The 72089-nt window shown below is 36.4% G+C and overlaps 1 long non-coding RNA gene across 1 annotated transcript; it reads right to left on the reverse strand.

Annotated features, from left to right (window-relative positions):
• Positions 1 to 12316: 12316 nt before the first annotated feature.
• LOC129058874 (uncharacterized) lies at positions 12317 to 42999 on the reverse strand. Its single transcript, XR_008524289.1, has 5 exons — positions 42862 to 42999; positions 37958 to 38035; positions 29179 to 29236; positions 13484 to 13533; positions 12317 to 12475 (listed from the first exon to the last, which is right to left on the reverse strand). It is a non-coding gene; the product is annotated as an uncharacterized LOC129058874 (long non-coding RNA).
• Positions 43000 to 72089: the final 29090 nt, after the last annotated feature.

Consider the following 72089-nt stretch of genomic DNA (forward strand, 5'->3'; position numbering starts at 1 on the left):
TTCTGCCCCAAAGTCTGTTCAATTACTAACACACCAGATGGCTCTCAAACAGGTTCAATGTTTTATGTAGGAGGAACTGAGACTTATTTTTAAATTATTTCGATTTTGCTAGGGTGAATCAATATTTATTCCAAACATTAATTACACCTTTGCCTCTTTTATTTACAATAAACTTTTCTTCTTTTTAGAGAATTAAGTGAGAGAATGAAATCCCAACATATATATATACACACACACACATATATACGTGTGTGTGTGCACACGTGTGTGTATATATATATGCCTCAGAGTACTGAAATATTAGGCATTGTTCCCTGTTGGCTTTAAGGTTTGGTTTTTTTTTTTTCAATGTGGTCTAAAAATAATCATAGAAAACAGAAGTGTGCTATATTAGCTATATTTTCTCTATTTGTCTTTCTTTTTGGCAAAGTGATTATCAAGTTTTCCATGAGAAAATTCCAGATCCTCCTGTATTATGGACTTGAGGAAAATGTGAAAACAGTTAAGTTGATTATACTTATTAATGAGATAGCATTTCTCAAGTAACTTGTTATTTTTGGAAATCCACCAGTAAGAATGTCTAAAGACTGGGATATTAGTATTCACTAATACTAACTGTACCACAGCTCTGGCTGGATGAGTAATCAAACAATCTGTATTTGAAATGTTCCCAACACAAACGATAAATGTTTGAGGTCATAAATATCCCAATTACCCTGATTTGATCACTACACATTGTATGCTTGTATCAAAATATCACATGTACCCCATAAATATGTACAACTATTATATACCCATAAAAATTAAAAATAAAAAAGCACTCTGCCCAGATCTGTCAACATTATTTCTTTAAAAATTTACTAACAGAATGAGAAGCGAAGAAAAGTAAACTCAAGTCTCACTGAAATAAGTCACCTGTGCTCTGCCTAGTGAACGTCTGTGTCCTCTGCATCCTCACTGTTCTCTGACCCCTGTCCTTGCTCTGCATTAAAAAGACAAGGAAAATGTCAAAGAGTGTTCAGCAGAAATTTTTGTGTGTTTGCCCAAAGGTGGTAAATGTGAGAGCAGCTCTAGGTTCCTGAGTCCTGTAGGCAGATATCCTTGGATTGAGAAAATTAAGAAATGGTGCTTTAAGTTGGAACATTTAGACATAATTAATTAGTTCTACTGCAGTCTGAGATCATTTTAGAAATATGCTTTGGTACTCATGTTGAATTCAAGAATTCTCAAATTTTTTGTTTTCAGTAGTAAAAAAATTACACCATGATACAAAAGTTTACATATTCTAAAAGGACAATATGGTAGCCATTGAATATTATCTCTAAGACACAAATCATCAGCTGCAAAAGCATAGACTTAATGACTTAAAACCATCTTGATTGAGGCTTGAAAAGCCACTTAAAATATTATGGAGCTTAAACACCATCAAAACCATTTATGTCTACAGCTGTACTACAATTATGTTTAAGGCATTCCTTGTAACGGAGACAGCAACTCATCAGCAGAGGAGAGTGTTCAGAGAAACTATCTAAATGTGCCAGCAAAAACATCTGTTCAACTCACAAATTTATGTGAGATAATTCAGCTGTATGGAATTAAAGTAAGTTTTCATTACTATACCCTATCAAACTGTAAAATGGATTATATCATGACATATAGATATGTCTTATTGAAGTAAGCATGGAGACTTGTTTTTTAATTCAAAATTATATTTAAATATATCATTTCAGTCTTTCCATAATTAGAAGACGGTTTATAAACATCTTAGTGGGTTTACCTTTAAACTGAACACTGTTTTAGATTTAATAATAGGTTTTTGCACAGTAAAAGATAGGATACCTTAGAAGTGTTGGCTAAAAAAAGATTTCTGACCAAGTATGCACTCAGTCCTCTGTACTTTCTGTTTTAGACAAAAGAAAGGTGAATGCACTGCAATACCATGGTTTGTATTTTTTTTCTACTATAGACACCCAAATTAAGGGTTAAGCTCATTTTATTCTCGGTGGTTAAAGATATATTTGGCAAGAGATATCTCTGATGTACAATGAAACTAAAACAAATGAATATTTTAAAACTTATAAGAAATTATCCATTTAAAACTTTTTTTTTCTCCAGTAGAAAATAGTAGAGCCTTCCAATGGGTAAGTCATGTTATCTCTATCCTCTATCTGGACTAAGGAAATAATTTGGTCTTCAATCTAGATGGTTGACATTCTAATTTAGGCACTTGAAACAATTATGATGGTCCATTTCCTTTTAATACTGTTGGTTTCCTGCTGTCAAGTAACAATTATTCAATTATTCATTTTCCATGTTTATATTATAAAATCATCTTACCATTTATCAAATCTCTTTTTTTCTTTTTAAATAATGGAAACAACTTAGAAATTTAGAGAATCACAAAAGACCACATTCCTGGTGAAAACCACTGGAATACTGTCTCCAAGAGTGTTGCATTTTGACTCATTGTATTTTTCATTCAGTGAAAGAACTACTTTTTTAAAAGGAGGACTTTGTGATGGTTCTGAAGTGAAGCCCATGCAGTTTACCAAAAGTGATAGGTAGCGAAACCATGAGTTAGGGTAAAACAAAATTCAAAAAACATTTACCCTAAAATGAGGCCTTGAAGGGGCAGGCATAATGTGAAATATGAATTTTATTCAGCAGTCATGGGTCATAGATCATACCTTTGTACTAAGGTGAATCCAGTATCATTTTTATGAAATTATTGTACGTATATTTAGAACATCCTGATAGAAGTATTAAAAAAACATAAAAGAAATCAAAGGTGACTCCAGAGTTGTGACTTTTGAAAATTAGTCCTGCCCCAAATGCAGAAGGAAAGTCTGGATTTGTACCCTAAATATGCTGGGTATGCCTCTGAGAAACCTATGACTATGTCTAACTCAGGCTTTTCCCTGGAAACTGATGAGGAGACACAAAAGCAAAGTGGATGTACATTGCACACTGAATAGTGCTGGGGCCGGAGTGGCATTATAGAACCAGAAATGTTGATGAAAAAGAGTGGCTGTCAGAAGAAAGAAACAAGAATGAAGTTGATAATGAGGTAAAAAAAAAGATCAAGAGATGAGAGAGAGAAAGGCAGAGAGAAAGAGAGAATGAGAATGGAGGGTGGAGAGAGAGAGAGAGTGTAAATGAGCAGTCCTGTGATTTCTGACAATATTCTGTGTCTTGGTTTCAGTCCAACTATTGCTCTTGTCCTTGAATTCTATGAGATAGTTAATAAATTCTCTAAGAAGATTCCTTTTCTTGCACAAGTTGTAGAGACTTTGTAGACATAGAATTCTAAATAAGACAGTAGGATTTACTTATGTTTATGCTAATTTTCACATTTTCTGTAATAGACAATTATATTATTCTGTATATTTTGATAGTGGCTTAGTTAACATTCATGCAGCACAGCTTACACTTAAGAACCAGGAGTTTGAACTATGCCTTAAGACACCAAGAATCATGATGTAATAATCCTTTGTATATACTGTCAAGGGTTTTATACTCAAGACTTTTTTAGAGTGTTTGCTTGCTTATTTCTTGTTCTATTTTAAAAGAATTTGAATAGAGTTGGATTACCAGGTATATCTAAATTAAGCCAGCATTCAATCAGCTATTACTGTATTCTTATATTAATAAAAAAATGATATAGTGGTAAAGGGTTGGGACAGCGAAAATTTTTGGGGGTGGTATGGAGAGATAATGGGCGATGTTTCTCAGGGCTTCTTCGAGCAGGATTAGGGGTGGCATGGGAACCTAAAGTGGGAGCAATTAAGCTGAAGGAAGATTTTGTGGTAAAGGGTGATATTGTGGGGTTGTTAGAAGAAACATTTGTCATTTAGAATTATTGGTGATGGCCTGGATACAGTTTTGTTTGAATTGAAAAAACAAATGGAATAAGAGAAGGAGAAAAACAGGTATTAAAGGACTAAGAATTGGGAGGACCTAGGACATCTAATTAGAGAGCGCCTAAGGAGGTTCAGCATAGCCTTGCCAGCAAAGATTATTTATTTACTTTAAGAGTTAAGAGTGGCGGTTTGGGGATAGTACCAGGAGATATCAGCTGTGATGGCTTGGAGAAACAGTGTAAACTGGCAGTGTAAACAAGAGCAGGGCATGTATGAGAAGTTGAGAACGGTGAATAGAAGTATGACTAGACAGAAGATAGTAGGGATGACAAGTTTTTTGGGGCACAGTCTAAGTTGGTCTGGTGTCTGGAATGAGACTGGGGCCTAATAAAAAGGAGTGTCTATACAGGAGCTTAAATGGGCTGTATCTTGTAGCATTCTGAGGACAGGCCTGAATTCTGAGAAGTGAAAGTGGTAAAAGTATTGTCCAGTCCTTTTTAAGTTGGTGGCTGAGCTTGGTGAGGTGTGTTTTTAATAGACCATGAGTCTGTCACTGAATACTAAGAGCCTGAAAAAATGCTTGGCTGATTTGACTAATAAAGACTGGTCTGTTATCAGACTGTATAGAGGTGGGAAGGCTAAACTGAGGAATTATGTCTGACAGAAGGGAATGATAAGGCTAAACTGAAGAATTATGTCTGACAGAAGGGAAGAAATGACTGCAGTGGCCTTCTCAGACCCTGTAAGAAAGGACTCTACTTATCCAGTGAAAGTGTCTACCTAGACTAAGAGATATTTTAGTTACCTTGCTCTACTCAGGGCATGTTGAGTAAAGCTAATTTGCCAGTCCTGGATGGGGGCAAATCCTTGAGCTTGATGTGTAGGGAAGGGAGGGGGCCTGAATAATCTATGAGGAGTAGTAGAATAGTAGATGGAACACTGAGAAGTTATTTCTTTGAGGATAGATTTCCATGATGGAAAGGAAATGAGAGGTTCTAAGAGGCGGGCTAGTGGCTTGTACTATAGCATAGCCTGCCTTTGCTGGTGTGTGGCGATTAGGCCTGGTGGAACTGCCATCAATAAACTAAGTGTGATCAGGGTGAGAAACAGGGAAGAAGGAAATGTGGGGAAATGGGGTGAACATCAGGTGGATCAGAGGGATGCAGTCATGAGGGTCAGGTGTGGTATCTGGAATAATGTGGGAGGCCAGATTGAAGTCCGGGGCAGGAACAATGGTAATTGTGGAGACTTAACAAAGAGTGAGTACAGCTGAAGGAGCCGGGTAACAGAAAGTATATGCATCAGGTGTGAGTAAGAAAATAGATTTTGGAAATTATGAGAGCTGTAGAGAGTGAGTTGAGCATAGTTTGTGATTTTTAGGGCCTCTAAAAGTATTAAAGCAGCGGCAGCTGCTGCACGCAGACATGAGGGCTAGGCTAAAACAGTAAGGTCAAGTTGTTTGGACAGAAAGGCTACAGGGTGCGGTCCTGGCTCTTGTGCAAGAATTCTGATCACACTAACCTATGCCTAGGAAGGAAAGGAATTGTTGTTTTGTAAGTGATTGAGGTTTGGGAGATTAATTAGGCACGATCAGCAGGGAGAGCACGTGTGTTTTTATGAGAATTATGCCGAGATAGGTAACAGATGAGGATGAAATTTGGGCTTGACTGAAGTAATGGTGGCTGTCTGCGAAGCCTTGCGGCAGTACAGCCCAGGTAATTTGCTAATCCTAATGGGTGTCAGGGTCAGTCTAAGTGAAAGCAAAGAGAGGCTGGGACGAGAGGTGCAGGGGAATAGTGAAAAAAGCATCTTTAAGATAGAGAACAGAATAGGGAGTTGTGGAGGAAGGTATTGAGGACAAAAGAGTGTACGGGTTGGGCACCACAGGGTGGATAGGCAAAACAATTTGGTTGATAAGGCGCAGATCCTGAACTCATCTGTAAGACTTGTCCAGTTTTTGGACGGGTAAAATGGGGGAATTGTAAGGAGAGTTTATAGGTTTTAAAAGCCCATGCTGTAGCAGGTGAGTGATAACAGGCTTCAATCTTTTTAAAGCATGCTGTGGGATGGGATATTGGCATTGAGCGGGGTAAGGGTGATTAGGTTTTAACGGGATGGTAACGGGCTGTGATCAGCTGCCAGGGAAGGAGTAGAGATGTCCTATACTTGTGGGTTAAGGTGGGGGGATATGAGAGGAAGATGCAAAGGAGGCTTTGGGTTGGGGAGAAGGGTGGCAATGAGATGAGGCTGTAGTCCAGGAATAGTCAGGGAAGCAGATAATTTGGTTAAAATATCTCGGCCTAATAAGGGAACTGGGCAGGTGGGGATAACTAAAAAAGAGTGCATAAGAGTGTTGTCCAAGTTGGCACCAGAGTGGGGGAGTTTTCAGGGGTTTAGAAGCCTGGCTGTCAATACCTACAACAGTTATGGAGGCAAGGGAAACAGGCCCTTGAAAAGAAGGTAATGTGGAGTGGGTAGCCTCCGTATTGACTAAGGGGACGGACTTACCTTCCACTGTGAGAGTTACCTGAAGCTCGGTGTCAGTGATGGTCTACGGAGCTTCCGAGGCAATCGGGCAGCATCAGTCTTCAGCCGCTAAGCCGAGAAGGAGTCAGTCAGACAGCCCTGGGCCAGAGTTCCAGGGGCTCTGGGAGTGGCTGCCAGGTGAGTTGAACAGTCTGATTTCCAGTGGGGTCCTGCACAGGTGGGACACGGCTTAGGAGGAATCCTGGGCTGCAGGCATTCCTTGGCCTGGTGGTCAGATTTCTGGCACTTGTAGCAAGCTCCTGGGGGAAGAGGTTCTGGAGGAACGCCTGGCTGCTGCGGTTCAGGCGTTTGGAAGTTCTTGTGTGCTGGAGATGTGGCTGGAGTTTGTCTCAAAGTGGAGGCAAGGAATTGCAACTTTTTTCTATTATCGTACACCTTGAAGGCAAGGTTAATTAAATCCTGTTGTGGGGTTTGAGGGCTGGAATTTAATTTTTGGAGTTTTATTTAATGTCAGGAGCAGATTGGGTAATAAAATGTATTTTGAGAATAAGACGGCCTTTTGACCTTTTAGGGTCTAGGGATGTAAAGTGTCTCAGGGTTGCTGCCAAACAAGTCATGAACTGGGCTGGATTTTTATATTTGATGAAAAAGAGCCTAAACACTATCTGATTTGGGATAAAGAAAAAGGAGCATTAACCTTGACTATGCCTTTAGCTCCAGCCACCTTTTTAAGAGTAAATTGCTGGGCAGGTGGGGGAGGGCTAGTCACGGAATGAAACTGTAAGCCAGACCCGGTGTGAGGAGGGGAGGTGATAAAAAGGATTATAGGGTGGAGAAGCAGAGGCTGAGGAAGAATTGGGGCCTAGCTTGGCCTCGCGAGGAGCAGCCTGGGAGGAGGGGAGAGGTCAGAGAGGTCTGTAGAAAAGGAAGATTAGAAAGACTCAGTAATGCTTGGGGTTGGGACTGAGGGGACAGGTGGGAGGGAAAGAAGGAAGATTTGGGACGAGTTGCACTGGGCACAGGGACTAGGGAGGGACCAATATGTAAAAGAATGCCTGGACATCAGGCATCTCAGACTGTTTACCCATTTTACGACAAGAATTATTTAGATCTTGCAGGATGGAAAAATTGAAAGTGCTGTTTTCTGGCTATTTGGAACTACTGTTGAGTTTGTATTGGGGTCAAGCAGCATTGCAGAAGAAAATAAGGCATTTAGGTTTTAGGTCAGGTGTGAGTTGAAGAGGTTTTAAGTTTTTGAGAACACAGGCCAAGGGAGAAGGAGGAATGGAGGGTGGAAGGTTGCCTATAGTGAAGGAAGCAAGCCTAGAGAAAAGAGAGAGTAGAGACATGGAGGGAAGGGGTTGGGGGTTCTTACCTTCTAGAAAAGCGGGAAAGGGGTTGGGGCGTGGATATAAGGAGTTGGGGCACAGAGATAAGAGGTCAGGGCACGGAAATAAGGGATGGGGTGCAGAGATAAGAGGTTGGGGCATGGAAATAAGGGATTGGGGTGCAGAGATATAGAGGTTGGGGTGCAGAAATAAGGGATTGGGGCACAGAGATATAAGAGGTTGGGGTGCAGAAATAAGGGATTGGGGCACAGAGATTTAAGAGGTTGGGGTGCGGAAATAAGGGATTGAGGCACAGAGATATCAGGTTAGGGTACTTGCCCCTCCTCTAGAAAAGCAGGACTTGCTGCTAAGAATGAAGGAGAAGGGGTTGGGGGTTTCTTGCCCCCCAGAAATGTGGAGAAGGGGTAGAGACACGGAGAGAAGGGGTTGGGGTACTTGCCCCTTTCCCAGAAAAGGGGGACTTGCCGCTAAGGGTGAAGGACGAAGGCAGGCATCCCTGCGTGGTCTGACACCTCTGAAACATGGGTGAATAAACAGAGAGGCGTCCCTGCAATGATTAAATACCGAAGGAAGGCTGCCTTCCCTAGTCCGTGACCGGCGCCGGAGTTTTGGGTCCATGGATAAAACGTGTCTCCTTTGTCTCTACCAGAAAATGAAAGGAATTGAAATTAAGAGAAGGGAGAGATTGAAGGGTGGAAAGGAGAAAGTGGTTGAGGGACAGTAAGGGAGGTTGGAGAAGAGAGTAAGAAGAGGCCGCTTGCCCGATTTAAAATTGGTGAGATGTTCCTTGGGCTGGTGGGTCTGAGGACCTGAGGTTGTAGGTGGATCTCTTTCACGCAGCAAAAGCAGGAGGACAGGGGATTGATCTCCCAAGGGAGGTCCCCCGATCCGAGTCACGGCACCAAATTTCATGTGCGTCTGTGTGAAGAGACCACCAAACAGGCTTTGTGTGAGCAATAAAGCTTTTAATCACCTGGGTGCAGGCGGGCTGAGTCCGAAAAGAGAGTCAGCGAAGGGAGATAAGGGTGGGCTGTTTTATAGGATTTGGGTAGGTAAAGGAAAATTACAGTCAAAGGGGGTTGTTCTCTGGTGGGCAGAGTGGGGGTCACAAGGTGCTCATAGGGGAGCTTTTGAGCCAGGATGAGCCAGGAGAAGGAATTTCACAAGACAATGTCATCAGTTAAGGCAGGAACAGGCCATTTTCACTTCTTTTGTGGTGGAATGTCATCAGTTAAGGCAGGAACCAGCCATCTGGTTGTGTACGTGCAGGCCACAGGGGATATGATGGCTTAGCTTGGGCTCAGAGGCCTGACAATTACCATATGTAAACAATGGTCTCAACACTAAGCATTCAAGAATATACAGAAGGCAATTTACGATCTAGTTTGGGATCTAGGATATACACATCAGACATTGTCCACTGTAGGGAGCAACTGGCAAATGAATTATATAAATAATGAGGTTGGAAAAGGAAGATATCATTTTCAGTACCCATGGTCAAGAAAACTTATTTGTTAAAAACGATATTGTGCAGTAAATGTTTATTGAACACTATCCATAGCCAGGACGGGTTCTGACACTAGGAATACCAAAATTAAATAACACAATGTTATTAAGACCCAAAAACATTATAGAACTAAACAAATATAATGCAATGTGCTAAATGTTATCATTAAGGCATTATATTGTACTTCAGGTGTTCAAAAGAGAGTTTCTACTCTTCCAGAGAAGTAAGGAATGGTTTTGAAGCAGAGCTGTATTTTTGGTGGATTAGGAAGAAGTAGTAAGAGTACATCAGGCAAAATAGGCATAAAAATTAGGTTGTTCTCAGCAAAAGAAGGATTCACATGCTTGTGTTTTGAGCAGGCTGAGTAGGGTGGGGCAAGGTATTTTAAAATGCAAGTTTTATTATTATTATTCAGTTATGTTGAAGCCAACAGATCAAGACATGGTTGTCACTGAAAAGAGAGTTTGTTACTCACACAAGAGGAAGGAGCGCATCATGCCACACATTGCAACACAGGGAACCACCAGCAGGGGTGAGGAGGCAGAAGGAGTTGGGGGTTGGGGGAATATGAGCAACAGCCTTTATTTTTATTTTTTCTTTTGTGGGAAGGAATGAGCAAGGCAGATGCTATGGTTTGAATGTGTGAAAAAAGCATGTGTTGGGAACTCAATCCCCAATCCAACAGTACTGAGAGGTGGAATCTAATGTGAGGTCTGTAGGTCATGAGGGCTCTACCCTCATGAACGGATTAATGCCAATTTTAAAAGGGCTTGAGGCTGCAGATTCAATCTCTTTCTTGCTTTCTGTTGCTCTTCCACTTTCCACCACAGGATAATGCACTGCAAAGGCCTTTGCTGGATGCTGGTGCCATGCTATTGGACATCCCAGCCTCCAGAACTGTGAGCCAAATAACGTTTGTTTTTTTTCTTTTCTTTTTTAAGTTATCTAGTCTCAGGCATTCTGTTGTAGCAGCACAAAACAGACAAAGACAACAGGATAAGCAGGCTAAGTAGGTTTAGAAACGGTTAGTGTAAATAATTTCTGTGAGCTCTGAGATTTAGGGACTGACCCTAGTTGTCTGATGCCTGGTTCTGGGATGATTCGGTCAGGGAGATGGTGACCCTGGAGTTTAAGAACTTGGCCTCACCTCAGATGGAGGAGGGGAAGTAGTAGTAGCAGCATGCTGAATCTAGCCAAGGAGCTGGGGGAATTGCTGGATTGCTCTAGAAACTCCGCCAATTCTTTTCTTTTGCATGATGATACATGTTTCCTGGAACTCGTTAATCCCTGCCTGTTCTTCTTCACCCGATACTACATGTTCTGTTAACTAAGGCAGAAAGTGGGAGGGCCAACTTGTCTCCTATGGTTTGCTCTGATATGTCTCCTCATCCCTTAATCTCCTTAAAAAGACACTCATATACTTAAGATAAAATATATAGGTTAAATATCCTATGTGATTCCAGCTCCATACGGAAAGTGCAAAACTTGTATTGCTTTCTCCTTTAATGTACAAACACCACCCAAGTAGTTACTGGATTTCAGGGAAGGGGCTTGGAGATCTGTTTATTTTGGAGCTAACAAATAGTAAAAGAGCACTTTCAGGAATTTTTGCTTAAGGGTAAATTTACTTCAGGTTTAATAAAACATATTAATTGGACATCAAGCAAAAAGATGAAGTGTGTACATTTCCGTCAAATACTCATGGACCCCTTGTTACACTGTGAGTTTTGACACATGCTTTTCTTGAGAGCGTCTTTCAGCCCAGGGTCTTTAATCACTTCACAGTTATTGAGACCTTGCAGGTGTACTTATTTTATTATCTCTCTTTTGCATCTAGAAAACCTGAGACCCAAGGGTTTCTTCCCTGGAGCGGCGCTAATTTTTCATCTATAAAAATAACTAGTATTTACTGATACTTTACATTCTTTCTGTTTAAAGAAACCAGGAATTATAGGGGTTTGTCTATCACTTTTAAATCCAAAATTTATGATTCTTATTTTCAATTTTCAGGTAGTATCATCATTATGAGGTGATTGTTAAAAATGTGTATGAAAAGGGCTTCTAAATTTTAAAAAAGTATGTATTTATTCCTACTGAATGTACCATATTTTTAAATGCATTTTATATCCCAATATATTGGAGGACAATTGATTTCAATACCAAACAAATACATTTTATTAATTATTATAGCACATTTACCATGTTTATTTAAATATTCCCTCCTCACCTATTTTGAGAATGTACATCCAAAATATTTTTTATGTTTTCCTGTATATATTTCCTACCCACCCAAGCTCTGAGGGAGCATCTGCAGCTGTTGGAAGAAGATGTTAAGGACGGACCATAAGAATGAGGACATTTTAATGGAATTTAGTAGCTGAATAGCAGGCACATTCTTAGGCTAACGTTTTTCCTAATGCCTCGGCATCCAGCTGCTTTCCTTAGCCCTCAGTTGGTGAATATGAAAGTGAGTGCTACTGCTAACATCTTATTTAGATTCTTCTCTCCATCTCCCTTTCTTTCTTCCCTCTCAAATGTCTTGAATTGTGATCAGATGCTACATTCCGTGTGTTGCAAACTAAGTGCCACTCAGCTAATTCACTCAAAGGCTGCCACAGTGTCCCATGTGCTGGTGGACACTAATCCCATAAAGTGGGTCTGTGGCAGTTGTATCTCCTTGTGAAACTAACCTGGGACTAAAAAATAAAGTTAAATTCTAAATATTAATATCTAATGGGAATACAAAAACAGTAAAGGAATTATAAAATTCACTACGCTCTATAATAATTGCATGATTTTCTAGATAAAAGCAATTACCAATATTAAGTCAAGAGAGGCAGCGTTATTTTAGATGATATGGCCATCTATCTTAAAAACTTAGAAGAATCTACTGAAAAACCGTTGAAGTTAATAAGAGGGCTCAGTAATACAAGATCAACATTAAAAAAATGACTTATTCCTATACCTGTAATGACCAAATAAGCAGTATGGAGACAGTTCTTATTCATATAGAAAACAAGCTTGCAATGTCACTTTTACACATATGCACAAAAATTCTAAGTTGACTACATAGTCAAATAACATATAAAATAATAAAAAGAATCAGAAGAAAACATAGAGAAACACTTTATTAAAATTACAGTAAGAATGTTTTCTAGCATATTTATAACCAGGAAAAGAGCATGGTGAGATAATGACAATTACTCTAATATTTGCTTGAGGAAGATTTTAGTTTTTCCATATCTTCTGCTGCTGCAGCTTCAAGTTCGACCCTTGAAAGGTGAGTCAAAAAGAAAAGAAAAGATCAACCTAAGGCTCAGCTTCAGAAAGTGAGTGGTATATAGAATATTATCTTTCACTATCTTACATGCAAGCAGAGCAACATTTTGCCAACAGTAAGATATAAGTGGTAGGTTCTATGAAGAGAAAGTTCCATTTGTGTATTTTCTTGGCAGAAATCTATACACCAGTGGATACCAGAGGAGTAAATCTATTTTTAAAGTTCTAGTTTGCTTTTTGATAACTTCAAATAAAATTTCATCAACATGAAATTCCAGTCTGAAAATGACCATTAAGATTACAGTAGTTTGTCCTCCTTAGGTAATTAATACCTGTTGTTTTTGACCAAAAGTGGGAACAAAAGATGAGCTTCCAAATCCCTTGTATAATTCTGGAGCTCTTTATTTGTTTCTTTTGCCATGAGGAATTATTGGTCACTAGTCATCCCAAATACAACCTTCTACTTCAAATATAACCTCAAACTATGATAAAATACTTTTACCTCAAGGTGGAGCTGTTATATTTTCAGAAGAGAAAAAGACTCAACACCTTGGTCTTGTTCTAGAATTTTGTTATAATCCTGAGGAAATGTTATTTTTAATAAGAAATGACAGAAAAAAATGACCATTCCTTTTCTTCTGTTTTTCTAGAAGACAGTAATTAATGTTAAAGTTGCAAAAGAACACTGACCCACAGGATCATTGTGTGTGATGACATTGTCTGTTCATTCTGGCACAGGCTCTTTTGAGCATATTTGGCATGGAGCTTCTTTTGTGCAGCTGTATACAGACTATGCAAACATGGATAGAAAGGCATCAAAACCGTAACTTGCCTTTGTCAGAGCTTCTAAAAACATGACACTTTATGAACCGAGTTTTGTTTCTGTGTTCTCTGTTGACCTAATTAGGGATATTCTAGACAATTACGGCAGCTTTCCAAGTAAATGTTATCCTGGATATATTCAAATCTAATATAGTTTTATGTCCTTTTAAAAAACTTACCAGAGCCAGTTGTATCAGTAAATATCAGCAGTATCTGAGGTAAAGTTTAGCTGAATGAAATAAGAGCATAATAAAGCTTAATTCATCTGGTTCTTTTTTAAAACAAGTAATTCTGAGAATAAAGAAAGTCATTAAGGGGCATTTTTATCCTTGTTATATTTATTTTGAACTACTGAAAAAATGTAACTTCTACTCAAAAGGTGTAAATACCACACAAAATATTTCTTTGCATTTATTTTGCAGCTATTTTTAGCGATAGAGAAGTCTCATTGAAGAACTTTCAGGTGCTTGGATTACAGAGAATATTCTCTTTTTAAATGAGGACTTCATAGGTTTCTCACTGCCCTCACTATTTTTTTGATTGATAGAGAAAAAATCTTAACCTACAGGATTTTGCAAAACATAAAAAGCTACATATAGAGTCACTATCACACTGCAGTAGAAATTATGCATTCTATAGTATGGATGGTGATAGCCATAAATACGACAATTAATATGCCTAATATATTGTCATAAAATGCTACAAAATTGTGGAAAATAAAAATTAAAAAGTGGCATTTATTGAAGACAGTGTACTATTGTTTTTATTTATTTTATTTATTGATTTATTTTTTGAGACAGAGTCTTGATCTGTCACTCAGGCTGGAGTACAAGGGTGTAATCTCAGCTCATTGAAGCCTGCATCTCCGGGGCTCAAGCGATCCTCCTGCCTCAGCCTCCTGAGTAGCTGGAACTACAGGCGTGCACCACCACTCCCAACTAATTTTTTGTATTTTTAGTAGAGATGGTGTTTCACCATGTTGGCCAGGCTGGTCCTGAACTACTGACCTCAGGTGATCTGCCCGCCTCAGCCTCCCAAAGTGCTGGGATTACAGGCATAAGCCACTGCGTCTGCTGACAGTGTATTATTAAAAACAAGAAATCTTAGGTACTTTGTGGCACATCATAAATTTATAATATGAACACAATGTTCATGTTTTTGAAAAATAGGTAGATATTAAAATGTGGTTTCATAATGCTTTGATGTCAGAGCTTCCCAGTGTGTCCTGATGGGAGCAGAGTGAGATAAAGGAGGAACAGAGCTTCTCATTTTCTCTCAGCTGCCTGATCCTAGTCTTTTCCAGAATTTCCAAATAAAACATGTTTGCTCCAAAATTAAGTCCAAATGTAACTTGATATACACGTTGTCCTTATACTCACTATACTTTTGTTCTATTTTTATTATTAAGTGAGTGATTTTTAATCGACTTGGATTTCAATACCTATTTTGCTAATGAGATTATTCTGTTTTTAGTAGTGTTGAATTATCATCACAAGAACAAAATATCTGAATCAAATTATAGAAATAAAGGCCAAAATATTGTACTGCTACTGACTTCAAGGTTGCTGAATCACTTGTAACAATGAATGTGATATTTTTATCAAAAGGTTCATGGGCAAACCCCAACAATCCCCTGCCAAAGTCTCAAGATGTTTTAGTTTAAAAAAAAGTAAGAGGTCTATCATTAGATGCCACAGAACATGAAATCTCACCCAAATGCAATGAATTTTTTGTTTAAAAGAATATTCTGCTACTCGGCTTTCTACAAAGAATAGATACACTTTTAAATTCTAAAATGTTAGACAACTTTGCTATTCCATACCAAATCATTCTAAGATTGTTCCTTTGTATTCTTTGCTATATTCTATAGCAGCACCATGAAACAGGACTTTCTTAAAACACTGAAATATTTCTATGACCTCACAAAACGAAGCCACTAGCTGTCTGTGACTACTGATCCCTGGAATGTGGTTAGTGTGCCTGAGGAACACATTTTAAAATTGAACTTAATTTTAGTTTTTAACTTAAATTTATTTTATGTATTTATTTTGAGGTGAAATCTTGCTCTTGTCACCCAGGCTGGAGTGCAGTGGTGCGATCTTGGCTCACTGCAACCTCTGCCTCCCAGGTTCAAGCAAGTCTCTTGCCTCAGCCTCCCAAGTAGCTGAGATTACAGGCACCGGCCACCATGCCTGGTTGATTTTTGTATTTTTAGTAGAGACGGGGTTTCACCTAGTTGGTCAGGCTGGTTTCGAACTCCTGACCTCAGGTGATCCGCCCACCTTGACCTCCCAAAATGCTGGCATTACAGGCATGAGCCACCGCACCTGGCCTTTAACTTAAATTTAAATGGTCACATGTGACTGGTTCCTATCCCATCAGAAGGTACAACTCTAGACACTCCATTATGAGAGTACTTCACTGCTCTTTCTCCTCAACTCTACTCTTCTCCACCCTCGACATCAACACACACTAAAAAGATTTCTCTTCTGGGATATTACACTTTAGATCTTGCTGCTTTAAATAAATCTCACATTTTCAGGAATACAACCTCAGCATTATTCAAATAAATTATATGTTTGGAAGTGACAGTTCTAAGAAAATACTGTTAGTGAGTACTCTCTCTTCTATATAGTAAATTCCTCACTAATCCCAGATTTAAAGCTGATTTATTTCAAAATAAAATGAATAGTATTTTTTGTTGTTTTTCATTCTGCAGATGTAAAGACTCATCCAAATCCCCAGTCAATGGGTTTCTATTTTAAATGACTTCTGATTGAATTACTTATCCTTTTAACTATCCACAGGTGCCCATGAAATAACCTTTAACCTATAACTAAACTAAACATGTGTCATCTAGACACTCCTGAGAGCAGTAGCTTTTTTGGAGGCATTTCTCCTCAGGAGTTCTAATTCAGGTAGGGGCCATTTCACTGTCAGTCAAACTGATATTAGATATGAACACATTCCAGAAAAGTAGTGATTATGGCTGATGGAAGTAGACACTTTTGAAATATTCTCACTTGTCAAATCAGTTAAGAAAAGTTTTGGAATCTTATTGCTTAGCCATTTTAACTCAGATAAAAACTTTTGAAAAAGCTAATACTAAAGTTTCTATAAGACTGAAAAAAAATCATCTCTAAGTCCTATGCTGGTTAATTATAGTTAAAAAAATTTAAAGGCTTTGATTTAGAGTTGAATCTGCTAGCACCTTTCTTCTGAGGCACTGTTATTAATTAACCAATAATTTGCTAATTGATCTAAGCCAGTTGGCTTGCCAGTCACATTTTAAAAATAAAGATTCTATATATTTAAATAGTAATAGTAATGATAATATATTGAGTATTATGTCATAGCATATATTAAGTGCTGTTCCAAATATTGTATACATAAATGAGTTATATATATTATGTATATAATGTGTATATATATATATATATACACACACACACACTAACTCATTTATCACTGAAATGACACTGAGATACATATAACAACACTAGTTGCATTTTACAAATAGGAAGCTGAGCCACAGGGAATTTAAGTTGCTTATTTATGGCCTCAGAGATAGTAAGCGACAGCAGCAGAAGCCAAATTCAGGCAGTCAGCTAAAATCTGAGTTTGGATGCTGGTTCTTCAATTGACACTCTTTAAAGTAGAATTTTTCAAACCATTCTGTGCATATCAACTGCATTTTAAGAGGTAAATTCTAGTTCAGTAGATCGGGCATAGGACTTCAGAATATACAATTCTGATTTTTTAGTTTTGAAAAATAATGGTGTATATTTAAAATGTACAACTTGATTTGGTATAGGTATGTTTTGTGAAATAATGACCATAATCAAGCTAATTAACATATTCATTGCCTTACATATTTACCATGTTTTTGATGTAGTGAGCACACTTAGAATCTATTATCTTAGCAAATTTCAAGCATACAAACTATTCTGTTATCTATAGAGATGATTATCTATAGATGTTATCTATAGAGAGATGATTATTCTCAAAGTCTTATAGAAACTTCAGTATTAGCGTTTTCAAAAAGCTATACATTCGATCAGATCTCCAAGTTTATTCATCTTACACAATGGAAAGTTTATACTTCTTTCCCAGGTGATGTCAATGCTGCCATTCAGGGACTCAGACTCAGAGGAGCAATACAGATTAACAAAAGTAAAAAAACTAATACAAACTTGGAAGTTGTATTGCTGGGGTTTTTTAGATCCCAAAGGGCTCTCAATCTATATTCCATTTATACTTTTAAAGCAGAGGTCCTCAGGATTTTTCTATAAAGTGCCAGATAGTAAATATTCAGGTTTGCAGGACGTACAGTCTTGGTAATAATCTGAAGTAGTTATATTCCAGTGAAACTTTACTTACAAAGATAGTCAGTGGCTGGATTTGGTCCACTGGCTGTAGCTTGTCAACCCCAGTTATAAAGCACATAAGAGAAAGCTTATTTAAAAGTGCATTTTGAATATAGTGTTCTCAAAATACCAAAAATGTCAAATTATTTGTCAGAGACCATTTGGTCAGTATATGACTAATTCTTCAGAACCAGTTAAAATTCTACTTTTTCTGGGAAGTCTTATTTGACTAATTAGCACTTAATCTAAATACATGCTTAGCTTCATGTACACTTCCCACAGGAGTCAAAATTAATAAGTACCTTAAAATATAGTAGATATAAATTTAAAAATGAAAACAAATTATGTCTAAGTTGGGAGATCAAGTGTCAGATATTAGGTAGTATTTTTAGGTTAATCATGAAGCCTGGACAAAATTTGACAAGTTTAGTAAAGAAATTCAAAGGGGGAAGAAACAGACCAAACCAAATGTTTGTATGTTTATAAAGTTATAGACTTCTGGTTTCTGGTCAAGCACCTAAGGAGTTTAGAAGTCTTCACTCAGTCCTAACAAAAGATAAAAAGCCGAACAAACTAAAACATTAAAAACTCTTCTTAGATCCATCAGACAAGTGGGGTCACAGGACAAACCTACTGCCCCAACAATTGGAGAGATAGGTGCATACAGAGAATCACAGCTTATTAGAGTAGAAATCCGTTAGTAGAAACCTTCATAGCAACAGTGCTGGGTTAGAAAAATCTGAACAGTAGTTGATGGATAGCTGGAGGCTCAGAGTGTGCAAGTCTGAGAGTTAAAAAATCTAGGGGGACCCTCAGACTCTTAAAACTTTTATTTCCAGGAATTCTACCAGATCCTAACAGTGAATACCGGAGAAAAATCCCCTCATGCTTCTGGCAAGGGAAGGGGAATAGGAAACATTTTGAAACACACCAGAGAATTCTCTTCTTCTTAATTAGGCCTACCCTCAAAAGAAACCAATTAACCAGAACCTAACCTGCTGGGATTATATCAGAGCTTAATCTACCTAAGGGTAGGGAAATACCCAACTGTAGCCCCTCTAGTCATTTTGTCTCACCTAATGTGGGGAGTAGGGAGACTGAGAAAAGTCTGCAGTCCAGAGGCATGGGATTACCGTAAGACTGAGATGTAATAGTAGGACTATAGATCACTTCCTCTCCACTCCCTTCTTACCACTTTATTACTATAAGCCTGTTTATAGAAGTTTCTTTTACCTGGCACAACACATCCACCTTTCAACAAGGTGTAATAAGAAAATTAACAAGACACACTGAAAGGCAAAAGAACTGTTTGAAGAGACCAGACAATCATCAGAACAATATTCAGATATGGCAGGAATGTTGGAATTATCAGACCAGGAATTAAAAAAAAAAAACAATGATTAAAATGCTAAGAACAGAACACAATGTCCAAGAACTGTGGTATAACTATAAATAGATGTAACTTATACATAATGATAATACTGGAAAGAGAAGGAGAGATAGGAGCTAAAGCAATATGGATGCAAAAATGACAAATTCCCTAAATTAATGTCAGACACCAAACTACAGATCCAGAAATCTCAGAAAATACCAAGAAGAATAAATGCCAAAAAAGTACATCTAGGCCTATCATATAAAAACTTAGAAAATCAAAGATGAAAAAAATCTTGGGAGAAACCAGAGGAAAAAAACAGTTCACCTGTAGAGGAGCAGAGAACTACAACTGACTTCTCCTGAGAAACAAGGAAGCAAGCAAGAAGAGAGTGGGATAAAATATTTTAAGTGTTAAGAGATAAAACCCACCAACTTAAAACTCTGCACCTCGTGAGGTTATTCTTCAAAAGTAAAGGAGCAATAAGGATTTTCTCAGAAAAATAAAAATTAAGGGATTTTTTTTGTTAGTAAACCTGCCTTGCAAAAGAAGTTCTTCATAGGGAAGAAAATTATATAGGTCAGAAATTCAGATCAACATAAATAAAGGAACAGCACCAGAAAATGCATAAGTAAAGGTAAAGTACTAACTTTTCTTTTCCTTAGTTGATCTAACAGATAACAATAATAATAATAGCAACAATGTATTCAATTATGTATACATATATGTGTGAAATAGCAGTCTAGTTTCATCCTCCAGCATATAGATATCCAGTTTTCCCCAAGCTATTTGTTGAAGAAACTGTCCTTTCTCCAATGCATGTTTTTAATACCTCGGTCAAAAGTGATTTGAATGAAAATGTGTGGCTTTATTTCTAAGTTCTCTATTCTGTTCTGTTGGTCTATGTGTCTGTTTGCACATATGTACTACAATGTTTCGATTGCTATAACTTTGTAGTATAATTTGAAGTTTAGTAACATGATGACTTCAGCTTTGTTCTTTTGGCTCAGGGTTGCCTTAGCTATTCTGGGCCTTTTCTGATTCCATATACATTTTAGTCTTATGTTTTCTATTTCTGTGAAGAATGTCATTGGTATTTTGATAAGGATTGCATTGAATCTATACATTGCCTTGGGTAGAATGAACATTTTAATAACATTGATTCTTCGGTTCATCATCATGGAATATCTTTTCTTTTTTTGGTGTCTTCTTCCATCTCTTTTAGTGATGTTTTATAGTTTTCATTGTAGAGATCTTTCAATTTTTGGTTAAGTTTATTACTGTGTATTTTATTTTGTTTGTGGCTATCGTAAATGGTATTACTTTCATAGATTCTATTTCAGACTGTTTGCTATTGGCATACAGAAATGCTATTCTTTTTTGTATGTTGATTTTGTATCCTGCAACTTTACTGAATTTGTTTATTAGTTCTAATGGTTTTGTTTGTGGAATCTTTAGGTTTTTCTGAAATTAAGATTATATAATCTGCAAACAAGAATAATTTGACTTCTTCCATTCCAATTTGGACGCCTTTTATTTCTTTCCTTTATGTAATTTCTCTGGCTAGGACTTCCTGTATTATGTTACATAAAAGGGTGAAAGTGGGCATCCTTATCTTGTTTCAGCCAGGCACACTGGCTCGTGCCTCTAATCCCAGCACTTTGGGAGGCCAAGGTTGGTGGATCACCTGAGGTCAGGAGTTCGAGACTAGCCTGGCCAGCATGGTGAAACCCCGTCTCTATTAAAAATACAAAAATTAGCCAGGTGTGGTGGCGCATACCTGTAATCCCAGCTACTTGAGAGGCTGAAGCAGGAGAATCACTTGAACAAGGTAGGCTGAGGCTGCAGTGAGCCAAGATCATGCCACCACACTGTAGCCTGGGTGACAGAGCAAGACTCTGTCTCAAAAAATAAATAAATAAATAAATAAATAAATAAAAAGGAAAGGCTTTCTGTTGTTCTCCTTCAGTATGATACCAGCTATAAGTTTGTCATATACAGTTATTATTGTTTTGAAGTATGTTTCTTCAATACTCAGTTTTTTGAGAGTTTTTATCATGAGGGGATATTGAATTTTATCAAATGCTTTTCGGCATCTATTGAAATGATCATATGGTTTTTAATCCTTCTCTTCAAGCTACGAAGCTTCTGCACAGCAAAGAGAATATTCAACAAAGTGAAGAGGCAAACCACAGAATGTGAGAAAATATTTACAAACTACCCATCTGACAGGGGATTAATAACCTGAATATAAGGAGCTTAAACAACTCAATAGCAAAAAGTCAAATAATCTCGTTTAAAATGGAAAAGATATCAGAATAGGCATTCTTAAAATGAGACATACAAATGGCCAACAGATATATGGAAAAATGCTCAACATCACTAATTGTCAGAGAAGTGCAAATCAAAACTAAAATGAGATATCATCTTACTCCAGTTAAAATGGCTTTTATCAAAAGACAGGCAAAGCTGGCATGTGTGAAGAAAGGGGAGCCCTCATACACTGCTGGTGATAATATAAATTAGTACAGCCAGTATGGAAGACAATTTGGAGATTCCTCAAAAAACGAAAAGTAGAACTACCATATAATCCACCGTCACAATAGCCAATATATGGAATCAACCTAAGTGTCCAGCAGTGGGTTAATGAATAAAGCAAATGTAGATATACAAAATGGAATTATTCAGAGATAAAATTAATGAAATCTTATCATTTGTAGCAACATGGATGGGACCAATTATTATGTTAAATGAAATAAACCAAGCATGGAAAGACAAATATCACATGTTGTCACTCATATGTGAAAGCTAAAAAAGTTTATCTCATGGAGTTAAAGTAGAATGATGGTTACCACAGGCTGGAAAGAGTAGTAGGTGGGAGAGTGATAAAAGGCTATATTTCATGGGAAAAAAAAATTAAATTGAAGGAATAAAACCTAGTATTTGGTAGCAAAATAGGACAACTGTAGCTAACAATAACTTTTATTTCAAAATAACAAAAAGAGTAGAATTGGAACACTCCTAACACCAAGAAATGATAAATGCTTGAGTTGATGGATATCCCAATTACTCTGATTTAGGCAGTACACGTTTTATGCTTGGATCAAAATTTCACAGCTACCCCATAAATATGTTCAACTATTATGTATTTATGATAATTAAAAAATAATAATAATAAAACTGTAAAATAGAGAAAAAGTGTGAAAACAAAAATAGACAAAATGAAAAGGAAAACAAACAGAAAACATGAACAAATATGGGAGAAATTAATTGAACTATATCAATATTAATCTTAAATATCAAGTCTAAATACACTAATGAAAAGACAAAGATTGAGTATATCAAACAAGAAGATTCAACTCTATGTCATGTATTAGAAACCCACTTTGAATACAAAGACACGTACACATTGAAAGTAAATGAGTGAAGGAAAATATACCTTGCTAGCACTAATTTTAAAAAAGCACAGTATCTGTTAATTTTAATATCTATGTTAAATTTAGAGCAGACTTCAGAGCAAGTAAAGTTATCAGAGATAAACAGAGACATTATATATTGATAATGGAGGTAATACGCCAAGAAGATATAACAAGCCTTAAAGTATATGTGTTTAACAAGAAAGTGTCAAAATAGATGAGACAACCAAAAACTGACATAGTTGCCAGAAAAAATAAATGAGTCCACTATTATAGTTGGAGATCCCATTCAGAAATGAATAGATTCAGCAGTCAAAAACTCAGTAAGAACACAGTTGAACTCAATAACTGGAATTCAATAACTCATCCATCAACTGGAAATATGTGGCATCTATTGATTACTCCATTGAAAAACAGCAGAATGCACATTCTTCTCAAGCTCACATGGAATATTCACCAATTTAGAATGTATTATGTAAGTCACACCTTAATAAATTTAAAAGAATAAATCCTATGTCTGCTCTCAGATCATGATGGAATCTATAATGGAAATCAATTTAGAAATCAATAACAGAAAGATAACTGGAAAATTCTAAAATACATAGAGATTAAACAACACACTTCTAATAACACATGAGTCAAAGAAGAAATCTTAAGAGAAACTAAAAAATAAGTTGAACTAAATGAAAATAATAATAAAACTCATCATAATTTGTGAGATGTAATGAAAGCAGTGCTTATGGGGAAATTTATGCCACTGAATGCATATATTAGAAATAATCATCTAAAATCAGTCATCTAATTTTTCCCTTTTGGAAACTAGAAAAGAAGAGCAAATTAAATACAAAGTAGGAAGAAGAGAAGAGTTAATAAAAATTAGAGCAGAAATCAATGAAATTAAACAAGAAATCAATACAGAGTATCAACAAAACCTAAAAGCTGATTCTATAAAAAGATCAGTTAAGTCAGTGAGCCTCTTGCCCTAGCAAGCCTAATTAAGCCAAAAAGAGAAACACAAATTGTTAATATCAGAAATGAAAGAGGGGACATCACTACATGCTTATGAACATTAAAAGGATAACAAAAGAACATTCTGAACAACTGTGTGCCCACAAATCTGATATCTCAAATAAAACAAATGAATTCTTTGAATGACATAATTTGCCAAAACTCACAAAAGAAAGAATAGAAAATATGAGTTGGCTTGTATCTATTAAAGAGATTGCATCAGTAATCAATAACTTTCCAAAACAGAAAGCACCAGGTCTAGATGGGTGCACTGGTGAATTCAACAAGACATTTAAGAAACAAATTATATCAATTCTCCACAGTCTCTTTCAGAAAACAGATGAAGAGGAAATACTGAATAATTCATTCTGTGAAATCAGCATTACCCTAAAACCAAAACCTGCCAAAGACATTGCAAGAAAATAAAACTACAAACCAATCTTTTTTATTAATAGACACAGAAATCCTCAACAAAATATTATCAAATTAAAACCAACAATATAGAAAAAGAATTATACACCTTGACAAAGTGCAATTTATCCCAGTATGCAAAGCTCATTCAAATTTCAAACATCAATGTAAACCATCATATCAATGCACTAACTAGAAAAAAATCACATGATCTTATCAATAGGTTTCAAAAAAAGCATTTGACAAAATTTCACGTTCATTCATAATTAAAACTCTCACTGTACTAGAGGTATATCAGAACTTTTTCAATTTGATAAAGAACACCTACAAAAATCTTACAGCTAATACCATATTTAATGCTGAGAAACTAGAAGCTTTTCCACTAAGATCAGGAACAAAGTGGCAAGGGTATCTCCTCTCATCATTCCTTTTTAACATAATATTGGAAGTCCTAGCTAGTGCAATAAGACAAGAAAAATAAATAAATAAATATATAGATTGGAATGGAAAAAATAAAACAGTATTTGTTTGAAGATGGCATGGTCATCTAACTAGAAAATCTGAAAGAATTTACAAAAAAAGCTTTTGAAACTAATAAGTAATCCTAACAAGGTTGCAGTATATAATGTTAACATAAGAAAGCCAATCGCTCTCTTACATACAACAATAAACAAGCAGAATTTGAAATTAGAAGCATAATAATATTTACTCAGCATCCCCCTCCAAAAATGGATTAGTTAGATATAAATCTGACAAAATATGTTCAAGACCTAGATGAGAAAAACTATAAAACTCTGATTCACACCTGTAATCCCAGCACTTTGGGAGGCCGAGGCGGGTGGATCACGAGGTCAGGAGATTGAGACCATCCTGGCTAACACAGTGAAACCCCGTCTCTACTAAAAATACAAAAATTAGCCGGGCATGTTGGTGGGTGCCTGTAGTCCCAGCCACTCAGGGGGCTGAGAGAGGAGAATGGCGTGAACCCGGGAGGCAGAGCTTGCAGTGAGCTGAGATCATGCCACTGCACTGCAGCCTGGGCGACAGAGCAAGACTGCATCTCAAAAAAACAAAAACAAAAACAAACTCTGATAAAAGATATCAAAGAAAAGCTAAATAAATGGAGATATTTCATGTTCATAGATAGGAAGACTCAATATTGTCAAGATATCAGTTATTCCCAACATTATCTATAGGTTCAATGTAATCATAATCAAAATCCTGGCATGTTATTCTTTGAATATCAACAAACTGATTTTGATGCATATATAGAGAGTGAAAAGATTTAGAATAGTCAATGCAATATTGAAGGAGAATAACTAAATAAAAAAACTGACAATTATAAACCTTCTATTGAAAAGGGAGATGCATAAGGAAACTTTTCAAGGTTACTTTGATAGTGGTGATGGTTTTATAGCTGTATGCATACATTCAAAGTTACACAATGTATGCAATGAATCAATTCATATATCCAAACTCATTTAGATTTTATTATATTCATTACAGATGTGCAGATTTTGAGTATTATACTTCAAAACATGGTTAAACAAAGGCCTTATTATAAAGAAACAATAATCAAGACAATGTGGTATTGGTGAAAAAATAGACTAATTGATCAACTAATTGCTGAATAGACTAACAGAACAGGAGCTCAGAAATAGACTGAAATAAATCTAGTCAACCAGTCTTTGACAAAGGAGCAAAGGCAATATTATGAAGCAGTTAGTCTTCTCAATAAATGGTGCTTAACAACTGGACGTCTATATACAAAGAAATCTACACACAGACCTTAATCCTTCAAAAATATCAACTCAAAATGGATTATAGACATAAATGTAAAATGCAAAACTATACCTATGTGGTGTTCAGTAAGATGACTTCCTAGGTAAAACACCAAAGGCTCCATCCATTTAAATAAATAATTTAAAAACTGAACTTAATTAACAACTTCTGCTCTGTGAAAGACAATGTCAGGAGAAAAAGAAGACAATCTACAGACCAAGAGAAAATATTTGCATAAGACACACCTGATAAAGAACCTTTATCCAAAATATACAAAAACTCCTAAAACTCAGCAATAAGAAAATGAACAACCTAGTTTCAAAGTGAGTAAAAGACTTGAATGTCTGTTCACCCCATCAAAGAAGATACACAGATGGCAAATAAGCATTTGAAAAGATGTTTAACATCATGTTATTAGGAAATTGCAATTAAAATGAAAATAAGATTCTACTACATACATACCTGAATGGCCAAAATCCAAAACATCGATAATACCATATGCTGGTGAGGATGTAAAGAGACTCTCTCATTCAATGCTGGTGAGAATGCAGATAGTACAACCACTTCGAAAGACACTTTGATAGTTTCTTATAAAGCTAAACATACTTATACTATGTAATCTAGCAATTGTACTCCTTGGTATTTATCCAAATAAATTGAAAACTTTTGCCAACAGAAATTCCTGCACAGGGATGTTTATAGTTGCTTTATTTATAGCTGCCAAAACTTGGAATCAACCAAATTGTCCTCTAATAGGTGACTGGATAAATAAACTATGGTACAACCAGACAAGGGAATATTGTTCAATACTAAAAAAAATTGAAAAGTTTTTCTCTATGAAAATACATGGAGAAAACTTAAATGCATGTTACTAAGTGAAATATGCCCATCTGAAAAGGCTACTATACGCGTACCGTGTAATTCTAGCTATATGACAATCTGGAAAATGCAAAACTATGGAGACTAAAAATACCAGTGGTTGCTGGGGTATGGGGAGAAGGAGGCATGAATAGGCAGAGCACAAGTAATTTTAAGGCAGTGAAACTATTCTGTATGATATTATGATGGCAGATATTTGTCAATAAGCATTTGTCAATACCTATAGAATTTACAATATCATGAGTGAATGCTAATGTAAACTAGATAATTTAGGTGATGATGTCTCAATGCAGCTTCACAGAGTGTAACAAATGTACCACTATGGTGGAAGTTGTTGACAGTGGAAGAAGTTGTGCATGTGTGGGGACAGGGTATATGTGGGAAATCTCTGTACTTCTGCTCAATTTTGCTGTGAATCTACAACTTGTCTAAAAATAAAGTTTTTATTAAAAGTTAAAAACAAATAACATCAAAATTATATAGCGCTGAATAAACACAAAAGTAAAACTGCAGAAATCTGAATGACTACTTTGTATCAATGTCAGTATTGTAGTTGCAGCATTACACTACAGTTTTGCAAAATGTTATCAGTAGGGGAAACTGAGTGAAGTATAGAGGAGACTCTATATTGACTCTTACAACTGCATCTGAATATGCATCTATCTGAATGCAAAGTTCAATTTAAAAAATAAGGTTATGTCTGCTACTGGAGTAGGCAGCCAGATCGAGAGTTTTATCCTAAAAATACAATGAAGAAAATGTCATGAGAATCAATGAGGGTATCTATACTTCTTGAATGCTCACTACTTAATTGAGTAGTGGAGCAGAAAAAGAAAATGACTAGATTTGAAAACCGGATGGTAGGGAGAATCACAGCAGGCACAGCAGGGCTAAGAAAACATGAAAAGCAAAAGCACCTGATATTTTATATTTAAATGTCTAGTAGGCCATCAAGTTGGAAGTGATTTTTTAAAAATAGAAAAAATGTGCTTAAAGCTTAGGAAAAGAGGTCAGGATTACAGACGTACATTTGTACATCTATAAGTTCCATGCATAGAGATAATTGAAAACATGGCAGTGGTCAAGTTGCTTACAGAAAACAGAAAAAAAAAAATGAAAGAAAAAGGCAAAAATTATCCTGTGACCAAAATATAGAAGAATGCCCATGTTTAGTTCTTAGGCAAGGCATATAGTGAACAAATAAACGAAATCAAGTAAATAGGTAGAACATTTTTAAAAATGGGTGATTACACAGAATCAAATGCCAATCCAAATTTTATATTGAATTACTGAGGAAGTTTTGAAATTTTGAAGTTGTTGCTGTCCTCCAAGAAAACAATCTTAGTTTAATTTATAGATCATGGTAAGGAAAGGAAGATAGTTGGTAAATCCAATGGCTCTAAGAAGTTTGGGGAACAAGATAGCCAACTGGCATACAATGCTGACTTCTTATACCTAGAAATCTTAAAGCAATAGGAGAGTGATGGTTCCCAGAGGCTGGCTCATTAACAGAAACATTATTCATATCCTGTAGAGAGACAATGGTGATTGAATAATGATGTATATGTGTGGGAAATGGTAAAAAACAAAACAAACAAAACCTGTAAAGGATGAAGGGAAAGGTTTCACGTTGGGCCTTTTGTTTCCTTGTCATAGCCCTGTATATAATTTCGCTACTTAGGGCTAATTTGACTCTATCAAAAAAATCTGTTTAATTAAGGATGCCATAGACAAAAAATTAGAGATAGACTGGTTAAATATATTGAAACATCTAAAGTCAACAAGGGAGGAACACATATATTATACATGGAACTCCTTTAAATTGATAAGAAAACTCATATAAAATAGGTAAAGAAATAGACAATTCAAAGTAAGAAAAATCTCAAAGACCAATACATATATGTGCATATGCAACCTCAGTAATAGCCAGAAAAAAAAGAAAAAAGTAAATTACACAAAGAGATACAAGTTTACTTATCACTGACAACATTGGATAGCTGGATATTAGTAAATGTGTTAATTATATGGAAAACAAGAAACCTGGCTGGGCATGGTGGCTCACGCCTGTAATCCCAGCAATTTGGGAGGCCATACAGGTGGATCACTTGAGATCAGGAGTTCAAGACCAACCTGACCAACATGGCAAAATCCCGTCTCTACTAAAGATACAAAAGAAGTAGCCAGGCGCAGTGGTGCATGCCTGTAATCCCAGCTAGTGGGGACGCTGAGGCAGAAGAATAGCTTATATCCAGGAGGTGGAGGTTGCAGTGAACTAAGATCGCACCACTGCACTCCAGGTTGAGTGACAGAGTAAGACTTCATCTCAAAAAAAAAAAAAAAAAAAAAAAAAAAAGAAACCCTCAAACAATGATGGAATATCTACTGATGTAATCATTCCAGAAAGCATTACAATTAAGTTATCATTTCTCCTTTGATTCAGCAATTTCCCCATTGGACTAAACTTGCTAGGGAACCTAACCGATATTTACAGTGACCACTAACAGGATGATCACTGTAGCTTGTGTATAGTAGCAAAGCACTGAAAATAACTTGGGTACTATTGTTTATATATAAATTAAGTTACATGCACAAGAAGGAATTCTATGCAGTGGAGGAAGTGAATTGGTTTATATACTTACCCAGGATGTGATAGATCAAAAGCTGACAAGAGGATAGATGAATGCCCAGAACATAGCACTGAGGGAAAAAAAAGAGTAAGCAACATAAGATTAATAACCCTAAATTATTTGTAAGAATGTCAAACACAGAAATATACACAAAATAGTACATTTCTCAATTATGAAAGAAGAGTTGAAAGAACATATTCTACAAGAAAACGTACAGAAAAAAATTAAACAGAAACACCTTGCAGTGGAAATGAAAATTCTATGCCAGAAGATGGCCAACTAGAAGCAGTTAGTGTGTGCCACTCTCATGGAAAGAAACAGAAGGGGAAAGTAACCTTTAACTGAAACACCTAGGTACATGCATTGGGATTCATTAAGAAAAGAAATTGACCTGCAGAGGATGGAGCAAGGCAAGATAGGTTGACCGCCCACTTGGAGTGGCATGGAGCCAGAGGAGCCTCTCCACCCAGGGAAGCAATGAGTTGAGTGAGCAACCCTGGGGATCCATGCTTCTCCCATGGATCTTTGCAACTCTTGGGTCAGGAGATTCCCTCATAAACCCAGTCCACCAAGGCCTTCATTCTAACATGCCAAGCTATGTGGAGTCTTGGCAGAGCAGCTGCTCAGGCACAGGTGGAGCCCCAGAAGCTTTCGATACCCAGGGTTCCTGGCAAAAGTGACTGCAACTCCAGTAAAACAGGAGGTAAGACCCCCATACATACCCCTAGAGAAGAGGCTGAATCTAGGAGACTGAGCAGCCACAGTCTGCAGGCCTTGCTTCCATGGCATCTTGCAGGATAAGACCCTGTGGCTTGGAACTCCAGCTAGCCATGAGTAGCAACATTACATTTCCCTGAGACACAGATTCCAGAGGGAGGGGCAGTCTGCCCACTTAGCTATTTTGCAGCTTTAGTCATTGATGCCTTCAGGTTCTGGAGAATTCAAGGTGTCTAGGAACTGGAGCGGTCTCCCAGCACAGCACAGTAGCTCTATGAAGAGGCAGCCAGACTGCTTTTTCATACAGACCCTGGAACCCATTTCTCTTCACTGAGTGGAATCCCACAACCAAGGTCTACAACCACCCCCACAGGTGTTTTCCAGCTAGCAGCAATTCCAAACCTACCTGGGATGGAGCTCCCAAAGGGAGGGGAGGGCCATGATCTTTGCTGTTTTGCAGCTTTAGCCACTGTCACCTTCAGGCTTTGGAGAGTCTAAGGTGACTGGGGGCTGGAGCAGACCCCCCAGCACAGCACAGCTGCTCTACAGAAAAGTGCCAGAGTGCTCTATAATGTAGGTCCCTCATCCCCTTCCTTCCCACTGGGTGGGAACTCCCTACCGAGGTTTCCAGCCACCACTGCCAGTGTGTTCAGGCTGGCAACAGATCTGTATCTCCCTGGGGTGGAGTTCCCAGATGGATGGGCAAGCCACCATCTTTGCTGTTTTGCAGCCTTCACTGAAGATGCCTTCAGGTACTAGAAAATCTGAGGTAACTAGGGACTAGAGTGGATTGCCAGCATACTGCAGCAGCCCTATGGAAAAGTAGCCTGACTGCTTGTTACATGGGTCCCTGATCCCATATCTCCTCCCTGGGTTGGTCCTCCCAACCTGGGTCTTCAGCCACCTCCAACTGGAACTATCAAGCCAGTAGCAACTCTGCAACTTCCTGGGACAGAGTACCCAGTAGGAGGAGCAGGTTGCCATCTTTGCTTTCTCACAGCCCTTGCCCTTGCTGTCTCCAGGCTCTGGAGAGTACCCAGGATTATGGACTGGTCAAGACCCCCAGGACAGAGCACCCATTTCATAGAAAAGTAGCTGGACTGTTCTCCATGCATGCCCCCATCCTCACTTCTCCTCACTGAGCAGGGCTGCCTGGCCTGATACTTCAGCACAACCACCCTGCTGCTGCCTGACTACTTCGACAGCCTAGCAGTTGGAGGAATAGCCACATGCAGAGATGAGAAAGAACCAATGCAAGAACTCCAACAATTCAAATGGCCAGTGTCCTGTGTCCTCCAAATAACCACACTAGTTCTTTAACAAAGGTTCTTAACCAGACTGACTTGGCTAAAATGACAGAAATATAATTCAGAATATGGATTGGAACGAAGATCAGTGAGATTCAGGAGAACAGCAAAAACCAATCCAAGGAAATTAAGAATCACAATAAAATGATACTGGAGCTGACAGATGAAATAGCTGTTAAAAAAGAAGAACTTCACTGGTCCGATAGACCTGAAAAACACACTACAAGAATTTCACAATGCAATCACAAGTATTGATAAAAGAGTAGACCAAGCTGAGGAAAAATCTTGGAACTTGAAGACTGGTTCTCTGAAATAAGACAGCCAAACAAAAATAAAGAAAAAAAAGAATGAAAAGCAATGAACAAAACCTTGGAGAAATACGGGATTATGTAAGGAGTCCAAATTCATGAATCACTGGCATCTCAGAAAGGGAGAGGGAGAAAGCAAATAACTTGAAAAACATATTTCAGTATAGAGTCCATGAAAACTTCCCCAACCATGCTAGAGTGGGGTTAGAGAGAACTCAGGGAATAGAGAGAACCGTTGCAAGATTCCACACAAGAAGATCATCCTCAAGGCACATAGTAATCAAGTTTTACAAGGTTGAAATGAAAGAAAGAATGTTAAAGACAGCTAGAGAGAAAGGGGAGGTCACCTACAAAGGGAATCTCATCAGGCTAACAGTGGACATCTCAGTAGAAGCCCTGCAAGCCAGAAGAGAATGGAGGCCTGTATTCAATATTCTTAAAGAAAAAATCTTCAACCAAAAATTTCATATCTAGCCAAAATAAGCTTCCTAAGTGAAGGAGAAATAAGATCCTTTCCAGATAAGCAAATACTAAGGGAGTTTGTTATCATCAGACCTGCTTTATGAGAGATATTGAAAGGAGCACTAATTATGGAAGGAAAGAAAGTTACCAACCACTACAAAAACACATCTAAGAACACAGAGCAGTGATACTATAAACCAACCTCACAAACAAGCTGGCATAATAACCAGCTAAAACCACAATGACAGGTTCAAATCGACACATATCAATACTATTCTTGAAGGTAAATGTGCTAAATGCCCCATTTAAAAGGCATTTAGTACAGTACTAATCTGGCAAGCTGGATAAAACAGCAAGACCCAATGGTATGCTATCTTCGAGAGTCCCATTTCACACACAATGACATCCATAGGCTTAAAGGGATGGAGGAAAACCTACCAAGAAAATAGAAATCAGAAAAAAGCAGGGGTTCCAATCCTAACTTCAGACAAAACAGACTTTAAACCAACAAAGATCAAAAAAAGACAAAGAAGGGCATTACATAGTGGTAAAGAATTAAATTCAGTAAGAAGACTTAACTAACCTAAATATAGATACACCCAACACAAGAGCACTCAGATTCATAAAGCAAGTTCTTAGAGACCTACCAACAGACTTCAACTCTCACACAATAATAGTGAGAGACTTCAATGCCCCACTGACTATATTAGTCAGAACACTGAGGCAGAAAATTAACAAAGATATTCAGGACCTGAACTCAACATTGAACAAAATGAGTCTGATAGATGTATACAGATGCATTATTCTTCCCATCACCATGTGGTACATATTCTAAAATCACCACACAATTAGATATAAAATAGTTATCAGCAGATGCAAAAGAACAGAAGTCATACCAAACACACTCTTGCACCACAGCACAATAAAAACGGAAATCAAGACCGAAAAAAAATCACTCAACACAATGCAACTATGTGGAAATTAAACAACCTGCTCCTGAATGACTTTTGGGTAGATAATGAAATTAAGGCAGAAATCAAGAAGTTCTTTGAAACTAATCAGAACAAAGAGACAACATACCAGGATCTCGGGGACACAGATAAGGCACTGTTTAGAAGGAAATTTATAGAACTACATGCCCACATCAAAAAGTTAGAAAGATTTCAAATTAACAACTTAATATCAAAACTAGAAGAACTGGAGAAGCAAGAACAATCCAATCCCAAAGCTGGCAGAGGCAAAAATTAACTAAAATCAGCACTGAACTGAAGGAAATCAAGACACCTAAAAACATTCAAAAGATCAATGAATCCAGGAGTTGGCATTTTGAAAAAATTATTAAGATAGGTTGCTAGCTAGAGTGATATGGAAGAAAAGAGAGAAGATCCAAATAAACACAATCAATAATGACAAAGGGGATATTACCACTGAACCCACAGAAATACAAATAACTATCAGAGATTACTATGCACACCAACAAGAAAACCTAGAATAGATGGATAAATTCCTGGACACATACACCCTTCCAATACTCAGTCAAGAAGAATTTGATTCCCTGAACAGACCAATAATGAGATTTGAAATTGAATCACTAATAGCCTACCAACCAAAAGAAGCCAAGAACCAGACAGATTCACAGTCAAATTCTACCAGATATACAAAGAAGAGCCTACTACAAAGTACCATTCCTTTTGAAACTATTCCCAAAAATTGAGGAGGAGGGACTTCTCCCCAACTTATTCTATGAGACTAGCCTCATCCTGATACCAAAACCTGGCAGAGACACAACAAAGGAAATTTCAGGCCAATATCCTTGATGAACATTAATGTAAAAATCTTCAACAAAATACTGGCAAACCAAATTCAGCAGCAAATCAGAAAGCTTATCCACCACGATCAAGTAGGCTTTATTTCTGGGATATAAGGTTGGTTCAAAATAAGCAAATCAATAAATGTGATTCATCACATAAACAGAACTAAAGACAAAAACCACACAATCATCCCCACAGATGCAGAAACGACTTTCAATAAAATTCCACACCTCTTTATGTTAAAAAAAAAAAAACTCAATAAACTAGGCATTGAAGCGACGTGCCTTGAAATAATAAGAGCTATTTAAGACAAACCCACAGTGGGCATCAACTGAATTGGCAAAAGCTGGAAGCATTTCCTTTAAAAACTGGCACAAGACAAGGACGCCCTCTCTCATCACTCCTATTCAATATAGTTTTGGAAGTTCTGGCTGGAGTAATCAGGCAAAAGGAAGAAATAAAGGGCATCCAAATAGAGAGAGAAGAAGTCAAACTATCCCTGTTTGCAGATGACATGATTCTATATCTAGAAAACCCCATAGTCGTGGCTCAAAAGCTCCTTAAGCTGATAGACAACTTTAGCAAAGTTATAGGATACAAAATCACCTACAAAAATCAGCATTCTTATACTCCAACAACAGCCAAGCTGAGAGCCAAATCAGGAACACAATCCCATTCACAGCTACCACAAAAAAAAAAAAAAATATCTAGGAATACAGCGAATCAGGTGAAAGATCTCTACAATGAGAATTACAATACATTGCTTAAAGAAGTCAGAGATGACACAAACAAATGGAAAAATATTCCATGTACATGATAGGAAGAATCAATATCTTTAAAATGGCCATATTGCCCAATGCAATTTAGAGATTCATTGCTATTCCTATCAAACTACCAATGACATTATTCATAAAATTAGAAAAAAATCTATTTTAAAATTTATATGGAACCAAAAAAGAGCCCAAATAGACAAGGCAATCCTGAGCAAAATGAACAAAGCTGGAGGCATCATGTTACCTGACTTCAAACTATTCTACAGGGCTACAGTAACCAAAACAGCATGGTACTGGTACAAAAACATACACATAGACCAATGGAACAGAACAGAGAGCCCAGAAATAATGCCACACACCTACAACCATCTGACCTTTGACAAAGCTGAAAAAAACAAGCAATGGGGAAAGGACCCCTATTTGATTAATGGTGCTGGGATAACTGGCTAGCCATATGCAGAAGATTGAAACTGGATCCCTTGCTTACACCATATATAAAAATCAACTCAAGATGGATTAAAGACTTAAATGTAAAACCCAAAGTTATAAAAACCCTGGAAGACAACCTAGGTAATACCATTCTGAAGATAGGAACTGGCAAATATTTCATTATGAAAATGCCCAAAGTAATTGCATCAAAAGCAAAAATTGACAAATGGTATCTAATTAAAGAGCTTCTACAGAGCAAAATAAACTGTCAACAGAGTAAACAGACAACCTACAGAATGGGAGAAAATTTTTGCAAATTATGTAGACAAAAGTCCAATATCTAGCCTCTATAAAGAACTCAAACAAATTTATAAGAAAAAAACCCATTAAAAAGTGGATAAAGGGCATGAATATAGACACTCTTAAAAAGAAGATGTACATGTAGCCAACAAGGATATGGAAAAAAACTCCATATCACAGATCAATAGAGAAATGCAAATCAAAACCAAAATGAGATACCATCTCAAACCAGAGTGGCTATTACTAAAAAGTCAAAAAATAATAGATGCTTGTAAGGTTGTGAAGAAGAGGAACCCTTATATACGGTTGGTGGAAGTGTAAGTTAGTTCAACCACTGTGGAAAGCAGTGAGGCAGTTCCTCAAAGAGCTAAAAACAGAACTATCATTCAATCCAGCAATTCCATTACTTGGTATATACCCAAAGTGATATAAATTATTCTACCATAAATACACATGCATGTGTATGTTCATTGTAGCACTATTCACAATATCAAAGACATAGAATCTACTTAAATGCCCATTGATGGTAGACTGGATAAAGAAAATGTGGTACATAAACACCATGCAATACTATGCAGCCATTTAAAAGAATAAGATAATGCCCTTTGCTGGAACATGGATGGAGCTGGAGGCCATTATCCTAAACAAACTAATGCAAGAACAGAAAAACAAATACCGTGTGTTCTAACTTGTAAGTGGGAGCCAAATGATGAGAACACATGGACACAGAGAGGAACAACAGATACTGGAGCCTACTTGAAGATGGAGGGTGGGAGGAGGGAGAGGAACAGAAAAAAACAACTGTTAGGTACTAGGATTAGTACCTGGGTGACTAAATAATCTGTACAACAAACCCCCATGAGTTTACCTGTGTAACAAACCTATACATGTATTCCTGAACCTAAAATAAAAGTTAAAAAAAGAAAAAAAAATTCTACACTAGAACTTCAATTCGGAGCACTTGAGATCCTTAAAAACAAAAAGGAAATAAACAAGCAAGTTTGTTTTTTGGAAATGTCAGCAGGTTTAGTGGTAGTACAATTTAATCAAGATAGTGAGAAGGAGAAACTTGAGATTGTTTCTAATTCACAAGGAAGGAACAAGGAGAAAAGGAGAGTTGAAGTACAAAGAAAAAAGGATGCTTATTTTGGAACAGTATTCTGAAGGAAGGTAGAAGGAAATGGGTTTTGGAGACTCAGGTTAAATGAATATCTTTGGTAAGTAGAAAGATCCCATTTTCTTCAGCAGGAGCAAAGGAATAGAGAAAGAATGAACAGACAGAGATATTTTAAGGCAAATATGGGGTGGTGAGAGCAGCTTCCTTTCTCTTCTTATTTTTTTTTTTAGTGTATTTCTCAATTTAGCACAGAAATGTATTGTCTTATTTTCAAAATCATCACATGTGTATTATTCTTGGATCCTTAACTATATTGAGAGCACCTTACATTTCCTCAGAGATTATGAGAAAAATGAATTTTAGATCAAGAAGGGTCTTAAGAAGCATGTAATTAGCATTGATAATACCTGTATTATGTGATAAGCACAGTTTAAAGGGTGTACATGCATTTCTCTAGACAAATCCTTCTTTTCTTTTTTTTTTTTTTTTTTTTTTTCCCAACGGATGATTAAATGAAGATCCAAAGAGGCTACCTGGAGGAAGTCACAAACAGTAGCTAATGACAGTGTTGGGGATAAGAATCCAGATGTCTTCATTTCCAGGTCTTGGCCTGTTTTCCTCTACCTAAATCCTGCTGCAGATCAGCAGCTTCCAGTGCTGGATGATAAGTAAGCTGAAAGCGTGTTCCCTGAGTGAGGATTAACAATAGGCATGTGGCCTCATTTTAAAAATCTTCAACTCACAGGCCTTGTCACAGGTTTGTACCCCAGGCTCTTCTTTTTTCTTTTTGAAAGCTTCAGTCATACAGAGAAGGATAATAAAGCCAATACTCCTCTTGCCGAGGTTTTATGAGTTTCTGTGCTGAAGACAGCATGCCAGAAGCTATTTTGGGCTATACAGTTTAAAATAATGAGAAAACCAACACCAGCAGCTGGGTGAACTGAGCACAATGCAAACAAGTATCACTGAGCACACACGCACAGTGGGGACCTGCTCCACGGGTTTATAGCTTTTGGGAGCTGCTGCTGCAGTTCTTTTTTCCTGAGAGAACACTGACTACATTGGCGCTTTGCTAGTCTGGAGGTATCCAGTCCCAGCTTTAATGAAAGGCCTCACTGCCAGTAGTTCGGCCAAGAAGGGAACTCCCACTCCTGGGCATCGTTTTGCCCTGAATGGGTATTAAGCAATTAATTATGAAACCCTGCTTCTATATGGTTGCTATGGAAATCCATGGGAAGGAAACATTAAATATTGTAGGAAATAATTCGAGAATAATGAGCTGAGAGGGACAGACCATCACCATCTCAATTATTTCCATCATCACATTGTCAGGTGGAAAAAGTAAAAATCTATGGAAATTCTATGCACGTTAATTTTCCTTTGTTGGAATTTGAATATTTCTAAAAAGTATAATTCATTCATATGAGGCTTCCACATTCTTTGAAAGAGTATTGGATAAAAATCACTCCAGATTAACTAATTATACTCCCCCAAAGCAATGAATGTAAACATTTGGTTCACATCTTTAATAATTCAAGAATATACACACTCATAGTTTTATACTTACATTTTTATTTTTTTCAGAAAATCCTCATTAAAATCCTCATAAATTCCAAAACGTTCATGCGTCAAAGAAGCCGTAATCCTTCAAAATGAAGAAAAGGATTAAGAGAAATAAGTCATTCTGTGACAAAAATAAGCTCTTAAGCTCACGTGTCAGTTTTAACAAAGTTTCATAGCTTATTGCATTAGCTTCTGTCTTTGGTTATATCATGTCAAGTCAGGGCATGCCATTTGACCCATTACTTGAAAAGAAATACTTATAAATTTTCTTTGGTCATCAAAGCTGGCAGAAGTGGAATTTAGAATGATGATATTTCCATCCTTCCTGAGCTCAATTGAGCACAATATGGGTCTTGAGTAATAGAGAACAATGGGGCTATAGTCGAAAAGCACAGTTAAGCAAGAGTTTTCTGTGAGATGGTTATGATGCGTGAGTACCAGAGTATTAATTGTCAAATAAAATTTTCAGTAATTCAAAACATAGCTTTCATACAGATATAAAATGAAGATGTGTCAAATAAAATAGAACTCATGAACAAATAAACAGTGAGATGCTAACACTGGTTAAGAAACCATTGAGTATAGGCATTTGAGAAAAACAAGCATTAGACTATGATCTCTAGGTTAGATTTTTTTTAAAACTTTAGTGTTCTACAGGGTAATAATGAAACCATTACTTTTAAGATATTTTTCCAATGAACAGAAATACACAAATTAACATACAACTTCACAGTGTCTAGGCCTGAATTAAAAAAAAAATCAATAACAATCACAGGTAAATTACTCTAAATAGTCCTGGGATTTGGAAGTGATACACTGTGCTCTTTTTATTTAGAAGTTTTGGATATGTTTTCTTAACAGTTCCTCTATTTTGATAATAAACAACCTCTAAAAATTTTTCTTGATTTCAAATGAGTCTGGCTCCATTATGTTTGGCCTGATATTTTACACATGTGCAGAAAACACTGTGAATTAATTATATAAGACTCCCTGAGTTTGGAGCACAGAACAAATACTGAAGCTAAAAAATTAACATTTGTGTGGAAATTTCATTCTGGAAATTAAGATTGGGTCTTTTAAATGCCTCTATTATTTGTTCTTCTATCTCAAACCTAAGTGACAGACTGTAGAAAGATATTATTGCTAATATAAAGAATGAAGAATTATCCTTCAATTTGATTAAGCCCTAGTGTTACATTTTCACAATCCTAAAGTTTGTAGAAGTAATGATGTATTCTGATCAATAAACCAGTGTCAGAAATTCAAGCAGCTCAGTTTAAACAGAATTACCATTTGTCCTAAGAATCTAATTATTGGGTGTGTAACCAAAGGAATACAAATCATTCTACCATAAAGACACATGCACCCATGTGTTCATCACAGCACTATTCGCAATAGCAAAGACATGGAATCAGCCTAAATGTCCATCAATAGTAGAGTGGATAAATAAAATGCAGGACATATACAGCATGGACTACTACACAGACATAAAAAAGAATGAGATCATGTCCTTTGGAGCAACATGGATGGAGCTAGAGGCCATTATCCTGAGCAAACTAACACAGAAACAGAAAACTAAATATCACATGTTCTCACTTATATGTGGGAGCTAAACAATAAGAACACATGGACACAAAGAGGGGAACAACAAACAATGAGGATTACTTGAAAGTGGAGGGTGGGAGAAGCGGGAGGATCTCCCTTAGTACCCATAGTACCTATTGGGTACTATACTTATTACCTGAGTAAGGAAATAATCAGTACACCAAACCCCCTAGACATACAGTTTACCTGTATAGCAAACCTACGATTTTACCCCTGAACCTAAAATAAAAGTTAAAAACAAAAAAAAATCTTCCTATCTAAAAATTAAAAAGAAACTTAAGCAGTCAGATTAATTGGCCTCTTCAAAAAATAAAAAACCCAAACCCTATTAAAAAATAAAAGGTATGCCTGTTTTATAGCACAAAGTAATACTAATAAAGTCACAAAAATTATATACAGCTCTTTATTCACTTTTTAAATCAAAATTATTATGCCAGTCTATTTTGTTCAAAGATTCACCTTAAGTTTATGAATTTGAATTTTTAAGTGAAAATGTTTCTAGATGGTGGTTTCATGAGGATTGTTTTTTCTCAAATGGCTAGCAGATTTAAAATATTAAAAGTTTGGTTTCATTATTTTCTGAGAATGTTAGATGTATAATATATGTGATTAACTTGAGGGTTTTTATTATCTAGTGTAATAATATCCCCCAGAGGAAAGAAAATATTTTAAATTCACACAAAGAGAGGAAAAGGCTTTTCTCAGTTGCAGACACATCACTTTCTGCTTCAATTCAGCAGGCTCAGCTCCTGGTGAAGGATAAAAATGAAGCACAAATCCAGGTTTCGAAAGTCTATTCTACTTTTGATTGTTCAAAAGAAAATTTTGCAGTTGATTTGAACTCACACATAGCAAAATGAACAAACAAAAGAAGCCTAACAAACCAGATTTTATGTTGTCTCTGACCTGATAGGATAGATTTCTAGCATCCTGGTGGAGATTCTTAATTACAGACATAAACCGACTCACATATACACACAGCATGCAATGGTGGCTAATGCTCTACCAGTTTTTGCCTCTGGTTGGGGAGAGAGAACTCAAACCATTAGTTAAATAATGCACAGACAGACCAACAGCCTTGGCTAAGAAATATAAACAAAGACAGAAAATTAAGAGGCAAAAAGATAAAGTTCTAGTACCACTTGAGATCCTGAGAATCATGAAAACATAGGCTTCAGCCGGAAAAATGATGAATTGCATTTTTCTGACAACGCAGATGATTATCTATGGCAGATGCATCCACTTGGGCATCTTGTAAATAACCTCTAAAAATGTCCACGTTTAATTTTAGAACATAAAAATATGATTCTCATGTAAATATTGAATACATATATATCAAGGATTTTATGCAACTGATTAATTAATGCAGATGTCAGGAAAAAAAGAGTTTTTAAAGTTTAAACAATCATTTTGGGGAGCTGGCTATTTCTAGGCAGCAATGCTCTTGTGTGGTAGTCTTTTGATTTTAAAGTTTTGGGTATTTCTTAGGGTATTTAAAAGAAACTCAGTTTATATATTTTTAGATAGTATTTGGAGAGCTATATTATGGTTTAAAATAAAAATAACATGCTTGAAAATAAATATAGTTTATATTCAGTTAATAAACATGAGTTAAATAAAATGTATTTTAAAGATGCATTTAAAAAACTGACTATAATATGGCCTTCAAGTAAATTCATAAAGGAAAAAACTAAAAAATATCTCCTGATTAGAAGCAACTCAAACTTAAGCATAATGTTCTTAGAGTAATGTGGACTGCTGGCTGATACTAGCTTTAAAAACCTATACCATTCCTATTTTTATTTTTTATTTTTATATTTTTAGAGATAGGGTCTTGCTCTGTTACCCAGGCTGGAGTGCAGTGGCATGATCATAGCTCACTCTAGCCTAAAACTTCTGGGCTTAAGCAATCCTCCTGCTTCCGCCTCCCAAGTAGCTGGGACTACAGGCACCCACCACCATGTCACACTTATTTTTATTTTTGTAGAGACAGGGCATTGCTATGTTGCCCAGGCTGGTCTCAAACTCCTGGTCTCAAGCAATTCTCCCACTTTGGCCTCCCAAAGTTATGTGATCACAGGCATGAGCCACTACTCCTGGCCCCATGCCTATTTTGATTGCATATTGAGACTTAAGGGCTGAATTCTTTCGCCTTAACTAAAAACAGAATATACATTTCTATTAACCAAAAAAGACAAATTATGTTTTCTATATTTTTGTCTGATAGATTATAGTTTTTTCAAATACTCAATTCACATGAGTTATACACAATTTATTTTGGTGGCATAAATATTTTCACACCTTATGTACTGCCATTTTAAATTATACAAGTAATACTGTGATTAGTATAATATTAATTCATTTTAAATATTATCATAATATTGATGACTTTTTGCCATTACATATTGATTGTATGATCAACAGTCTGCACTTTAACAAGGTTCTCAGATGACTTATGTGCACATTAAATTCTGAAAAACACTCATGTAAGAAAAATAGGTAGAATTCAGATTCTAATGTTGTCCTTGCCATTCAGTAGCTTTGTAATCTTACAACCTGACATAAACACTTTTTTCATCTATTAAACGGGACAGTAAAGCCTGCCTTTTAAGGCCGTTGTGAGTACTAAATAATTGTTACCTATAAATTTCCTGGTAAATTCAAGTCTCTATAAATGTTAGCCATCACAATAATATCATTTTAAAAAGTCAGACTAAAGTTTCCATTGAAAAATCTTAGATCTAAAGCAAGTAATTATAATATTCAGTCTTCTAATCTCCACTACATAAAACCGTTGAGTGAGCACATATATTTTATTTAGGGCAAATTTTCAATTTCTCAAGTAATTGTCCCTAAATTAGTGCTTCCAAGTAGTAGTTCCTGATTCAGTAACATTTCAATCCCTGGGAATTTGTTAGAAATGCAAATTATCCAGTCCAGCCCTTACCTAATGATAAGAAGCTGTAGGAAGAGGGCCCAGCAATCTGTGTTTAACAAGTTTCCCAGGTGATTCTGATACATACTAAAGTTTGAGAACTATTGTCTAGATCAACCTCCAGGAATATTTAACCCAATTAATTTTCTGAGATCATCTAGTGAACACTTTTGGAGCAGACATCCAATCCACGATTACCATGCATCTAAACGTTGCTTAATGCATCTCATTGGCATCAACTTCCATCTCTGGACCTGAGTGCACACCATTTCTCTGTAATGGCTAGATTTCCTAATTCTAAACATTTGGCATTTTCAGTGAAATGGATTACAGTGATAATTTTTCTAAGAGAAGAATTTTGTTTTTACCTTGCTGGCAACCTCAATAAAGCTGCTTCCATACTTCTTCCTGGAGGGCTTTTGGCTGCTGTGATCCTGTAGCCAACTATAGGCACATAGCGTCCGGAATACCTAGAGGTGTTTTTGCAGCTACAGAATCTTCTCTTTGTTAACTTTCCTGTCCTTGTTCTGTTTACGGCAATGTTCATCCTGACCTTCACAGTGCATCATGTTGCCAGGGGGACTTAGCAACAAAAGCAGCAGAGGAAGTGAAGGGATATATTTAAAAAATGTAGATCTAAACCTAATCTTTGTTTTCTTTTTGGTTAAAATGAATTCATAGATGTTAGTTATTGAAACTGCATGCTTTGTTAATCATAAGTCTGTCTAAAATCCCTTGACTTAAAAATAAGAAATTATAGGTACTGAACCATATACCCTGTGATAAATGTGGTGAGATTGACTGTCTTGGTCCATTGAGGCTACGATAACAAAATACCACAAACTGCATAGCTTATAAATAACCAATAATTTATTTCTCATGATGCTAGAAGCTAGAAAGTCCAAGATAAAGGACTGAGAGATTGGATATCTGGTGAGGGTTTGTTTTATGATTCATAGAGGCTTTCTTCTTAATGTGTCCTCACAAGTGGCAAGAGGCAAGGTAGTTCTCTGGGGTCACTTTTATAAGTGCACAAATTCTGTTCATGAGGTCTCTGCCCTCATGACTAATCACCTCCCAAAAGCTCCACCTTCTAATACCTTCACGTTGGTGATTACCTTTCAACATATGAATTTTAGGAGGAAATAAGCACTCATATTATAGCACTGACTATGGGAATAAATTGCAGATTTAATGAGAATCTTCAGATGATAAACGAGATTGCATATTTAGACTCTATAAAGTGGCAAGTAAGATATAGAATATCAGGGGATAAAAAGAATTGTATGATTATGTGGTTAGTTACCCAGCTAGTTAATGAATTCATTCCCTTTGCAGCAGTGATTAAGGGAACGGTATTCATGAATCGGATTTTTTTCACTGGGAGATAATCCATTAGCTAAATAAAGAAACATCTATACCCTTAATAAGGACTTCAAAGACTTTCATAGTCTAGACTCAGGCTGCCTTGCTGAGTTACTTTCCTACTGTGCTTCACGTCGCTCATTTTGCTGGTTTTTGAACATATTAAGCACACTCCTCAAGGCCTCTAGTTTGGAATGCTTTTTCCCCACTGTCTTATTCTATGTTATGTTGCTATGACAGAATACCACGGACTGGGTAATGTATAATGATCAGAAATTTATTTGGCTCACAGTTCTAGAGGCTGGGAAGTTTCAGAGCTTGGCTCTGGCATCCTGTAAGGGCCTTTGAACAGAGTAATCCCATGGGGGAAGGAGAAAGAACAAGGGAGGGCAAGAGTGCTCAAAAGCAAACCCGCTCCTGAAAGCTCTTTCCTAAAGGCATAGAGCCCCCTTTAAAGGCCTCACTTCTTAATCTTGTTATGTTGGCAATTAAATATAAACACGAAGTTTGCAGGGGACATTCAAACCATAGAATCCACTTTGTACATGACTTATGCTCATACTATTCAGTTTTCTGTTCATATTATCTCATGTTTTGTTTTCATTTCTCTTTCTTATTTTTCCCTTTGGCTCGTAGAAGAATGTTTGGATTCCTGTCCCTACCTAATAGCACCCCTGGAATTATCTATTGCTCTTCTTTATTCATCTTTATAGCATTAACACTATACAACACATTTTATTTTATTTGTGTCTTTCCTCTTCACTATGGTATATGCTTTAAGAGGGACAGAAATTTGTTTTTTCTTCTTCATGGCTATAATATCAATATATAGAACAGAGCCTGATGAGTAGGTAGTTGGGTAACATTTGTTAAATAAATGAATGAATAAATAACTTAGTGTTTTTTCAGTTTTGCTTGTGATAAACAGGCTACTTACTGTCTTGTCAGGCAACCAAGTGCAATCTTCAACAATGCACTTTGTCCAAATCTTCTTCAAAAATTAAGTCAAAAATTTCTCTATAGGTAACTTTTCCTATTTGTACTATTTGATAAAAATAGTGCTTAACATCGACTGAGCTCATACTATGTTCTAAACTGTGAATAGTGTGCATCATACTTTTCAGTGTGAAAGAATAATCAGTGAAAAAATCCAATTAATGAATACTGTTCTCTTAATCAGTGTAATGAAGGGAACAAATTCACGATTTAATAATCAAACCCTATGAAATGCACCAAGTTTTTATGGAGCCCTAACAGAGAAACAGCTCAGTAAATGTTAGCTATGCAGGAGGAATAAAAAAAAAAAATCCAAATTCTTCTTCCATAGGAAAGTCTTTCTATATTTGGAGATAGTTGTCACAAAATGTTGGGTCTTCTGTCTTCTCTTTAAATGCCTTCAGCTTTTAGAATATTTTCTTCTTCTTCAGTATCATGGATGTTCTTCTGTTTGTGCTTTAGTTTATAAATAGCCTCTTTATAATGTATCCCAAGATGGGAAACAATATTCTAGCTACAATTTAGCCTAGGGTAGAGTTCAGGCAATATAAATACAATCTTACATTGTGGCGGGTTTCAATTTAATGTTAATAATTAATTTCAGTGAATGTGTTAGTCAAACAAAATCACATGTGTCTTCTCATTTCAAGTAGTCTTAAGCAAACTGACTCTCAATGTAGTTGAATGTAAATGGTGAAATATAAAATATTCTACAATTATTTATGTAGTTTCTTTTTCTTAAATTTTAATCAATTATTTCAGGCTTTTGGGAGCTTTTTAAGTCTTGATTTAAATATCCAAAATGGTAACTATCCCTCCAACTATTCTATCATTAGTATGTGTTTAATTATGACAGATATTGTTGCTTGCTTATAAAACACCCAGTATCTCTTTTCTTCACCCTAGAAGAACTCAATTTTGTTTTCCTTTAGTTGGCCACATGCCCAGGCCTGAGATATAAATCATAATTGTCTAAACAAACCAAATCAAAGTCCTAATTTGGCATTTCATGGTCTAGGAGAGGCATATGATTCTCTTCTGGCCAATGAGACATAAGAAGTTTTCTGGGTGCTTCTGTGCAAGTTTTTCTTTTCTGATAATGAATGGTATGGAAAACAGAAAGCCATTTGGCCGCATTCCTTTATTCCAGCATAAAACACTACTGTGTGAAGGTTTGTGGCTCTTTAATAACCACAAAGATGTCCATTTACTGGTATTGAGACTGATGAAAGAAAAAGACATAATTGAGCTAGGAGAAAAATGATCATCTATTGAACTAAGGCACGGTTAGTGTAAATTCTATTACATAAAGCTAAAAGCTACAAGTTTTGCCTTATTTAGGATGCTTATATGTCATTAAATAGGAAAATATAAATAACAGAGTCTGAATTCTTTCCACATTAAACATGTCAATTTTAGGGGCCAGAACTGCTCAAAAGTTTTAGATCTACCAAATCTATCATTAGTTCACATCTACTGTTTTCCACATAAACATACACACACACACACACACACACACAGAATGACTTTAAAATTTATTAAATGTCTTATTGAAAATCAGAAACCCTGTGTTACATACCTTTTCAAAATGTCTAACCTAATCGAGTTTCTCAAAAAGGAAAGTAGTATGGTTTTTAATGACTCATTTTTTATTTTTCGTGTTCCAATACTAAACCAGAGTGATTGTTGTTAGAGTGATTACTATGCTATGCGCCAAAAAAGTATTTCTGTCAAAGTCCATTTTTAATGTTTTTTTCTTTCCTTCAGGTATTAAAAGCAAAGTGACTGACTTACATTGAAATATACATAGGGAATTATCTTTTTCACATTTTAAATACTAGAGAATATTTTCTTTTTTCCAAATTTTCAGCATTTTTTTGTGTGTCGCTAAAACTTCTCAAATATTGTCTACAGTGGTCCTATGATCCAAATTTACTGTGTTTCCATACTCCAGATTGTAATGAAGAAGATCATATTGAATTCGTTTGACTATATTGAAAGTATCCAGATACTCTACTGCTTAATGGAATTTAAATTACCATTAATAATGTTATACTCTCATGAAGTTCAAATCAATCTCCCTTGAAGAAAATTGGAAGTCAGTAGGACTATATTATAATCATTATTATTTAACAGTACATCTGCTTCTAAAGTTGGGACTATCTTTCTTAGTCACTTTTCTATAAACACTCTTCTGTGGAAAAAGATAGATTCAAAGTACTATAAAAATGGTTGATATTTGCAAAAGAAATGCTAAATATAAATACTACATATATTAGTATATATAGTACATATCATATACACTTAGCATTTTCTTTTGCAATTATCAATTATTTTTATAGTAGTTTGAGACTCATAGGCACACAGGATATATATTTAAAATTTATGTATTTGTATATATTTAACATTTTCAACTTTATTGATGTATAACTGATAAAATTGTGTGTTTACGGTGTACAATGTGATGATTTGATTTGCATGTATTTTGTGAAATGACTCCTACAATCAAGTTAGTTAACACAACTGTTGTCTCCGATAAAAGAAAAACTTCAACTGAATTAAATTTAAAGGAGTTTAATTGAGCAATGAACAATTTGTGAATCAGACAGCCCCCAGAATCACAGCAGATTCACAGAGAATCCAGAACAGCCATGTGGTGAAAGAGGATTTATAGACAAAAGAAGAAAAATAATATACATAAATTGGCAGTGAGGTACAGAAACAGCTGGGGATTGGTTACAGGTTGGTGTTTGCCTTATTTGAACAGTTTGAACTCTTAGCAGTCTATGAGTGGTTGAAGTATGGCCGCTTGAATTGGCCAAGACTTAGTTATAGATACAGGCACATACTCCTAAATTAGGTTTACAATCTTGTCTGACTATTAAGCTAGGTTATAGTTCATCTACAAGGACTAAAATATTGAAGTACAGAGTCCCTCTCAGGCCATATTTAGTTTGCTTTAGCACCTCACATAGTTACCCTTTATGACTTAAATATTTTTACATTTCCAACCACAATGTTTACGTGTGTGTGTGTTTGTGTATATACACACCTGCCTGTAAGACATTATCAAAATTGTATTTTGTGAATATTATATGCATTCACACAGGAACAGTATTGATTACTGGCAAGTAATGTGAATAAGTGATGTGGATTGATGGAAACTCTCATGAAATGGTGTGTGTGTGTGTGTGCGTGCGTGCCATCAGTACTGATATTGTCTCCAGAAAATTTGGGTTTATAAGCCAATGTGAGCTGAGGTGAACAATTTTGATCTGTATCCTATTATATTTATTTTATACATAGGAAAAATAACGCTAGTTCAGTGTTATTTCTTGAAGCCTAAGATATGCATCTGAGGCTTCATTCCTGGTTATAACCTGCTATCATAGGAAAGAACAATTGTCTATTGATAAGTTTATTGTAATTTTATCATCATCCTAATTTTTTCCTAAGTAGCACTGGGTTCAATTTTATTATATTTCTTTCTGTAATGCCTGAAAGGCAAAAGGTTTTATATTAGATTATAAAATTTATTTTTTCAGCCAAAATGGAGTAATAAATCATATTTACATTCTCATATGAAATGCTATAAAACAGAAATTAGACACTAGGTTGCACAGGACAGTGATTCCTGAGAGATGGGGGACAAATGACATAATTCCTACAATTTGCTCTGCTTACTACTTGGAGAGATTTCTAAGTCAGAGCATAGAGAAGGGGAATCCAGGAATAACCTTCAGTTTCCTTGAGTTGAGAAGACAGAGCTAGAAGTCTACAGCAAAGGCAGCTAGAGGTTACGTGGCGAAGTCCCAGACACAGACAGAGTGCTTCATAGAGAAAGGGTATGGAGATCTGCAAGTATCTCCCTTGAGTCTTCACTTGAGTACAGGTCAGCTCATAAATGTGTGAGAAAACTACACAAGGCTAGAGGTAAAAAAAAAAAAAAAAAAAATGTAACCATCCATGGAGATCATATGATGGTAGGAATAGTTTGTGTTCCAACCCGCTAAGTTGGAAAACTACATAATTCATGGTGCATTTGGTAGAATAACCAAAATTGATTTCCTGCAGTAGTAGGGAAAAATTAGCCATAGGCCAAAAGATGCTCCTGTTCTTGCTAACAATTTTAAAAACAAACTTTGATTTTTTGTCCTTGCGATAGGGGTGGGGGGAGGGGGGAGGGATAGCATTAGGAGATATACCTAATGCTAAATGACGAGTTAATGGGTGCAGCACACCAACATGGCACATGTATACATACATAACAAACCTGCATGTTGTGCACATGTACCCTAAAACTTAAAGTATAATAATAATAATAATAAAAAGAAAGAAAGAAAAAAAAGCAACCTTTGAAAGAATCAAACCTTTTCCAAGACACATAAATGCATTCCAGAATAAAGCATAGGGCTATTTGTAGAAATACAAAACATATAGCAACTGCCAAACAAAGTTTACAGTGTTAGATATCCAATTAAAAGTTGCCAGGCAAAGGCCGAGCGCGGTGGCTCAGCACTTTGGGAGGCCGAGGCAGGCAGATCACGAGGTCAGGAGATCCAGGCCATCCTGGCTAACATGGTGAAACCCCATGTTACATGTGTCTACTAAAAATACAAAAAAAATTAGCCAGGTGTGGTGGCGGGCGCCTGTAGTCCCAGCTACTCGGGAGGCTGAGGCAGCAGAGTGGCGTGAACCCAGGAGGTGGAGCTTGCAGTGAGCAGAGATCGCGCCACTGCACTCCAGCCTGGGCGACAGAGCCAAATTCCATCTCAAAAAAAAAAAAAAAAAAAAAAAAAAAGGTACCAGGCAAACAAAAAAGCAAAAAAATATAATGAATTGGTATGACTCACAAAAATATAACCTAAAGAAGATTGAACATCATTTTGGCAATCCCATGTACCTAAACCTGTCAAATAATCCTGTTTACTGCTTTTCTGGATGTTTTCAGCGTCCCTCTGATCCATCCAAAAAGCCAGGCATTAGGAAAGACAGTTTTAAAATTAAAGTTTGATTTTGGAATTCCAGATTACCATAAATTATTTATTTTGCCAAAATGATGACTGAGAAACTTTAAAGAAGTAAAAACCTTTATAACCTTTTACAAAAGACCCCCATATTGTACTGTTCTTACACATCTTGCGTGTAAAACTCTTTCTAGTAGTCTTAATTGTGTGTTATAAGGATGACTCTAAGCAATTTTAATTTTAACATAAAACCTGGTAAGTTATGTTCTGATAAGTTCTAATTCCAGCATAGCTAGGGGGTGCGGCCAACTCCACATGTCCCCAGGCCTTACCTAGCTGGAAAGCAGGCAAGTTAAACAATTTTCAAAAGCCAAAGAAGCAGTTTATGACCTTAAAGCATTTAGCAAACCTAATATTTGAACATAATTTAGACCACATTTACATTTTGAAGACATTTGTATGTTACCAATAATCTTTAATAAGATTTCCTTTAGAAAGGAAAGGAGATCCTCTACAGAATGCAAATTCCCCCCACAAGGGACAGCTTTGCAGGGCCATTCCAAAATAAGCCAAAGAAATATATTTTGTGGTAAAATACACTGGTTTCCTTTAGGGCCTGCTATCTGTCATGTGATGGTATCCCAGACACCATAAATTCCAATTTTGGAATTTTGTATTTTATTGCTACAAAGAGTGATTTGTCAGTCTTACGGTCTCTATTTTAATGTTAATGCCGGTCAGTTGTGTCTAAACTCCAAAGGGCACGCTTATAATGAGGTATGTCCAAATCCCCTCTTCCCATTATAACCTGAGCTAGTTTCTCAGGTTCGTTTGTGATTCCCTTGGCCAAGAAAGGGATCTATTTAGTCAGTTGCAAGGCTTAAAATTTCATTTTTGGCCTTAATTCTCCTGCTTCTGGACAAGATTTGCCAGAGGCAACCTCAATGGCCAAACTTTCATTGTGTCCCATAGCATTGTTGGGTTGGTGTGGCTAGCTGCCTCAGGTTTATCCTGTTGCTTGGTGGGACCCCTATGGCCAAGGGACTTTGAGCAAAAAGGTTTATAGCCAATTTAAAGGTTCTAGGCCAGATGGGAATGGAGGTGAGCAGGTGTTCATCAACCCTGAACATCTGTTATGCAATATAGGAGTCAAAAACCAAAAGCCAAAAGGCAAGGTTACAAAATTGACTTATCTATAAATTCTATGTGTTGAGCTACTGTAATCTTGGGTTTAGTTACAGACTGGTAGCAATTAGCTACACAAAACAGACGCATTTTGTTAAAACCATTTAAGCGAAAAAATGTAAAAAAATTTAGACATTTTTGTTGTGCTGCAATGCTTTTTGTTGTTTAAAAAAAAACGACAAAAAAGTTTTTTAAAAAAAAAAAACTTATGTGTATGTGTGTGTGTGTATCTGCAGAAATCTTATAACTGGGAAAACTTTTCCCAGAAGACTTGCAACACAAATAGATTTTTTAAAGGGTTCGGATTGACTTCCAGTATGATAGTGGATAGAGCTTTGCTGATCTACTTCCCAGTGAAAAAGAAAAGAAAAGAAAGGAAAGAAAAAACAATATACAGCCTTTGAAAATTGTCTTAAGAGCAAACAGCAAATAAAGAAGCATCTATTCAAGAAAATCAAGAAATATTTGGTGAAAATGTTGAGCCATGACAACTGCCTCCCTCCTTTTTCTCAGCATAGTGAAAAAGAGACTTCATTTTTTTCTTCTGTAGCTAAGATCACAGGAGTCTCTTTCCCTTTAGTTTCCAGTGAGAGAGCTTTCTTTCTGTCAGAAACAGGATATGAGTTTCTCATCCTGTGCCTGGCTATCTGTTAAGGAGGCTAAGGTTTGGGAAAGTGTAGTTGAGAAGTGCTGGCTTCTTTCTTCCTTTGAGATTCCACTCATGGAATGGAGGCTTTTCCTTGATGCAGCATGCATGCCCCAGCTTGGTAGGTGGTTCCATGCAAGAAGAGAAAATCCAAGAGGGTTTTCAGGCTCAGGCTGCTTCCCTCCCCATCACTTCTTCCACTAAGCTCCTACAGTAGTCCAGAGAAGCTTGCCATTGTCTTTATTCACAACTCCAGAGCCTTACTCAAAAATTTTGCCTATGGGAAGAAACAAGCCATAAAACAGATGGGAAGAAACAAGCCTTAAAACAGACAGCTCCTAATCTCTTCCCAAAGGAACTGACATCAATTGCAGCAGAGCATGGAGAAGTTCCATAGTATAGACACTCTTAAGAATAATGGAGGTAGTTGTGGTGAAAGACAATTAGAAAGAGGCTCTTGGATTTAATGTAGATAAAGTCTAGATGATAGCTGGGTAGTTTTAGGAGAGAACTGAGGAATAAGACAGCTGGAAAGAGCCCTTCTGAGGTCAGAATAAATATCAAATATAGACACAACTGTACACACTGTATATACACAAACTGTAACCACCCAACTAGTTCACCTCGCCCACTGCCTAGACAGAGCCGATTTATCAAGACAGGGGAATTACAATAGAGAAAGAGTAATTCATGTAGAGCTGGCTGTGTATGGAGACTAGAGTTTTATTATTATTCAAATCAGTCTCCTATAATTCAGGGATCGGAGTGTTTTAAGAATAATTTGGGGGGTTAGGGCTTGGGAAGTGGGAAGTACTGATTGGTTGGGTTGGAGATGGAATAATAGGGAGTTGAAGTTGTCCTCTTGTGCTGAGTCAGCTCCTGGGTGGGGGCCCACAAGACCAGATGAGTCACTTTATCCATCTGGGTGGTGCCAGCTGATCCACCAAGTGCAGAGTCTGTAAAATATCTCATGCACTGATCTTAGGTTTTGTAATTGTGATGTTATCCTCAGGAGCAATCTGAGAGGGTTTACAAACTTGCAGCCTCTAGTGGCATGACTCCTAATACATAATTTCTCATCTTTTGGCTAATTTGTTAGTTTTACAAAGGCAGTCTAGTCCCCAGGCAGGAAGGAGGTTTGTTTGGGGAAAGAGCTGTTATTGTCTTTGTTTCAGAGCTAAACCATAAACTAAGTTCCTCCCAGAGTTAGTGCGGCCTACTCACAGGAATGAACAAGGATGGGTTAGAGGTTAGAAGCAAGATGGAGTCAGTTAGGTCAGATCTCTTTCACTGTAATAATTGTCTTAGTGATAACTTTGGCAAAGGCAATTTCAAAGCCTCCTTCAAAGGAACTAGAATTTTATTAGATTGGTGTAGAGAAGTTTATTCAGGATACTTTTGAAAACAATACATCCATCATTCAGCAGTTACTGGAGTTTAACAGCTGGATGTGGACAGGGAAAAAGAATGAGAGAGCCATATCAAACCACTGTTGTCCCAGGATGCAAACCCAAAGCTGTGCCTTCAAGAAGAACAATATTAGAGGCCTAACACTGATAGAGGGTGAAATGGAGTGAATTAAAATTTTCAAGCCAATTTTTAAACAAATAAACAAGAAATAACAATAGCAAGCCCCAGAGAGGGGAGGGGACCAGTACCTAAAGTTGCAGCAACATTTTATCTAAAAGGTCAAGTTTCAGCAATAATTTCAAGGCATGCAAAGAAATAAAAAATTATGGCCCATGTACCAGCAAAAAAAGAAAACAGACAACAGAAACTTCACGTAAGTGTAACCAAACTTCAAGGAAGCCATTATAAGTATATTTAAAGAACTAAAAGAGGCTGGGCATGGTGGCTCACTCCTGTAATCCCAGACCTTTGGGAGGCCAAAGTGGGTGGATCACCTGAGGTCAAGAGTTTTGAGACCAACCTACAAATATGGTGAAACCCTGTCTATACTAGAAATACAAAAATTAGCTGGAAGTGGTGGTGGGCACCTGTAGTCCCAGCTATTCGGGAGGCTGAAACAGGAGAATCACTTGAACTTGGGAGGCAGAGATTACAGTGAGCCGAGATCGCACCACTGCTCTCTAGCCTGGGTGACAGAGCGATACTCCGTCTCAAAAAAAAAAAAAAAAAAAAAACAACAACAAAAAAAAAGAACTAAAGCATTGAAGCAGGAAAAATAAGCATGATGACAATGTTATATTAAATATGTTAATAAAGAGATATGAATCATAAGAACCAATGGGAAGTCTAGAGTTCAAAAGTACAATACCTAAAATAAAAATTGCCCAAAAAGACTAAATAGTAGATATTAACTGATATAAAAAAGAATTAGTAAACTTGAAGATATAATAATAGAGATTATACAAGCCAAAGAGAAGAGAGAAAGAAGAATAAAGAAAAACTAACAAAGCCTCAGAGAAAGGCAGTATACCATTAAGCATGACAGTTATGTTTACTTGTAATATCAGATGGAGAGGAAGAAAAATATTTGAAAAAGTAATGGCAGAAAACTTCCTAAATTTATTGAAAAATAATAACCTACACAGCCAAGATGCTCAATAAATTCCAAGTAAGATAAATGCAGAGATCCAGAAGAAGACATGTCATAGTAAAAATTCTGCAAATCAGACAAGGAGGAAATGTCGAATGCAGTAAGATAAAAACAACTCATTGCTTATGCGAAAAACAAATGAGACTAATAACTGACTTCTCAGCAGAAACACCAGAGGGCAGAAGGCAGTGAGAAAACATTTTATTAGGCATGAAAGAGAAAAAAATAACTGAACAAACACTCTAGAGAACTAAGTATCCTGCAAACATGTCTTTCAAAATTAAAGATGAAATAAGACTTTCCCAGATAAATACAGAGATTTTGTTGCTAGCTGTCTCACCTGACAAGATATTAAAAGATTTTCTACAGTCTGAAAACAAGTGAGACCAGATGGTATTTCAGATCTATAGGAGAAAACAAAAGGCATTGATAGATAAAGTTTATCATGTTATTTTAAATAAGTGTAAAAATTCATATCCTTTTTTTCTTCTCTCAAGTGATTTTTGAAATTGTATGTGTGTGTGTGTGTATATATATATATATATATGCCATATTGCTGGGCTTATACAGAAATGCAATATTTGTATAATGTATCTGAGTATAACAGCACAAAGTAGATGGAAGTGGGCAAAGCTATACTAGGTAAGTAAATAACGTCAGATGGTAAAGAATAATTATAAAATGTATTGTTAGATGTAATATATATAACAGTAATATCATTGAAAGGGGAAATCAAATAGAAATATGTGGGAGTAATATTTTCATATATTATGGAAATTAAATTCATATAAGTTTGAAAAAGATTTTGATAATTTAAGAGGTATATGGTAAGCTCTAAAGCAATCACCAAGAAAATAACTCAAAGGAATGTAGTAAAAATAATTAAAGGAATTAAAATGTTACACAAGAAAATATTCATTATTGGAAAAGAAACTAGCAAAAAAAGGACTCCTAAGCCCCTGTGCTCAGCCCACTCCCGCCCTGTGGAGTATACTTTTGTTTTCAATAAGTCTCTGCCTTTGTTGCTTTGGAAAAAAAAAAAAAAAAAGAAAGAAAGTAGAAAAAGAGGAATAGAATAAACAGAGATAAGACATATAGAAAAGGAAAAGTAAAATGATAGGCAAAAACCCAATTGTATTAAAAATAATATTAAATATAAATTTATTGAAAAATCCAATAAAAAAGATTGTCAGAATGGATTTTAAAAAGCCAACTTTCTGCTGTGTAACAGAGACACAATTTAAATTCAAAGACCCAAATAGAATAATGATCAAAATATGGAAAAAGACATATTAAGTAATCAGGCACTACAAGAAAGCTATACTGACCTCAGACAAAATAGACTTGAAACAAAAGATGCCTCAGCAGATAAAAGGTGACCTTTTATGCTGATAAAAGTTCAATCTACCAGGAAGATATAACAGTTATAAACCAATAACAGAGTGGTAAAATATATGAAGAAATATTGACAGATGTGACGGGAGAAATAGTTCAACAATAATAGTTGGAGACTTCAATAACCTACTTTCAATACGAGATAAAACAACTAGGAAAAGATCCACAAGATATAAGAGACTTACACAATTGTATAAACCAAATAGGCCTAACAGACTCTATAGAACACCACACCCATCAGCTGTAGTATGTATATTTTTCTCAAGTGCACATGGAGCATTCTCCAGGATAGACCATTTGCTAGTCTGTTAAACAAGCCTCAATAAATTTACAAAAAAAGATACAAAGTATGTTCCTGAACAAAATGAAATGGAATTAGCAATCAATAGCAGGAAAAAATCTGGAACTCTTGCAAATATATGGAAATTAAACAATACACTCCTAAACAACCAATGAGTCAAAGAAGAAATAAGTAAAATCAGAAAATACTTTGAGATGACTGAAAATACAAACATGACATACTAAAGTTATATCATGTAGGTAATGCAGAGTTTAGAGAGAAATTCTTAGCTTTGAATGATTATATTAAGAAAAAAGGCCTCAAATCAGTAACCTAACCTTTCACCTTAAGACACTGGAAAAAGAGAGCAAACTAAACCTAATCAAGGAGAAGAAAGAAAATAATAAAGATGAGATTAGAAATGAACAGAGACCAGAAAAACAATAGAGAAAATCAGTAAAACCAAAAGCTTGTCTTTGAAAAGACAAAATCAACCTTTAGCTTGAATGACCAAGAAAAGAAAAGACTCAAATTACTAAAACTGGAAATGAAACAAGGGTCATTATTAGTGGCCTGAAAGAAATAAAAAGGATTATAAAGGAATAATCAATAAAATATTAGCAAAGCAAATCTAACAACATATAAAAATAATTATACATCATGACCAAGTGAGATTTATCTCAGGAATGCAGGGTTTGTTTAACATCTGAAAATGAATTAACCCAATACAGCATATCAATAAATTAAAAAATAAAAATTTCATGCTCATCTCAATAGACACACACAAAAAAACATTTAACTAAAACCAGTAACATTTTGTGATTTAGAAATCCTTAAGAAATAAGTAACAGAAGGAAACTTCCTCAGACTGATAAAGGGCAACTCTCAACCCATATCTGACATCATACTTAATGGAATAAACTGGATGAATTCTTCCCAACATCAGGAACAAGACAAGGATGTCTGCTCTTGCCACTTCTATTCTGCAGTGCACGGGCTATTTTAGCCAGCGCAGGGAAAAAATAAAAAGCATCTAAACTGGAAAAGAAAAGGTAAAACAATCTATTGGAAGATTACATGATCTTGTATTTAGAAAATCCTAAGGAATACACACACATGCACACACACACACACACACACACACACACAAACTAATACAACCAATAAATGAGATCAGCAAGGTGGTAGGATACAAGGTCGATACACAAAACGTACCACAATGAACAGTCTGAAAATAAAATCAAGAAAACAATGTATTTATAATAGCATCAAAAAGAATACAATAGTAATATATTTAACAAAAGAAGTGCAAAAGTAATACTCTGAAAACTGCAAAACATTGTTTAAAGAAGATCTAAGTAAATGGAAAAACAACTCGTGTTTATTGATTGGAAGACTTAACATTTTTTAAATGCCAATAGTTTCCAAATTGTTCTAGCAATTTAATTCCAGCTATCAGATTCCCTATTAGAACCCCAGTTAACTTCTTTATAAAAATTGAGAAATTGATTCAAAAACTTATATGGAATTGTAAACATCTCATAATAGCCAAAAAGATTTTGAAATACAAGACCAAAATAAGAGGATTTATACTTACTGATTTCAAAGCTACAAAACCATGACAATCAAGACAGTGTGGTACATATACTTATTCCTCAGTATACCCAAATTTCCTGGTACAAGCCAACAGTTCAAAAAATGAAGGTAGATATTTAATTTATGCAATATAAAGTTTAACTCAAAATGAATCAAAGATCTAATATAAGAGTAAAACTAAAAATCTTGGAAGAAAACATAGGGCTAACACTTCATTATCTTGGTTTTGACAAGTAATTATTAGATTTAGCACCAAAAGCATGAACAACAAAAGTAAAAATAATAAAATTGAACCTTGTCAACATTTAAAAATTTTGCGCTTTAAAGGACACCATCTAGAGAATAAAAAAACAATCTACAGAATGGGGAAATATTTTCAAATCGTATAACTGATATGGTAATTGTATCTGGAATATATAAACAACACTTACAAGTTGATAATAAAAAAACAAATAACCCAATTAAAAAAGAAGCACAGAATCTGAATAAGTATTTTTCTAAGGAATATATACAGATGGCCAATAAGCACATAAAAAGTTTGATATCATTAGTCATCAGGGAAATAAAAATCAAAACCACAATGAAAATCTACTTAAACATGATAGTATGCCTAGAATCAAAGAGTCAGATAGTAACAAGTGTTAACAAAGATGCAAAGGAACTGAAACCCTCATAGACTGCTGGTGGGACTCTAAAATAATGCTGTTCCTTTGAAAAAGAGTGTAGCAGTTCCTTACATGACTAAACATATAGTTGCCAATGACCTAAAAATTTCACTTCTAAGTATATACCCAACAAAAATAAACATATGCAAATATAAATGAACACACAAAATAATTTTATATAAGCCATGAATGAAAGAATAAATCAAAATAATGAGAAAGCATTTTGAATTTTATGAATATAAAAATGAAATGAAAATGCATCATATCAATATTTGTAGGAAGAAACTAAAGTAGTACTTAGAGGAAAATTAATAGTGTCAAATGAGTATATTTGGAAAGTCTCAAATAAATAACCAGAACTTCCACCTTAAGAAATTTTAAACATAAGAACAAATTAAGTTCTGGTTTCAAATTGGGGTATAGCAGCAGGCTGGCTTCACTCTCACTCCCATCTGAAGAAAACCAAAACCAAATCTACAATGCTGCAATATTTCAGAATTCAAATATGATGATGTGACAGTTCCCAGGGCCAAAGAGAAGTGAAAAAACTCCAGCAGATAATAAGGGAATTGGACTTTCATATCCATAACACCCTTCATCTCAATCTGCCAAGTACCAAGCTTGCAGAACATTTCCATCTGACTCATGGTTTCTACATTGGAAAAAGTGAGATTGAGGATGGATAACCAGCTTTCTCACTATCTTGGTTTCCCTTGCAGGAGACCTGTCCCTGCGTCAACTCACGGGAAACATTAAGAATACCTGAAGAGAGAAATAGCCCTTAAGACAGCCAGAAACAAAGGGAAAAGGCAGGACTCCCATCCCCAGCCATGGAAACTCTGATCTGTAACTCTGTCAAAAGATTTGCCAAATCAGAGTGGCTGTTCAGCAGCACCACATGGTAGGTCTGTTTCAGAGGTGCCCTGGGCGGGAACCCCTCGGCAGTCTTCCCACACTAGTGGAATATCCCCTTCAGGAGCTCCCCCATTTAGGACCAGCAGCACTCTGATTGTTTACCAGAACCAAGACAAACCTGGGCTTAAGGTGCCACACAATAGTGCCAAAAAAGAGGCAGTAACCTGTTGGAAAATCAATAGGTAAATTATAAAGAATCTCTAAATGAACAAATACAAGAAAAACCAAAATAAACCAGACAGAGAAGACTAGAATAAATAACTAATCCTTCAGAGCAAAGACATAGACATACATTCACAAGAAACAGCAGCAAACAGCAAACCATGACCTCCTCAAAAGGACAAAGCAAGGAACCAATGACTGACCCTAAAGAAAGAGCAATATGTGAACTCTCTAAGAATCCAAAATAGCAGTTTTAAGAAAACTACTTAAACACGATGGTGATCTCCAAGATCAAAGGTGCTAACAGCACACATTGGGGAAAGGTCAGTCTCTTCAATAAATAGTGCTGGGAAAACTGGATAACCATATGCAGAAGAATGAAACTAGATTTTTATCTCTCACTATATACCAAAGTTAAATAAAAATGAATTAAAGACATAAATTTAAGACATGAAACCATGAAACTACTAGAAGAAAACTTTGGAGAAACACTTTAGGCCAATGGTCTGGGCAAATATTTTTTGTGTAAGACTTCAAAAACATGGGTAACCACAGCAAAACCAGACAAATGGGATTACATCAAGCTAAAAAGCTTCTGCACAGCAAAGGAAACAATCAAAAAAGTGAAACGACAACTCAAAGAATAGAACAAAAATGCAAATGATCCATCTGACAGTGGATTAATACCAGGATATATAAGGAGCTCGAACAACCAACAAAAAAAACATATAATCCAACTTAAAAATGAGCAAAAGTTCTGAATAGACATTTCTCAAAAGAATATATACAAATGACCAACAAGTATCTGAAAAAAATGCTCACCATCACTAATCATTAGAGAAATACAAATCAAAACCACAACAAGATCTCATCTCACTTCAGTTAAAATGGCTTTTATCAGAAAGACCAGGAATAATGGATGCTGGTGAAGATGTGAAGAATGGGGTACCTTCTGACACTATTGGTGGGAATATAAATTAGCACAGCCACTATAGAAAACTGTATGGAAGTTCTTCCAAAAACGAAAAACAGAACTACCATATGATCCAGCAATTTCACTATGGGGTATATATTTAAAAAATTGAAATTAGGCTCTTGAAGAGATCTGTACACCCATGTTCATTGAAGCGTTATTCACAATAATAGCCTAGATACGTAAACAGCCCAAATGTCCATCAACAGATGAATAAAGAATATGTGATATATATACACTTGAAAGCTTAGATGAAATGGACAAATTCACTTAAATGCAAAAACTACTAAACTTATTGATAAAAATAAATTACTTGAATAGCCTATGTATGTTAATTCTGTAATCCATTTAAGGAAGAAATAGTACCAATTCTACATAAATTACCCTAGAAAATTGAAGAAGAAATACTCCACAACACATTTTCTGAGGTTGTTATTGCTCTGAACCACAGACATTTAAGAAAGAATACAAACAAATATCTCCATGAACATAGATGCAATTTTTAACAGAATTTTAGCAAATGAAACTCAACTACATATATATATTTCCATATATATGTGTGTATATAAATATGTGTGTATATATTATATATGTGTGTATATATATACACATATACACACATACACATATATATACATATAAAGATAATATGCCATAATTAAGTGGGCCTTATTCAGAAAGTCAAAGTTGGTTTAATCTTAGAATATCAATTGATGTAATTCTTTGCATTGCAAGACAGAGAAAGTGAAATCATATCATCATCTCAATAGAAAGCAGGAACAAAAATTGATAAAACCCAACTCTCATGCCTGATAGTATTCTCCGTAAGTTAGTCCTGAAAGGCAACCTCCTTGACTTGATAAAGGGCATCTCTAACAGAGTGAAGGATTATAGTTTTTGGTAGAGAATAAGTTTTCAATAAAAATCTTTCTCTAGAAATGTCTATACTCTGTTTGGTAGTTTAAACTAAAACTATCTGCACCCACCAACTATTATAGTCATCTTTTGATATGTGTAGTGGATTGACTCCAGAAAACCTGTTCCCCATACCAAAATTCTATACATATGCAAGTCCCACAGTCAGCCCTGGGGAACTTGAATATATGTAAAGTAGGCCCTGTGTATAGGTGGGTTTTGCATCTTGTGCATACTATATTTTTTATCTGCATTTGGTTGAAAAAATCCACTTTTAAGTGTATTGGACCCATGCAACTCAAACTTATGTTGTTGAAGAATAAACTATGTAATGAAAACATATGTAGAGACAAACACATACAGAAGTTTTTCTTTCACATTTGACTACAGTATAACAAGTGTCGGTATAGATATAGTTTAGTTACAATAAAATAAATTGCCTGCTGATTACCAGTACAGCCTCCTTCCATGATGAAGTTGAATGTAAGTGGAAAAAAATGAAATAGCAAAGAACGTAGTTGAAAAGTCATACTATGTCCTTTCTTTTCTAGGTTCATATTCTCTTTATTGTTTTCTTCATTGCAAACCTTCATTTTTAAAGAGTTACTCAAAAGGAGCTTGGCAAATTACTACCTAAATGTTTTTTTAAAGTGCTACCCAATTTGAATAGCACTATGACCTATTCAACTAAATATGAATTTAGTTACCTATGGGTAACTAAACTCTGAGTTACCTGTGACCCAGATCAATGAAATATAACTCTTTAGAGGCCTATTTTCCATCCAGGAAATTATGTAAGAATATTGCTTTGGTTTTGGTTTTGTTCTTGTTTTTAAATATTGCTTTACTTTGTTAACTAGCTAGGAATATTTATTACTTTGATAATTTTCGTGTTCTGGCTTGACTTGTGATATTATGTACTATCATGTTATTGGTTTTATTGGAGCTGGTTTTGAACAATCCTGTAAAGATGATTGAAATGTTTTAGAAAGGTAGTAGTACAGTAGTGGTTGGGAGCTTGCATTCTGTAGACACATGTCGTGGGTTTGAATTTCTGCTTTGTAGCTTACTAACTTTAATCTTCAGTAAGTTTCTTATCCTTTATGTAACTCATTTCTCTTACCACAAAATGAGAATAATAATAGTACCTACCTTATAAGTCTTGTAGGTGCATTAAATGATTCGATATATGTAAAGTGCCTAGAAAAGTTCCTGGCACACAGTGAGTGCAAAGTTATGGCAGCATTATGTTAAACCTTATGTTCTTCATTTGGGTGGGGTAGACATTTAACAAAATTCTAACTGACACTGTTTCAGATTAATTTCTAGAGTACTGTGTTTTTAAGTATGGAATTTCCATAAAAATTCTGATACAAACAAATGAAGTTTTTAAACTTTTAATCATTTCAAGTATTAAACAAGTAACATAGTCAAAACAAATCAGTGCTTCTGGCCTTTTGGAAATATCAAAAAGCAGAATTTGACTCAAGGAAAAGGAGAAAATACAATTGCTTAGGATTTTTGCTTTGAAACCTCTTGGAAATTAAGATGATAACTCACATGAGTTATCACAAAAAGAAATAAGGAACTCTAGCAGCACAACATTTGGAAACATTGCTAAACTCATTCAATTGTTTGTATGTTGAACTAAACATATTTAAAATATAATTACAGCATTTTCCACATATAAACAAATTCCTTTGACTCCACACCAGATGAATGTGTGCAAGGTTCTGTGTTATATTTCATACTAATTAAGGACAAATTAAACTTGGAGCCTAATTCGTATTTATTCACATACCAAACACATTTGAATGTTTTCTATATCCCAGGTGGCATATAAGGTATTGGAGATACAAAGTTGAAGAAAACAGATATGGTTCTTGCCCGGATGGATCTTCCGATTTAGAGAGAGACAGGATATATATGTATATAAATCAACAGAATACTTAACGGTAGATATCATGTACTATAAAGGAGCGAAACAATAAAACAATAGGGAAAAGAGAACAATCACTCAGTGAGTAAGCCACTGCCTTTGAGGGCATGGTCAGAAAGCCTCTCTGAGTGCACCAAATTTAAGGTAAGACTTAAAAGTTTAAGAAGGAGTCAGCCTAGTGAAAATACGAAGATCATGGGTTGGGCATTCTAAATACAAGGATCAGTAGATATTAATATAAAGGCTCTGATATGGAAGAATGTGTAGTGTCTTTCAGTTTCTTTCTGAAGATCAGAATTAGGGAGGGTAGAGTAGCATAAGAGAATGTGTTTGTGGTGGTCAGATCATTCAATATGTAAGCCATGGCTAATAATATAGATTTTATAGTATAAAATCAGTAAGAAGCCATTTTAAACAGGATAGTAATGTGACTTGTTTTATATTTCAAAAAGATTACTCTTCTTCCTGTGTAGATGGTGGAGTGGTGGGAGACAAAGATGGGAAGGAGAGAGTCTAAATAGATAAGTAGGTTTTCAGCGTTCTGAGGAAGAGACAATGATGATATTGACTATGATTATGATCCTGAGTTTGAGAGAAGCAGACAGATTAAAAAATACTTTGTAGGTAGAAGAGTTAGGATATATCAATATATTAGATGTGGGTTTTTTTTTTAAAAAAAGGAGAAATCAAAAGGTACTACATAAGTGTTTGTTTTTGTCTTTCTTGATTTGAGAAATTGAGTGAATACTGGTACAATTTAGAGTAAAATAGAAGACTGGACCAGGCTTAAGAGATATAGAGGAATAAAATATTTAGTTTTGGTTATGTTTATTTAAAGATGTCCTTTAGAAAATAGGCAATTGGGTTTAAGAGTCTGAAGCTTAGAACAGGAAACACATTCTGATAATGACCACGTTTATATTTGCAGAGGCTGGGAGAGACAAGGAAAATTTATATTCCTCAAAAGCAGCGATCTATCAGTCTCAGCTTTTGTGATTTTAAATGTCTGGCATTTTTCCACAAAGGAAGATGCTTGTTTCTCAACAGGTTTTATCTCAGGTCTGATACCACTGCATCATACCATCCTACTTAATTAATGACTCCATAGATGAAAATCATAGGGGACATATAACATTTTTTCATCAAATGCTGTTTTGTGTCTACCTCATTCCTCAGGATTTCTATGCAACTTGGAAAATTAGTGTCTTTGTTAATATGACAAGTGAATATTAATCTACACAATACTTCCAGACATGTTCTTATGACTGAGAAGTAAATCTTTCATTCCATTATAATCAGTTCTCCTTTATCATATCAGAAAACTCATCTTCATTCTATAAATTATATTATTTTTCAGCTTTTTATTCTGAATATCTTATATAAAATAAAACAACAAAGTTTAGTAAAATTCTGTCTCAAAATGTAAGTGGATTCTGTTCATAGAAAATGTGGGATGTATTGTTACTAGAGTAATTAAAAAAATAGTATTTTCAGTCAGCTTTCTACCAGTTATTGTAAAAAAAAAAAAAAGGTAGGGGGGAGGGTGATATTTTCTTTTTTTTTTTAATATTTGAATGACTCTTTATTATTATTATTATTATTAATATTATTATTATTATACTTTAGGCTCTATGGTACATGTGCGCAACGTGCAGGTAAGTTACATATGTATACATGTGCCATGCTGGTGCGCTGCACCCACCAACTCGTCATCTAGCATTAGGTATATCTCCCAATGTTATCCCTCCCCCCTCCCCCCACCCCACAACAGTCCCCGAAGTGTGATGTTCCCCTTCCTGTGTCTATGTGTTCTCATTGTTCAATTCCCACCTATGAGTGAGAATATGCGGTGTTTGGTTTTTTGTTCTTGCGATAGTTTACTGAAAATGATGATTTCCAATTTCATCCATGTCCCTACAAAGGACATGAACTCATCATTTTTTATGGCTGCATAGTATTCCATGGTGTATATGTGCCACATTTTCTTAATCCAGTCTATCATTGTTGGACATTTGGGTTGGTTCCAAGTCTTTGCTATTGTGAATAATGCTGCAATAAACATACGTGTGCATGTGTCTTTATAGCAGCATGATTTATAGTCCTTTGGGTATATACCCAGTAATGGGATGGCTGGGTCAAATGGAATTTCTAGTTCTAGATCCCTGAGGAATCGCCACACTGACTTCCACAAGGGTTGAACTAGTTTACAGTCCCACCAACAGTGTAAAAGTGTTCCTATTTCTCCACATCTTCTCCAGCACCTGTTGTTTCCTGACTTTTTAATGATTGCCATTCTAACTGGTGTGAGATGGTATCTCATTGTGTTTTTGATTTGCATTTCTCTGATGGCCAGTGATGGTGAGCATTTTTTCATGTGTTTTTTGGCTGCATAAATGTCTTCTTTTGAGAAGTGTCTGTTCATGTCCTTCGCCCACTTTTTGATGGGGTTGTTTGTTTTTTTCTTGTAAATTTGTTGGAGTTCATTGTAGATTCTGGATATTAGCCCTTTGTCAGATGAGTAGGTTGCAAAAATTTTCTCCCATTTTGTAGGTTGCCTGTTCACTCTGATGGTAGTTTCCTTTGCTGTGCAGAAGCTCTTTAGTTTAATTAGATCCCATTTGTCAATTTTGGCTTTTGTTGCCATTGCTTTTGGTGTTTTAGACAGGAAGTCCTTGCCCGTGCCTATGTACTGAATGGTAATGCCTAGGTTTTCTTCTAGGGTTTTTATGGTTTTAGGTCTAACATTTAAGTCTTTAATCCATCTTGAATTGATTTTTGTATAAGGTGTAAGGAAGGGATCCAGTTTCAGCTTTCTACATATGGCTAGCCAGTTTTCCCAGCACCATTTATTAAATAGGGAATCCTTTCCCCATTTCTTGTTTTTGTCAGGTTTGTCAAAGATCAGATAGTTGTAGATATGTGGCATTATTTCTGACGGCTCTGTTCTGTTCCATTGATCTATATCTCTGTTTTGGTACCAGTACCATGCTGTTTTGGTGACTGTAGCCTTGTAGTATAGTTTGAAGTTAGGTAGTGTGATGCCTCCAGCTTTGTTCTTTTGGCTTAGGATTGACTTGGCGATGCGGGCTCTTTTTTGGTTCCATATGAACTTTAAAGTAGTTTTTTCCAATTCTGTGAAGAAAGTCATTGGTAACTTGATGGGGATGGCATTGAATCTGTAAATTACCTTGGGAAGGATGGCCATTTTCATGATATTGATTCTTCCTACCCATGAGCATGGAATGTTCTTCCATTTGTTTGTATCCTCTTTTATTTCCTTGAGCAGTGGTTTGTAGTTCTCCTTGAAGAGGTCCTTCACATCCCTTGTAAGTTGGATTCCTAGGTATTTTATTCTCTTTGAAGCAATTGTGAATGGGAGTTCACTCATGATTTGGCTCTCTGTTTGTCTGTTATTGATGTATAAGAATGCTTGTGAGTTTTGTACATTGATTTTGTATCCTGAGACTTTGCTGAAGTTGCTTATCAGCTTAAGGAGATTTTGGGCTGAGACAATGGGGTTTTCTAGATATACTATCATGTCATCTGCAAACAGGGACAATTTGACTTCCTCTTTTCCTAATTGAATACCCTTGATTTCCTTCTCCTGCCTAATTGCCCTGGCCAGAACTTCCAACACTATGTTGAATAGAAGTGGTGAGAGAGGGCATCCCTGTCTTGTGCCAGTTTTCAAAGGGAATGCTTCCAGTTTTTGCCCATTCAGTATGATATTGGCTGTGGGTTTGTCATACATAGCTCTTATTATTTTGAGATACATCCCATCAATACCTAATTTATTGAGAGTTTTTAGCATGAAGCGTTGTTGAATTTTGTCAAAGGCCTTTTCTGCATCTATTGAGATAATCATGTGGTTTTTGTCTTTGGTTCTGTTTATATGCTGGATTACATTTATTGATTTGTGTATATTGAACCAGCCTTGCATCCCAGGGATGAAGCCCACTTGATCATGGTGGATAAGCTTTTTGATGTGCTGCTGGATTCTGTTTGCCAGTATTTTATTGAGGATTTTTGCATCAATGTTCATCAAGGATATTGGTCTAAAATTCTCTTTTTTTGTTGTGTCTCTGCCAGGCTTGGATGATGCTGGCCTCATAAAATGAGTTAGGGAGGATTCCCTCTTTTTCTATTGATTGGAATAGTTTCAGAAGGAATGGTACCAGCTCCTCCTTGTACCTCTGGTAGAATTCGGCTGTGAACCCATCTGGTCCTGGACTTTTTTTGGTTGGTAAGCTATTGATTATTGCCACAATTTCAGCTCCTGTTATTGGTCTATTCAGAGATTCAACTTCTTCCTGGTTTAGTCTTGGGAGGGTGTATGTGTTGAGGTATTTATCCATTTCTTCTAGATTTTCTAGTTTATTTGCGTAGAGGTGTTTGTAATATTCTCTGATGGTAGTTTGTATTTCTGTGGGATCGGTGGTGATATCACCTTTATCATTTTTTATTGCATCTATTTGATTCTTCTCTCTTTTTTCCTTTATTAGTCTTGCTAGCAGTCTATCAATTTTGTTGATCCTTTCAAAAAACCAGCTCCTGGATTCATTGATTTTTTGAAGGGTTTTTTGTGTCTCTATTTCCTTCAGTTCTGCTCTGATTTTAATTATTTCTTGCCTTCTGCTAGCTTTTGAGTGTGTTTGCTCTTGCTTTTCTAGTTCTTTTAATTGTGATGTTAGGGTGTCAATTTTGGATCTTTCCTGATTTCTCTTGTGGGCATTTAGTGCTATAAATTTCCCTCTACACACTGCTTTGAATGCATCCCAGAGATTCTGGTATGTTGTGTCTTGGTTCTCGTTGGTTTCAAAGAACACCTTTATTTCTGCCTTCATTTCGTTATGTACCCAGTAGTCATTCAGGAGCAGGTTGTTCAGTTTCCATGTAGTTGAGCGGTTTTGAGTGAGATTCTTAATCCTGAGTTCTAGCTTGATTGCACTGTGATCTGAGAGATAGTTTGTTATAATTTCTGTTCTTTTACATTTATTGAGGAGAGCTTTACTTCCAAGTATATGGTCAATTTTGGAATGGGTGTGGTGTGGTGCTGAAAAAAATGTATATTCTGTGGATTTGGGGTGGAGAGTTCTGTAGATGTCTATTAGGTCCGCTTGGTGCAGAGCTGAGTTCAATTCCTGGGTATCCTTGTTGACTTTCTGTCTCGTTGATCTGTCTAATGTTGACAGTGGGGTGTTAAAGTCTCCCATTATTAATGTGTGGGAGTCTAAGTCTCTTTGTAGGTCACTCAGGACTTGCTTTATGAATCTGGGTGCTCCTGTATTGGGTGCATATATATTTAGGATAGTTAGCTCTTCTTGTTGAATTAATCCCTTTACCATTATGTAATGGCCTTCTTTGTCTCTTTTGATCTTTGTTGGTTTAAAGTCTGTTTTATCAGAGACTAGGATTGCAACCCCTGCCTTTTTTTGTTTTCCATTTGCTTGGTAGATCTTCCTCCATCCTTTTATTTTGAGCCTATGTGTGTCTCTGCACGTGAGATGGGTTTCCTGAATACAGCACGCTGATGGGTCTTGAGTCTTTATCCAATTTGCCAGTCTGTGTCTTTTAATTGGAGCATTTAGTCCATTTACATTTAAAGTTAATATTGTTATGTGTGAATTTGATCCTGTCATTATGATGTTAGCTGGTTATTTTGCTCGTTAGTTGATGCAGTCTCTTCCTAGTCTCGATGGTCTTTACATTTCGGTATGATTTTGCAGTGGCTGGTACCGGTTGTGCCTTTCCATGTTTAGCACTTCCTTCAGGAGCTCTTTTAGGGCAGGCCTGGTGGTGACAAAATCTCTCAGCATTTGCTTGTCTGTAAAGTATTTTATTTCTCCTTCACTTATGAAGCTTAGTTTGGCAGGATATGAAATTCTGGGTTGAAAATTCTTTTCTTTAAGAATGTTGAATATTGGCCCCCACTCTCTTCTGGCTTGTAGGGTTTCTGCCAAGAGATCCGCTGTTAGTCTGATGGGCTTCCCTTTGATGGTAACCCGACCTTTCTCTCTGGCTGCCCTTAACATTTTTTCCTTCATTTCAACTTTGGTGAATCTGACAATTATGTGTCTTGGAGTTGCTCTTCTCGAGGAGTATCTTTGTGGCGTTCTCTGTATTTCCTGAATCTGAATGTTGGCCTGCCTTGCTAGATTGGGGAAGTTCTCCTGGATAATATCCTGCAGAGTGTTTTCCAACTTGGTTCCATTCTCCCCGTCACTTTCAAGTACACCAATCAGACGTAGATTTGGTCTTTTCACATAGTCCCACATTTCTTGGAGGCTTTGCTTGTTTCTTTTTATTCTTTTTTCTCTAAACTTCCCTTCTCGCTTCATTTAATTCGTTTCATCTTCCAGGGCTGATACCCTTTCTTCCATTTGATCGCATCGGCTCCTGAGGCTTCTGCATTCTTCACGTAGTTCTCGAGCCTTGGTTTTCAGCTCCATCAGCTCCTTTAAGCACTTCTCTGTATTGGTTATTCTAGTTATACATTCTTCTAAATTTTTTTCAAAGTTTTCAACTTCTTTGCCTTTGGTTTGAATATCCTCCCGTAGCTCGGAGTAATTTGATCGTCTGAAGCCTTCTTCTCTCAGCTCGTCAAAGTCATTCTCCGTCCAGCTTTGTTCCGTTGCTGGTGAGGAACTGCGTTCCTTTGGAGGAGGAGAGGTACTCTGCTTTTTAGAGTTTCCAGTTTTTCTGCTCTGTTTTTTCCCCATCTTTGTGGTTTTATCTACTTTTGGTCTTTGATGATGGTGATGTACAGATGGGTTTTTGGTGAGGATGTCCTTTCTGTTAGTTTTCCTTCTAACAGACAGGACCCTCAGCTGCAGGTCTGTTGGAGTACCTGGCCGGCCGTGTGAGGTGTCAGTCTGTGCCTGCGGGGGGGTGCCTCCCAGTTAGGCTGCTCGGGGGTCAGGGGTCAGGGACCCACTTGAGGAGGCAGTCAGCCCGTTCTCAGATCTCCAGCTGCGTGCTGGGAGAACCACTGCTCTCCTCAAAGCTGTCAGACAGGGACATTTAAGTCTGCAGAGGTTACTGCTGTCTTTTTGTTTGTCTGTGCCCTGCCCCCAGAGGTGGAGCCTACAGAGGCAGGCAGGCCTCCTTGAGCTGTGGTGGGCTCCACCCAGTTCAAGCTTCCAGGCTGCTTTGTTTACCTAAGCGAGCCTGGGCAATGGCGGGCGCCCCTCCCCCAGCCTCGCTGCCGCCTTGCTGTTTGATCTCAGACTGCTGTGCTAGCCATCAGCGAGACTCCATGGGCGTAGGACCCTCTGAGCCAGGTGTGGGCTATACTCTCCTGGGGCACCGTTTCCTAAGCCCTTCGGAAAAGCACAGTATTCGGGTGGGAGTGGCCCGATTTTCCAGGTGCCGTCTGTCACCCCTGGAAGGGGAACTCCCTGACCCCTTGCACTTCCCGAGTGAGGCAATGCCTCGCCCCTGCTTCGGCTGGCGCACGGTGCACTCACCCACTGACCTGCGCCCACTGTCTGGCACTCCCTAGTGAGATGAACACGGTACCTCAGATGGAAATGCAGAAATCACTCGTCTTCTGCGTCGCTCGCGCTGGGAGCTGTAGACCGGAGCTGTTCCTATTCGGCCATCTTGGCTCCTCCTCCCCAATATTTTCTTAATAGGTGGGGAGTTGACTGATTCCATACAACCTGAACAATTGTCATGGGCTGAGAAAGTTCCAAATAATCACCAGGACTCTCATTTTCAACTCTCCCACCCTCACATAGAAGAATAAACAAACAAACAATAACAAATTTTAGGCTGCCGTCATTGGAGAATGAGTCTGGCTAAAACACATGAGCCAATCACCAATTATCATGAATATTGGGTTTTACTTTGATATTACATTTTCATATGTGGCTTGTAGAACCTTTTCATTACTTTGTATCAATGATCAACAGATGTCTTCTGCAAAGAGCCAGATAGCAAATGTTTGAGGCTTTTCTGGCCATATGATCTCTCACAACTATGCAACTCTACCACTGTGGTTTTGAGCCAGTGAATTTAGGTGGCACAGTGTGGCTTAAGGTGCTCCATTTTTTTTGAGATTTTTCTAGAGAAATAGGTAAGTTTTACATTGACTCCTGCTAAGAAATTATGATGCAGAGTCACCTTTTAGCTATCACTGCAGAGAAAAGTATCATGATTCACCTTGTCTTGAGAAATTATCAGGTATGGGAAGTACTGAGACTGAATATTATTATCACACAAGGTGGATTTGCAAAATTTCCACCATTGGAACTAGAAAATAGAGGATAAATACTGCACTCCTATTTTATCTGAACTGATATGCATGTCAGTCAAAAATTAAATTCACTTCTAGAAAATGTTTTAGAATGTCTCATCTTACAACAGCCACAAGATTCTCTTTAAATGTTGGTTTCAAAATGCAGATGAAACATAATCATTTCAATCATATCTCTAGAACTCACTTGGTGATTTTTCCATTTTCTTGTTCTACTTCTCTAAGATGCCTGAAAAAGTTTGATTTTGGCTAGTTGTCTGTTTTCTCCATTTGTCCTATTGTTTGTCCTTCAGTATTTATTCTGCCTCTTAAGACTCTTGGTTTCCTGATTTCTGGTAGTGACCTGATCTTGTGTATATTTCAAACTTACAAGCACACATTCACAAGAGTTAGGACCCTGCAATCAATTGATATAATATTAATAGGATGCTTTTTACTGAGCCCCATGGTTCTCTGTATCTATTATATTTTTCCAATATATTTTGGAACCAGAAATAGCTTACAAGTTAATGAGGAGTCTTATAAACAAATCAATAATCACAATACACTCTAATAAATGTATGATAGATGTTTGATCTAAGATTTTCATTTTGTATAGGTCTATTAAAAGTGACTGTTATAATATTTTGTGCATACTTATAAATGGGACTCTACATATATCTAAGCCTGTGTATCTCCTAAGGACCAAAGTATCATATGGAATTTCTTCCCAGATATCAGTAACAGAATATTAGGGACAAAAGAAACTCAATATTTGGATGGCTTCTTGAAACTACTCTC

The sequence above is a fragment of the Pongo abelii genome, chromosome 3 (genome assembly GCF_028885655.2).
Source record: "Pongo abelii isolate AG06213 chromosome 3, NHGRI_mPonAbe1-v2.0_pri, whole genome shotgun sequence".
Classification (NCBI taxonomy): domain Eukaryota; kingdom Metazoa; phylum Chordata; class Mammalia; order Primates; family Hominidae; genus Pongo; species Pongo abelii.